Source organism: Lonchura striata, chromosome 3 (assembly GCF_046129695.1).
Source record: "Lonchura striata isolate bLonStr1 chromosome 3, bLonStr1.mat, whole genome shotgun sequence".
In the NCBI taxonomy this organism is placed as follows: domain Eukaryota; kingdom Metazoa; phylum Chordata; class Aves; order Passeriformes; family Estrildidae; genus Lonchura; species Lonchura striata.
In genome coordinates, this window is record NC_134605.1 from 14,712,191 (window position 1) to 14,784,279 (window position 72,089).

Below are 72,089 nucleotides of genomic sequence, written 5' to 3' on the forward strand. Positions count from 1 at the left end.
AACTGTCTCTTCTCCCTGTGATTGCTGACAGAGGATTTCCAAATACGTGATGGGGGAAGGGGGGTACACAGCATAACAGAGTGCTAAATGCAGAATTCCTGTAACTCAGGATGGTGTTAAATAAGACCTCTGACTAAGTAACTGAGTGGGCAGCCATCGCACCTTTCATTCTGAAACAATCACCCTCCTCAGGTTTCTTTTCTTTTACAGTCTAAGTTGCAGTGGCCATGACTGGAAATGAGCGACTGCAGATGAACTTTTTGATGCAACTAAGTTTCAATGATTCAAAGACCTTTTGGAAAGGGTTTGTTGAGTCTGCATAAGCAAAAATCGGGAATCAAATCTGCAAGCTTTGCCTAAATCAAACATTCAGCAACCTTTAAGTGTTACTATTGATACATGATAACTATTTTCCATCCCAGCAAAATGCTCCTAAGAGGACAGCTAAGAGGGAGGTGTGGGGGGGGAACAAAACCCACCTATTTTCTGTGGCTCTTACTACTTTTTTGTTTAACTGTTGCTGTGCCTGGCCTGTTTTTATGACTGGTGTCTGCAAATGTTCACAGGGTTGAGTTTTACTGGCAAACATGCTAGCAGGATATGGGGGAGAGTGGCAGATGTGTCTTTCCAGAACCAAAGGTTTCATTTGCATCCTCTGGCCTGCATGCCAGAGCAGCATGTGAGCACACACAGGCAGAGAGCAGCTAGACAGCACAGTTCATATTTCCAGGGCTTGGAAGTTGCTTCTCAGTGTAAAATAGTCCCCCTTCCAAATAAATTTTCTTGAAAAGATCCTGAACCTAAGCAAAATGTATCATAACAATTCACTGTGTCATTATTCACTAAGCTCAGCTTCTTTGGGTTTGCTCCCATCAACATTTTGAAAGACAGGTCAAAATAATAGAGCCTACCTGTGCACACTGAGTCTATGATTCATGAAACACAGTTTTGAACTCAGAACCAAGTGTGGTTTTAAAAACTGTTTTCTAGCCTTACTCTGAAGCAGATTAGCATAAAATACCCCTATCTACCTACCCAATGAAGAGGGTTTTGACACTAGACTTGACAGACTTTAAAAATCAGCTTTACTGCTGGCTACTGCCCAAGGCAGCAGCAGGACTCTACAACCAGTACAGTTCCTCTCTAGATTAAAATTTCAGCTTCATGTGTGCACACATAATGGATCTCTTAAGTATAAAATTCTTGCTGGTTTCAGCCCAGAGAAGATCCAGTTACAGATCCCTGACAGTAAAATTATGGTTTCCAATGAATTTCACAGAATCACAGCATAAGCTGAGTTGAAAGGGGCCCTCAAAGATCATAGAGTTTTCCAAACACTTGAACTCTGCCAGGCTGGGTGCTGTGACTGCTTCCCTGGGGAAGTGCCCAGCCATCCTCTGGGGAAAGAACCTCTTCCTGATATCCAGCCCAAACGTCTCCTGACACAAGTTCAGGCTATTCCCTCAAGTCCTGTCACTGGTCACCACAGGGGAAAGATCACTGGCTGCCCCTCCTCTTCACCTCACGAGGAAGATGTAACTTCAATGAGGTCCCTCACCAGTCTCCTCCTATCCTGGCTGAACAGATTTCAGCCACTTCTCATATGGCTTCCCCTCAAGGCCCTTCATCATCTTCATCGTCCTCCTTTGGACATTTTCTAGTAGTTTAATATCCTCCTTATATTGTGGATCACAGAACTGCCCCCAGCACTCGTGGTGAGGCCTTTGTGTTCACCTTGACATCAACCAGGACCCCCAGGTCCCTTTCCATGGCACTGCTTTCCAGCATCACACTCCCCAGGCTGCACATCCAGGGTTGTCCCATCCCAGGTGCAGAATCCAACATTTTCCCTTGTTGAACCTCACATGGCTGGCGATTGCCCAGTCCTCTAATTTACTGATGTCTCTCTGCAGGGCCTCCCTACTTTTGTGGGAGTCAGCAGCTCCTCATCCTTTGATTTCTATTAGCAGGGGTCACACTAAGGACCACGCACTATCAGAGCACCCACTGACTGTAAGAATGAATTTAGCCATGACAAATGCCAGGGACTATTTTGTGTACTGAAAATGTGTCATCAGACCAGCCAGCTGATAATTTGTCATTCCTCACAGCATGTATTTTGCCTCTGGGCTGATTTGAAAGGGCCAAAAGCAAAACCCAGTAAGGCAACAATGTCTCAAGGCTAGAAACAGTAGAAATGTTGTATGAAAGCTCCACCTGAAAGGATTCCTTCTCAATTTTCAGAGCAAAATAACATGCTAATAAACTTGCCAAACCAAAGCCAGCACATACATTTCTTTGCATAAATACCTTTATCACCACTCTGGTAGATCTTGTTGACCAGGAACAAATATGAAGAGACAAAATCCACACATGGCAGATGGTTTAGCCCCTACAACAATTCATATTGAATCAGAGGAAGTCTGATACATCATTAAAAATCCCAAAGCCAGTATTTATCTCCAAGACACAACATACATAGTCCCCACAACCTACGAAAAGAACATGTTCTCTCCCCCTTCCTTCTAAGTTATTTGATTCCCAAGGAGCTCACTGGATAGCATATAACAGGTAGTACAAAAAGGGCATTTATTATGGAAACATTTGATGAGAGGAAATAAGATGATATCTCTATGCAACTTAAGAATCTTAGACATATAGTATTACAAGCAAGAAGTATGGATGGCAGGCAGAACTCCACTCATCCTTCTCAAGAATATTAAAATCCAGCTTCTTCCCTGATAGCCATGAATGATCAAAAGGCATAAACAATCAGGCTTTCTATGCTAATGATTATACTGAAATACTTTCTTAAGTAGTTTAATCAATTAGAAGGAGCACCAGCCATTAAAAGGAATCCTAATGATGGATTAGTTATTCAGAATCCTTTAAAAGAAAACTACATCTTTTTTTTTATCTCATGTTCCTCATTTTTTCTTGACTTTGGCCGTTTTCCATTTTTAAAATAATAAACCCATTCCCCAAACCTTCACAAACTCTTAGAAAGTATGAAGCTACCAGCCTCCCTGCCTTTATTTTCATTGGCTTAATTTGTGAATCATTGAAAGTTAATATATTTGTGGCTCACACATGAAAAAGACTTGAAATTTTAAGTAATACAAATCTCCTATGTGGTCTCTAAAGCAGAGCATTTCTAATTGCTATGAACTGACTAAGACAGAGAAAAACCTCTTAAATCACATTTCATTAATTAGATTTCATGTAGAAGGAATATCAGGGTTAAAGTCTGTTTGAAGTAACACAAAAATATTTCAATAAAAAGTTTCTTTGTGTTAGTCAGATGGGAGTGGAGAAACAGAAGTAGTCTATTGCTCAGGAACACATTGCCTATAACATATTTCATATAAAAAGTATTCTTAGCTAAACATGTCCTCCAGTACTGATTAGATTAATAGCTGGAAAAATTTGGCCATTATACATTACATTTACAGAAAGTCACACTCTGCTGTTAACTCTGTTTAGGCTGCATGTTGGGCCATCAGTGCTACAGTACAGGACAACCTATTGAGTAACACCATGGACAAGTCAGAATTAGCAGGAGCATCACATGTTATTGCTAGCAGAAGCAATGCAGACTGTTTAGAGGACTGCAATTCCTCTGTCAGCTTGTTTAGCTCTGGAGTTAAGCAAAACCACTTTAACTCCATCTTTGTTTCTCATTTATATGGTGTGATTTTCTTTTTTATGAAAAAAAGAAAAAAACCAAAACCTAAACCCCCCAATAACAACAAAAAAACCCACAACCAAATTAAAAAAAAAAACAAAATGCAGACACACACAACAGATTTGGACAGGGTTTTTCTCCTGGAGGGCTTCCTGCTGTGTCCAAATTCATATGTCATCATGGACTGGCCTCATCTGTGGCTCCACAGGTAGTTCTGCCTCACAGCTGCACCTGCAGCCAGCTGCCTGAGCTCATCTCCCCTGCAAAGCACAGCTTAAGCAGCTCACACACCTCCTCTGGAGCAGGGGGGACATATCAGTCAGGCTTAGCTTGAAGTCCTGCATGACAGGTATAGAGAAGGTGACTGTGAGTCCCAAATCTCCCAGCCCAACTTTCCTTCCCAAGGGGAATTCAATCCTCACTCAGCCAGGCTGCAAGGTGTGTTTTGAGGGCAGGCTGGGTAAATATACATGGGATCATGCTCTGTGTTGATTCCTACCAACTTCAGACTTCTCATGGCCTTCATATTAACCTGCAGAGCACTCAGCTGAAGGGCAGTGCCCTGCTCGTATGAAATCACAGAACTTTTTATTAGCAACCTTTTCTTTGCTTGGGAATAAAATGAGGTATTTTGAAGCTGAAACTTCTCGGGGGTTACATACCACTCTCATAATGCTAACAACCCATGTAGCAACACAAGCATGAGTACTCCTGCCTTTAAAGGGGTTTGGTTTTGTCCCAGAGCAGAACAGAAATGTTCAGAAAAAGACAAAAGTTGTGCAGGTTAGGAAAGTATTTCCCACACAGCTCTAGTTATGGGAGGCCTCTAATGGTATTTAATATTTCAAACTATTTTGGTTTCAATTAAAATAACAGATGGGAAAATAAGAAAGGGATGGAAGGCGGGTAATTTTTTCCTATCCTGCAGGAAAATTCCAATTACTTAAATTATTCTTTTGCAAAGAAACAAAACAATTGTTGCAAAGGGGAACATGAAATATCATCCAATATGCTTCTGAAATGCATTTTATGCAATAAAGCAACATTTGTGTGGATTCCACTAATTCACTCCATTTTAGAACATCAGCCAGACAGCAGTTTCAGTGTCACTTGAAAACTATTATGATTGCTGACAGCCAGGGTCCACCTTCACCCCCTTTCCCAGAAGCACCTAAATGTTTTATGGACACAAACCAGTGAAGTTTTAGGAACAAATCTTCATGAGGCAACATAAGCATTTTGGTCCATTACCCAGAGGCACTTTAGGCACACAGGTTGCCCTGATGCCCCAAGAGAATGTAGGAGCTGGCATGGAAGTCTAAACCCCAGTGCTGAAGACTTACAGTTCTAAAACACAAGATTACCTAGAGTACTTACTGCTAAAGATACAGTGCAGCTCTTTAAAGATGGGCATTAATCCTTACAATCACAGTATGGGTTGGAAGGGACCTTAAAGACCACCCAGATCCAATCCTCCTGCCATGGGCAGAGACACTTTCCTCTAGACCAGGTTTCTCAAAACTCCATCCAGCCTGGCCTTGAACACTTGCAGGGGTGAGGCATCCACAGCTTCTCGGGGCAACCTGTTCCAGTGCCTCACCATCCCCACAATAAAGAACTTCTTCCATCTATTCAGCCAGCTATTGGTTATCACAGTACAGAATGATTAAACACCAAAGCATTGAATTACTGTTCTTTAAAATTCTTAGGTCCTTCCAAACCACACAGTCTCTTGGGGGCATCAGTTGTATCTGAAAAACCTTGTCTAAATATGATCTCTGACTTCCTACAGACTCTGGCAGGTATTACTTCTGGATTCTCTGTATGGTTTCAGAAATGTTACTCAAGGTCTAGTCTGTTGTCTTCTGTAAAAACACAAAATAAAAGTATTTTCAGTGAGATGATTCACTTTCCCCTTGTTTTTAGCAAGAATTCTGCTTGTAGCTGACAGGAAAAGTGCTAGGAACTCATAAGCAGCAGTCAGGATTTTTATTACAGAATATGTGAGTACTGTTTCAAAAAGACAACAAATTAAACCAAAGCAAATAAAATAAGTACTGCAGCCAACATCTTACAAAATATTGCCACCTTCATCTGGTCACTGGATACTTATTCTATCATAGATACGACTTTCTGGAAAGTATAACTAATAAGAAAAACTCCAAGGAGAGTAATCTTGAAATAGCCTCAAAGAGCCATGAAAAGCACTGTAAGCATGCTCGTTTCAGAAAAATAATCTAGTTTTCACTAAACCAGAATCTATATGCAAGTAAATATGTCTCCCAGCCTTCAACTGTAAGCACAGGCATTCATTTTGTTAGTTTCACTAGGTTTTTTCCTTTCTTCAGCTGAAGCAGCACATTTGCAATGACAATCCCGTGCTACTAAGTGAATCTCACATTTACACTGAGAGTGCCCAAGTGCTTTTCAAGTCTTGACTCTGCTTTATCTGCTTCTGTCATAAGTCTGCCTGGCAAAAAACCCACATGCAGCTGAGACAGAGGCATGTTCACTTTCAAAAACCAGTGAAAGAAAGGGGGTGTGGAAGAGAAACTCTTTAACATTGCTCAAGAAAATAGTTTTCAGTCAGACTCCAGTACTGCCTAATTCCTGTCTGCATCAGCCCAGTTAAAGCTGCCTGTGCTCAGGGGAGATTGGCAGTCTGCTCTGGGTTCCTTCACTGCACTGCTAATCTCCACTAATACTCTCCCATGCTTCATTTAATTTCACTCTCAGGGCTCTTTTTCAAATTTTTCCTCAAATCTTAAACCAATGCCCTCATTGTTTAGGATTCCTTTACCCTGACAGGTCTGACCTCAGATATCCTTTCCTCTTTCCTGCTCTGTAACTCAGGCAGTCCACTTACTCATTCATATGGTAACCTCACATAATGGTCTCCACATTAATTAAGTAATTTTGGTTCTTTAAGGTACTACAGAGGGGTTTTCAGTGCCTTTCAGGCCAATTGAACTATTTTTTTTTTTTTTGTTGAACAGACTGGAGAGTACATAGTAGGAGAGCCAAGGAGAACATGCTCGCTCTCCCTCTGGGCCATTCCTTTCATGCTGCTTCAGGGTTAGGCCAAAACAACATCAGCAAGTCTAATTTGCCCCAGCAGTGGATGGGAAATGACTAAAAACCCTGCAGATTAATTTGTGTCAGATGTATGCTTGAAAGCAAGTGAGAGCAAGAGAGAATGTGAGAGCATTTACGGCAAAACATGCTCTTTCTCTGGGATTTAGAAGGGCCTTCTTGTTTCAGATCTCTTGGGAGCTGAGTGGCCCCAAGCAAATGAAAAGTCCTACCTTTGCTTTATGTTCTCCTTTTGTATTTGATGCTTTTCAGTAATCAGAGAATTCAGGAAAAAAATGAGAGGGATAAAAAGAAGCAAAGCTGTACAATGCATAATTTGGTTTGCAGTATCTGCTGATACTTCTAGCAAAGATAGTTTTGCACCATACAGGTAAGATGGTCAGAAATAAAGGGACCTGGAGATTTTTTTTTGAGGGGTGAGGGTTGTGTTCCACATCACTCCAGGAAAAGCAAAACATGGTGGAAACCTCATGTCACTCTGGAAAATAGTAATGATTAGTGTTACATAATCAACAACCTAATAGGACTGAAACTGCAGATCAATACACGATCCTGACTAGGAAGCACAGGTCCAAATCAGTTTTTGTGCTGAAACAGTAGACCTCAAGTTGCTCTCTGATAGCCAGATGTGATCATCCAGCTAACAGGACGAGTCCTGGAGTGGCCATGGAAATCCAGCAACCATAATAGTTTGGTGCTGCTTGGTGCAATTTAGTTGGGAATAAATTTTTCTGTATATGACTAACAAATGAGCTGAAAAACAGCACAACTGGCACTGGTTGGGCTTCTTACTGGTATTCCCAGCAAGGCCAAGAACAGTCATCTCTGTGTCCAATCTCTCTGGTTAATGGTGTTGCAACACTGGAGATGAGTCACATGTGTGCTATCACTGTGCAGTAAAATTTCTATTGCTAAATTAAACAGATTTAATTTTGTACATTCTTAGAACTCATATCCAATCTGATCTGCTCACCACATCTAAAAGGATTTGTTTACATTTTAGGCAGCCTTGCTGTTTAGATCTCAGATGACTGCCTCAAAAATTCTAGGGAAAATCAAAATAAGTCTCAAAGCGCAACATTAGCATGGATTTATTTCTGGTGATTGACAGGTCTGCCTCAAAAACTTCAAACCTTTCTCTTCATTCACACTGATCCTAATCCTTGTCTTCTTATGAGACAGAAATAATAACATCCAAAGTCCTACCCAAAGTCTGAATCCAAATCTGATTTGGCAACATAAATAAAACCACAGAAAAATCTTCCAAGAGAGCCAAAGAGACAAAAAGCCCCAATCTAAAAAGAAAGCAAAGTTTTGTGGAATTAGACCTTAATTCTCAGTTTCAGAACAGACTAGCACTTAGGAGCCTGTCACAACTTTCAACAAGACGTCAGATATAGTTAATACAACATTTAATATTGGTGCAGTTATACTGGTACTCTTAGCAGTATCACCTATTTCAATCTAGAAAGGAAATAGCAGTACAGGGAAGAAACAACATAGGATGTCTTTATATCTATAAATGTTGTTGTAGTGGGATGTTTTTCAATAAAAACACATACCACTAACCTAAATGGTTGTACTAGTGCCAGATCTTCTATATGAGACCAAGAGTCTCAGAAAATTTAGATGTCTGTATCACACCAGTTTCACTAGTGTTTTGGCAGGTAATAGCATTTCCAGACCCACATAGAAGCACCAGGCCAAATCTGAGAAAGAGAGAAAGTCTTTTGTTATTTGACCATTTTGAAAATATTCTTTTTAGGGTTGCTGAAATGCATAAGAATTGGCAAGTTTAAAAAAAAAGGAAATCCTCTTCAAAGGAGCAAAATCGAATACAACCATTCAGAAGAAATAGTAACAAAAGGAAAGAGAAATCTATATTAGTGATGATTGTATTAGCAAGTCTTCTCGGTCTGTGACACATACTTGTGGAAAATGGTAACTACAGCTGTAGCAGTTCACACAATGCTGTCTGAATATTTTTATCTGAGACAAAACTACACTGTTATCTTCATGCAAACAGGAAAAAAGTTCTGGAGCAGATTTATTCAATAATATCTAGATTCCTAATTCACTGATTTAAGTTCCAGGAGAAGCTTAGAAACTTTCAGTGGAAGGAGAAAGAGGAATTTCCTTATTTTATCTGATCTACAGGAAAACCTCAAGTTCATTGAGATAGTCTATCAGTTTTAGGGTGCCTAGTGCTGGAAAGAATAAAAGGCAGCCCAAGCCTGCAGATAACCTGTTTGACTGACCTCACTCTACTGCTCTCAGTTTATTCACCACACACTCACATCAGTGCTAGTTCCAGCTCAGGCACATAGCCAGGGTTTTGCAGGGCAAGCCTCCTCAGCCCTTGCTTGGAGCAGTTTTAGGAACCAGGAATCAGAGCCTTGCATCCTGTCAGAACAGAGTAAGCCTAGAAGTCACAAAACCTATCAATTGGTTACACTGCCAGAAATGTGCATGTGTGCACCCAGCCCAGTACTAATTAGTCTTTCTGGCACCAAAGTCTCAATCATCCATCCCAGGCCAAACCTGTCAGTACTATGGGACTGACAGTCCTCCTGAGATACACACGAGGTTGGAGGAAATGCCATCAACTTTTCCCTTCTCTCCCCCATGATGCTCTCCTGTTCAGATAAGGACCATGACTATTGCTCGTCTTGGGCTGGGGAAGCAGTCTCAGTGAGGACTTTGGAATATTTGATCCTCCAAGACTAGCAGGATTCATGAGATCAGAACCTCATGACACATAAAGGTTCAGTGAGTCTTTGCTAATCTGTGCCCAATCTAAGCTCAAATTTGCAATTCCTGGACAGTACCAAAAATACAATTGCAACATTCTGAGAGCAGAGCTCATAGTGCTGGGCTGAAGAGCCACAAAGACTGCAGTGTCCTTGTGCATGATAAGAAACTTGTACATGGGGAAGGCAATCTGAATGACAATTGCAGATCTCTCAACTTTCCTCCTGCCAGGAAGTCTTTCAGCCCCACCAAAAGTTTGTATCTATTGCTAAAGATTAACCAGCACTGTCAAAAAGTCTTCCAGTATTTTCCTGACTTAAATATCTGAAAGGTATAATTAGCAAAATCTCAGCTATTTACTCATCATTACTATCACTATGATAGCTGCCTTATACTTTTAATAATACAAGAACATTGAAATAATTATGAAGGCTACAGATAACTTGAAATCTGATATCCCTGAGCATTTGCTTGTAAATATTTCCTCATATTATTCCACATTTATTTATCCTTTGGAATAATTAAGCACTTAAACGCTATTGTTTCCTTGCATACCAATGCACATGTCTGACATGAATAAACAAAAAGTGAAAAGTAACAAACTGCTTATCAGGAAGATACATGTGTTCTGCATTTTGAAGAACATCTGTAGAAGTCTGAAGGGCAGAAATCAGATCCCTGAAAGATAGTTTACCATGGCTAATTCTTAGAAAAAAAATCCAACCAACTCACATGTATTTAAGAGGGCTAGGAATCTTTATTTTTGTTATAAGCCTCAAAGATTTCATTTTCAGAGAACTAGCTAAGGAATCTGCATTCTTAACAATTCTGAATGAGGTCCAATTGTCCGAAATCAATGATTTATGAAAAAATAGACCCTAAATTTTACCCAAGTACTTTACATTAATGCCTTACATTTCTCTCTCTTAATTTTTAATTTTAGATTCAGTCCTCTGTTCACATTTCTAGGCATTAGCACACATTTGATTGTTATTTTTCTCTTATGTTCAAACTTCTAGGTCCTAGGCCAAGCCATGGCCTCAGCTGTTCAAATGTAAACCAAGCAACTGTATTCACTTGAGTGAGCTTCCATTAGCAAAGGCACAAGCAAGACTTGGCTCTCACACCTGATGTGCCTTACCACTCTAATAATCTCATGTTGGGCTCTCAGGAACAGAAATTCTTAAGTGTTCACAACACTGTGCTAAATGTGTCTAAGTCTATTCCACCTCAAGCTTTTACTGAAGCACCATTTAAGAATTGTTTGGTGAAAAAAGAAGGGCTAGATTCGTTGACCCAAGGTTCTACATTTACCATCTGACTGTATATTTTTCTTTAAATATGCTCTCAGACACACATTCACTGCAATTTGTGTACACAGGTTTCATACAAGCCCTGTTTGCTTTCTGTGTAAAACAGAAGAGGTCACTGTATCTGAAGCAAAACTGAACTCACAGCTAGACTAATAAGTAACTTGAATGCAAACAAATCAAGCAATCTTGATTCATGCTCTAAAGTCAGCATGAACCAGTTGATTTTCCTCACTGAATCCCTGCAAATGAGCTAAGTGGAAGAAGGAAAGCTTCTACTTTGCATTTATCAGACAAAAAGCTCCTCTTTGTCTTCCTCAATCTCACACAAGAGCCACTCTGCCTGACCAGGTGACCCCACTTCTCCTTCCCCAAGGCCCACATGCTCCAGCAGACTCCGAGTCCCTTCTCCCAGCTCTTGGAAGAGGGGAGAAGTTTACTATTGGGAGAAAGACTTTATAGCTCACCAGCTGTGTGAACAAACTCAGACATATTTGGCTTCTGTGAACTTGGCTAAATCAATGAAACATCAGAGCTCAAACTTGATGCTTTATTTCCTTTAGTCTGAGGTTCTGCTTGCTATAAACGTGATCTGGAACAGCACGTGTGAGACTGTAAAGCAAAAAAGAAATGAAAACAAAATGTGATTGTACATGAGATCAATTCCATGCTGACGTGATAATACGTTCAAAATTCTCATTTCTGTAGAAAGCTGACCACAGGCACTTCATCAATCAGTATTTCGATTTGTAATGTGTTCCGTATGGTTCTCTGTCATTACTTAATGGGGAACATCCCCTCTGAAAACATCTGACTCTGAGCTCTGCATCGAGAGAGCTGCTCGTGTTTCAACCACGTTTCCCAGAAACTGAACACTCAGCAACATATTCATTTTAGTGACAGCCACCACTAATGAGAAACAGCCATGGGTTCATTGAATCTTTTACAAGCCAAAGAAATTTATATTAGCAACAGAAAAAAGCCTCGCTACAACTGAATCTCTAGAATCTCCAAAATCTCGTTTTTAACACCCTAAAGCTTGTACTGGGTTGGTGCTTGTAGTTCTCTATTTTATTTTATAGTATCTCCCTCTAGTTTTTGTTTGGTTTTTTTTTTTTTTTTTGGTTTTTTTTCTTTTGTTGGGGTTATTTGGTTTTTGGTGGGTTTTTTGCAAGATTTATTTTTTTTTAATTTCCAGTTAGGCCAGTTGTTCTGACATGTATTCTGCATATCAGGGACAGGAAGCTGGGGCATGAATTGGAGGGTTTATCAGAAGCTGAGAGGTGGTGGAAAAAATATAAGTCCATCAGAAGTAAAAAGCTCATACAACACTCAGTGATGGCATTGGAATAGAAGGACGTAAAGAAACCAATTAGAAAATCTGTGGCATTTTGTTGGAGAGCTATATTATTTTCATGCATCAGTTTTCTTTGTTCAGAATATTAGGGAATTACTAATTATTGGGTTTCATTGTTTTGTTTTAGGCTTGGGATTTTCTTGGGAGTTGGCTTCTTTGGGGTGGGGAAACATTTGTTTGGTTTTTTAATAAAGAGGAGCAACTGTGCAAAATTTTGACTTGCCAATACATGGAACTTTTTAAAAATTACTGGACCCACAAGACATGCAAATTGTGAGGAAACTAAAATTTCAGACTACTAAAATTAAAACAACTGTTTCAGAAGAGTAGAGAGAACAAGGGCCGTACCTTTATTTAGAAGAGTCTTGTTGTTCAAGGCATTACGTTGAAATAGTCATTAAAAGCAAAATAATAAAATGACTGGATGTTCAGGATGCCACAGAGTCAAATCAACATTCTACAGAGAAAACTGTGTCTCCTTCATCTTCTAAGACTTATTAAAAACTACCAACAAGACATTGACAAAGGAAAATTCATTTCCATAGTGAGCCTGACAGACACAATGCAGGATACCAGGCAAGACACAGCTATGGTAAAAACAAGATTAGCAACTCTCCCATATCATGGGCCAGATCATACCATACTCCCAGGGACTTCAGCAGGATTTATTTCAAGAGTAAATGCTTAGAAATAGAAGGAAGGGTTTTACAACTGCCTGAATTTATGTTATGATCATCTCCAAGACAGCAAAAAAGAATTTCTAAAAAAAAAATTAAATCATATTATAATTAATAGTATTTTGACAGCTAATCAAGTCAAAGTCAGAGATGAAAAGTCAACTCATATACTACATTCAAAGCATGGTTAATTAATACTTCTCATTTTTTGAAGAATACTTCAAAGGAATGCATTATCTTTTATCACACTAAAAAAAGTTTACATTTGCCTCCTAAATTCACTGTTTTTAAAACAATTGTCCCTCCTGAACCTCAGTTTAGCTCCAATAGCAATATTTCCATCTTCACTATAGAAACCAATAAAGTTCTTGGTTGTTTGTAAATAAAGAAAGAAATTTAATCCCAACCTCACAAGCGACACCAAGGCCACCTAGTTTTTTTTTTAGATTACTTACCTGATTCAAATGGAAGAGTCAAGAATTCCGTCTGTCAGGGTAGTAACCATCAAAATAAAAAAAACTCTTGGAAAAAACATGGGGTGAGCAGCTGAGTCTCTGAAAAAGCATATCTAAGCAAGAACTCTTGTAAAGTATCATAATGTTCCAAGCACTTTGAAATATATGAGAGAACACAGAAAGTAGAAATCAAAAATCTTGCTAGTTAAGGGAAAGCATTTGAGACAAAAGATGATGATAATACTAAAGCTAGAAATTAAAAGAAAGCAATTAAAAGACATTAAAAGAAATCAAAGCATCTTGATGAGCATTTGCATGTTTACTTAAAGGACATTTACTGACCTTCAAGACATGAGGGGTATTGTCTTACAGAAGAAAAAATGGTAGACAATGAAAAACAAACAAACAAAAAATTTACAGGTTTGTTGATAGACTTCTGGAAACAAAGCCAAGGAAAAGGGAATACAATGTTGTAATGTATAAGCAAAGCCTGCAGGACCCCAAGCCCAAGCACCAAGGACAGACATCAACACAGCCTCAGAAAAAAGAGAGCAAGTATTCAGGGCACATGTTAAGTATCAGGCTAATCCAGATAACCAGCTTGCAGGTGCAAAAAATTAAGTTGAAACTATATTCTCTCAAAACAAGCGGCTGATTGGAAGCACACCTGAAGTTGACTTTTGGTGTGTGCCTCACCACCTTGCTGATCACTCAGATTATTCTCTTGATTGTCTTGACCTTTCAGTTACCTTCATTCAGAAAGTTCATGTGTGCTGAACTGTGTCTCTTTTCTTTCATTTCATCTCTTAGCTGTTACAGAATGACTTTTCCACCTGGTAAAGAGCTTGTAGGCTTTATACATCCCTTGTTCCTGTGGGGTGTCTCAGTGTGCTTCCCAAAGATGTAATCAGAGGCAAACTTCAACAACTGCTGAGTGTTCAGGAGTATTTTCTTCTAAGAACTCACATGTTTGCCTCTGAAAAAACAGACTAGGCCAGATTTGATGCTGGCTAAATTTTGAAATGAAACTTTTAGAGATGTTCTATTCTTTTTTTATAGATTAATGCTGTCAGGGATGCACCTAGCACATTTGAACTGTTTGGAACCCAAAAACTGCAGCAGTTGTAGTAAAAGGTCTGCTGCTACCAATGTCCTACCTGATCTGGTGCAAACAGTGGAGTTATCCCAATCCTTCTGCAGTGATAGGGAGCAAGGTAGAAGTGTTTGGGCATGCATATGCATAGTACTTGTCAGAGAGAAATTATCCAATGTTTAGTAAACAAAAAGGTAAAAGTGAGATGAACCACAAATTATTTTAGTCACAATAGTAAATGTTTATCTAGCTTGCTCAGATATAATCCTGTTCCCATTTCTTTTTAGAAAATTAGAAAGGCTACATATATGTATGTGAGTATTTCTAAATAACTACAGTGATAAATGGTAATCCCTTGGTACAAGAAAATGTGCAAAATATGTTATTTTGTTTTTCTTTGGATTATTGCATTCATATTAAATGTCATAATACTGCCATCCTTACAGGAAGTGAACAAAATGAGAGAGCCAGACTCTGGCTAGTTGCTTGTGGGCACAATTTCATAAAACTGAACTTTGGATACTCTATTTATCCAAAACTGTCTTCCTGATTTTATGTAGAAGGTACAGTTCAGGACTTTATTTCCTGCAGAGAAAGAGAAAAACCTGATGTTGGAGTAGGTAGGCGAATCAATATCCAACCAATATGAATGGGAACAGCATCAGGCTTAAATTTAGAAAAACAGATTTCAGTTATTTTTTCTTTACAGGTATTCAAGGCTTCTTATCACAGGTAGAGACGAAGAGCTTGCAAGGACCCATTTTCAGTTTAATGCTAAACTGAATGGAAGCTCACCTTGCTCCTTCTGCACATAATCATGTTCTATAAAAACACCTGGGATCTTACTGACACACAAGAGATAAATAAGTAGGAAGAAGTCTTTATAATGTCTTTACAACAGCAAGTAGTTCCCCTGCTCTGTTTCAGTAGTTTGCATGAGGGGAGAGGACACGGTGTGTGCCTATCACATTTCATTTGCCAGGTACCTGCTGGGCTCCTGCTGCTCCCACTGGCTTCCTATTGCTGATAATTAATTATTTATAACTAATTAGTGCTGGCCCTATGTTCACATTATTTATTTGGATAATTGTTGTGACTACACTGTTGCATAAAGCTAAACTCTAGGTTCCAAGTTGGTTTTCATTCACACAGAACTAATCTTAGTAAGTGAGACCTGATTTTGGCATGATTATTTAGTCATCATTACTCTTCCATTTCCAGAGCTATGTGGCTACACCATTCCATCCACCACCAGTAATAAAAGTACCTAGTTATTTAAGCAAGGACAGATGGGCTGACACTCTCTTCCTTCAATCTGAGGGTAGAGAAAGTAATTTCTAATCATATTATTGTTTTGGTTTGGTTTTTTTCATTCAAGAGTGAGGGAGAAGGTGACTCACATTATGTTTGCAGTTCAGCAGCTGCCTCCTACTGTCCCCCTGAATCATCAGTTTGGTTGCAGCATTTCTGCCTTGGTCTTTATTGCTTGCAGAAAGGGCCTGATTAACCAGCCCGTAGTTTCATAGACTTATAAAACATTCCTGCACAATTGGGCCAGCCAGCTTTTGTTAAGAAGGGATGCAGTGAAATCTGAGAATTAGATTGCGAGGAGAATTTGCAGTGTCAAAAGGAATTTAATCACAATTATTCCTTTCACTCCTTTTGGCACTGATTTACATACTTACTTTGATATCGGGTTAGTATAGGAAAGAAGAATGGTCACTTTAAAAGGGATCTTTCTGCAGCCATAGGTGAATATTTTAAATAAGTGCTTTCGATGACATTTCAGCCTCTTCGGTATTCTGAACTTTCACTTAGTGTAGAATATCCTCTTAGTTCTTAGAGATCAGAATATATCTGTTGTGCTCAAGGTAAATAAAAAGGTGGTATAAAAAGTAGATGTATAAACAATGAAAATTTGAAAACTTTGAAATAAATTTTTGAAAAAGGAATTGAAAACTATCAAAAACTTGATACAAAATTTCAAGTATAGCCTCCTGTCACAGTCTTATTTTCCATGGAATCACTAACAAGGAATCCCAGTAAACAGTTGCTGATGACACAGATGAATCAGAACAGCAGAAGTGCAGGTTCAGGTCCCACATGTGAGATTAGAGAATGTTATTTTGGTCTTCTTTTCATTAAGTGTATTGACAAGAACCTCCTAAACACTTCAGGGTCTTCTCACAAGCTAAACTTTGTGAATGTAGCTTTGAGTGCAAAAAGCGGTTTAGGAACTTAGTAAAGACATCCTGATTTTCAATACATTTGATGTTCACTGTGGGATCTGAGATTTATGCCCCATTATTAAGCCTGACCTTTAGCATGTCCTGATGTTCAGCATCCTTCAGTAACCTTGAGAGGGAATTTATGCCATGCTGCTTGCCATGTGTGACTAACATAGCAATGGGTTGATTTTCAGCTCTTGTTATGTGCTCCTCTCTAAAAAGTACTCTACAACAACAACTATTAGTGACAAAAATAATAATCACCACCCTAATTTATGTTATTAGTTACACGGAATTACAAGACATAATTTAACATTGGCTCTGTCCATAAAAATTGTAATTGTCCCCCAAAATACAAATTAATTTTATGTCTAAGGAAGACTGCTTAGCAACAATAAAAAATACCGTGTTTATTAGGATTAGCCCACTTAAATGGAATACATGAAGCTTCATAAATCTTATATTGCTCATGCAATATGCAAAAACTAATTTTATATCAAATATGTGACTTGACATTAACAACCTTTTCAGTGTATCAAAATAGGTGTTACTATTAAAAAGCAATTATTGAATATATTCTTCAAAAGATAAGAAACAGAAAACCTTAACTTGGTAAAATACATATAAATGTCTTCTTGTCACTGTTCGACTGATTTGACACTAATTCCAAAATACATAAAAACTTATGCCATGATATATAAATATAATATATCAGAACTATACGAGCATAGTAATAGCTATTATTGAATATTGTCCCTCATAGGCAGTAAAAGTAGAAAAGTGCACAGATTTCTATTCTTGCTTAAGTTCAGCATAAGATAACCACATTTTGATGAAAAGCACTCTGGTGCTTGATCAACATGGCATATTTTAATATATAGGCAGCATAATATTCTGTCATATTTTAATAGTACTGTTCTCTGTTTCCAAAATATTTTAGTATTTTTTAAAATGTGGTGTCAAGTACTTTAGTTAGACTGATGTCACCTAATAAGCTGTATTGGAATTCAAATCATCACTTTATCCTATATCTTTAATCATTACCTGAGTATAACGCACATATGAATCTTTTGTTACAATCAATAAAGGGAATAATTTCCCAACATGGTGCAGATTTAGAGTTCACAATCCCTTCCATTAATAACTGTAAGTATATTTCTCTGAATTTGTGTTGGGGAAGTTAATGCCCCAAAATCAGCATTTTCCACAGCAGCCCCATGGATGGTGCTCGGCCAAAGGCACAGCTGTTTGAGCAGCTCTTTGTGCGGGTTACCAGGGAATGACCACAGAAAGCCTGTTTGTGTGCTTCTCTGGGGGAAGGGCTTCTGCACATGCACTGAAATGTATTTTCTACTCACATCATACAATCTCCTTCCAAGTTTTGAATCTCCTGGCACAGTTTTATGCATCCAGATGATCTCATCATCATCATCATACAAAACATGACTTGAAGAAAGAGAAAACAGGTAAGGGCTCAATTTTAATGCTTCCCATTCTGCCCTCACTGCTCCTTCCCACCAGGCTGCCCTCCTTTTCCTCCTCCCTCCCAACTTCAGTTACCCAACAAAAACCAACAAGTGAAAAACTAACCAAGAAAATGTTTCATAAGAAAAAAATTCCATGGCACCCTCTTCCTGACACACAAACACACACAAAAGGCAGCTTTAGTAATAACCACAACTATCCAGTAAATCCAAAAAAGCCAACATAATGAACATACAAAAGTGTGAACTGCTAAACTGTGTTATTCAGTTAGTTCTTGGCAGAACTATTTTAAAATAAGTAGGGTTGACACTTGAGTAGAAATAGACACTTTTTCTTTCTTTTTCTTTCTCTTTTTTCTTTCTCTTTCCCCGCTTCCACCCCTCCTCTTTCTTTTTTTATTTTTTTTCAGTAGAAATGAATTATATTTGAAGCTCACTGGAGCATAGATAAATGTGAGCTAACATATTTTTAACTTGATTACATTCTGCAGTGATATATAGAGGCACATAGCTACAGTAAGTGATTCCATGGAGAGAGAGGGGGAGGGAAAGAGGAGGGAGGGAGGGAGGGGAAAGCCCTCTGCGAATATGATAAGGAAAGCTGGGATGAATTGTGGTCTCTGTTCTCTGTTATCCAAGGGTGTCTAGCTGCTGCTGCACTAAAGGCCTTTCTTCCCTGCCTGTGGGAAAGTGGTGGGCGAAGGCTGCATTCTCAGTTACACTGCACATGCAGATTTTAATTAGCTGGATTAAAAACAAGACCGTATCATGTCCTTTAGCAGTATTCTATCTAGAAACAAAAGATTTTCTTTCCTGGCTTCTGCAAGCAGCACAGTACAGCATTAATAAAAAAAAGGTCATGGCAGTTCAAGATGAAAGGTCACACATGATAGAAACTCTATGTGAGGGGGACATCATGTTTATCTCTGTGATAAAGGAGCTCTGTCCAGGCAGGTCAGCATGCCATGCCTCAGCAATAGGAAAATATAAACATATGGAGTGGATAGATGGTGGAATGGGGAGTTTGGAAAAGTGAGTTCAGTTGTGGAAGTAGAGAAGGGGCAGGGGGTGGGGAGAGAAAATTGCTTGAGAGAGAATATAAGCTGAAAGGATCCAGCTTTAAAACAGCCAGAGGGTCAAAAAGAGCCTGAGATGAAGCCTGGGGTGATGGCTGCAGAGCACAGCTCAGAGCCTGTGCAGGGTGAATGAGCACTGAGCCAGCAGGCAGGGACTACCAGCCCAGACCACTGGGCTACATCCTTACTCACCAAAGCTCACTTGAGCATGGCCACAGCCTGTACCTTTCTTCCACAAAGAGACCATGACTCAGCCCTGGGTCGAGCTTCAAGCCCCTAACTGCAAAGCCTCCCTAGACTGAGTGCTTGGGCTGAGACTGGGGTTTTTATGTTTTATTTGGACCACCATGAGTATTGTGTTGGGGGTTTGTATCTTAGGTTTTCTTTGTTTTCTTTTCTTTTTCTTTAGTGGGAAGCCAGGCTTTCCCCCAGTGAAGGCCAAAGGAATCTGCATGTACTTCCAAAGGAGAGTTAGCAGCTCTCTAACCTCCAAGGCTTTGCCCTGGAATGCACAGAGCTCTTTCAACACCACTGTTATCAGTAGGAGGGAGATGCAAGACCTCCTCAGTTTCTCACAAGATCAGGCTGCAAAAATAAACACATTGTGGCCTTACAAACCTTAACTGATGCACTGGTCTCAGTAGGTCTGAGTAGAGCCACTGCCATATGCAAGCATCCATGGGAGAGGGCTTGAAGATTAAGGGGCAAGACAGAAAAGGGAAGGAAAAGGGAGGCAAAATAGATAAGGTTAAATGTTCCTCCTCTGCTTTACCATATTTCCTGCTTTTCAAAATCCAGCTCAGAGAAAAATTGCCAATTTCTGAGTATATAATTCTGGGCAACCACTCGATTCTTTGCTTCATAACATTTTCATTAAATAAGATTTACACAGCCTGTTCCAGGTATGACTATACACAAGTAGGGCTCTACAAACTTCTTTATGAGACTGACCCATGAATAAGCAAATTATGAAATAGACTTTTTACTCAAAAAGGAACACTGGGTAAAAGCACACAATCTAGTTCTAATAGTCAGCAAGGTGCTGTACATCAAATGACCACATTAATTAAGAGTACACCCATCCTGCAGCAAACCCAAGGCAAAACATGCACTGCTCTAAGTGTTGTTGAAATCAGTACCTGTCAGCTTCAGAAATTCATGCCTGAGGTCTAAGAAAAGCAAGGGCTAGTGCTGGAAGTTAAAAAGGGGCTAGTTTCTGGATAAAACAATACCATTTTTTCATTCTGAGCAGCAATTCAGGATACTAGTTACCTACCAAACTGATAATGCAATGATTAAATTGTCCCAGTTCTGCTGCTGAGATCACTGGAAAATCATGGTTTCATTCAATACACGTAGGTAATTTTCTGTAATCTCAGTAATACAGCATGGCCTAATACGATAATTTTGTACTATGAGCTTTTTAAAACTACTCGGCCTTCACTGCCATTTATCTTCAGAATAGAGAAAAAGATTCAGGCATTAATTACCTGATTCTGATTTATATTGCTGCAGGCAGAAGTATAACACAAAACTGTGAAGTAGAGTGTTCCATAGGATAATCAGGGTACCATTGCACAAAGTTAGCTCTAGAAACACAGAGCAGGAGTTCTCCCCTACCCCACACTGTATTAAGGACATATCAGGTTTATCCAAAGCCAACCCCAGAGCTCTGACCTTGAAAAGATCCTGATATAACAACGTACTCATGTCCTTTTTGCAGGGTTTAAAATAAATTGCTCACCCAGACATATGAAATAAGTTGCCACAGAAATCAAGGGGAATTTTATGTTCACACCAGTTCAGCATGTTTATGTGACCTCAAGCAAATGGTGTGTTTGTGTCTCAACACCTCATTGCTTTTTACCCCTGTATTCAAACAGGGGGCTGGTCACACAAGCTCTTAGCAACTTGCTCAAAGCCATAGGAGACCCTTCATCAGGGAGGAGAGATGAAGCTGGCTTTTACAGAAGTTCAGCTTGTGTGAGAAATCTCTTGGTAGTTCAAAACCAACAAGTTTTGCGCAGGCAACAACCCAATTTTATTACTCAATGAGATTTCAAAAATTTTCAGCGCTCATTTGGTAAAAAATAACATGAGGAAAAAAATCCAAATGTGAAGGAGGTGTACAGCCTAATGATTATACTTCTCAGCAGCTTCTGGTTGCTGAGGCCAGAAGGGGTTTCCTGTTGACTCCTGGCAGAATTTCTGAGGTTTCCCTCTGACATTAAATAAACTAAACAAGACCAGCAAGGCATGGGCCCGAAACCATCCATACCACTAAACTGGTCCCTTGCATGGTTTTGGTGCAAGACTGCTAATGCTCTTCCAGACATGGAATTTGGTCAATACCAAAGCACAGCTTGGGTATTGACCCAAGTCAGGCACCATCTCCAATAGATATTTTGGATGTGGCCACCATGATTTGGAGGGCAAGAGAGTTTATCTGTGTAGATTCAAGCTCTTTCATGCCAGCTGGTCTCCAGGAAAATTCTCTGACTAATTTTGTTTAAGAGTTTAGATGTAGTCAATGTGTCCAGGTCTTTCTGTCCTTCCATCTTGCAGATGCCAGCAGTCAGTGCTTCCAAGCATTGGCAGTGTTACATGGCACTCAGCAGGGTGACAGAAGTGACATAAGTTGACCATGCAGCTCTCTGAAATGCAACAGAGTTCATTATATTTTAAAGATATTATATTCAAGATATTTTAAAGAAAATCAGTATAATTGAAGGAGTGAATCAAAACAGATCTACTAGCAGTAATAAAGAAACCAAAACAGAAAATTATATGAACAATTGGAAAATGAACAGGCCAATTTGTTTCAAATAATTCAGGGCTAGTTCTCCAGTACTATAAAGCTGTCTGCACAATAAACAAACAAATAAATAAATAAACAGTATTTTTTAACAAATACAAACTGTGAAAGTCCAGGTACGCTGTTGACAGCAATAAAAATAGAAAGCATTGCTTTAAGTACAACTCAACCTGGTAGATTCTAGAGGGAAGAAAACATTTTTAAACAAAGACCTCCTAGTTTAAAGCAATAATCATCAACATGAAGCTTATATATAGTATGTGGCAGCTGTAACAACATTCATATCTCAGTGTGCCTGGTCTTAGGCAGAGCAAGGGAAGTGCTGAAAACAGTAGCATTCCTCATGGATCTGCTCCAGATCCCACAGAAGTCAGAGAGAATCTACACTCCATGCTTGCTTTCACTCTTGGGCAGCACAGCTAATGTTGAGCAAACAGACCACAGATATGTGACTCTCTCAGCAAGCCAGGCACATAGGAAAAAATATCTGCTCCCTCCCTAAACTCAGGATTTGGGTGAGGGGGAGGAAGAAAAACACAGAAGTGGCACTAGAGGTACCTGGTTCTTTTGGCAGTCTGTCTTGCACTGACCCTGACAACTGTAAAAGCTTAGAAGCCCCTCAAGACCCATTAGGTAAATAATGGTGGAGGTTGTTTCCAGGGCAGAAAAGGGAGTATGGTTTTACTTATTATTATCATTAATATGATGTTGCAAGACACTGTCCCTGCTAGAAGTGATCATAACAAAATATCAAATCATCAAAATGCACGAGTCTTGGGCTCAGCTGGCTTACATGTTCTGGAAAGGTCATTAGTTTAAAGTTTCTCCTGCTGGGAACTGAGAAACAATGCCATCTCTCAGGAAACAAATCCTTCTTTTTAATGCTGCCCTGCCCTCCAGATGTTCCTACCACACTTCGGATTGTGTTAAGGGGAAAGAGAAGACAGCTGATCTCTTCTCCAGAGAACATGGCCATTGCACTGGATAAGAAGACAAGGGCTGGCTCACAAGGAAGATCATTCTACAGCTTCCCAGTGACAGACTAAGGACTCCAAAGAGTGAACTCTGGCAATTTAAGCAGTACATCAGAGAGACATCAAAAGCACATGTGTCCTTTCACATCCTCAGCCTACATGAACTGAAGATCCTAAAGGAGAACTCCAGCAGGCAAGGTAGTATCTGCCTAGCAGAGAAGCAGACTGAAAGTTTATTCTGTTCAGCTTGCACAGCTTTCCCACAGTATTTTGTCTCAACATGAGTCAAGCTAAGAGCACATATTCTCATTGCTTGATAAGATGCATTCACTCAGATGTTTTTTCCTGCCTACTCTGCACTAGGAAGTCAATATGAGGTAAGAAAAGCAGAACAGGAGACCTCCTATGGTGGTGCACATTAAATTGAAGAAATGGTAGTCCATTGTGTGCAAACTTACAATCACACTTAGGAGAGATGACAGGAGATAAACTAATTTCCAAATCATGCCTAAAATTACTAATTCTATCTTTTTAGTTCCTAGGGTTATGTTTTTAAACTTAACAGCAATTTTTAGATTTAATTTCAGTTTTATGGTATGTATTCCAACCAAAATTATGCACAAATATGGACATTGTAAACTTCTGACCTGTATTTCTGATCCAAAACCCCAGGATTACCTTAGTAAGTGATAAATCACTAGAGGGAAAAAAAGAAAAAAAACCACACACACAAAAAAAAAAAAAATACCAAAACAAACAAACAGAAAAAAAAAACCTCATAACTGATATTAAATGATAAAATAATGCCACAAATGAGGAACCAAAATAACCAAAATAATTTTTGCAAAATATGTTCTCTATGGATGGATTTAATAAATAATTACTTTATGGTATCAGAACTGATACTATTGTGGCAAGCACAATGCAAAGAGACTTTGCTCCCAAAGACCTGACACCAGCACTGCTACTGTGTAGCACAGCTTTAAACCTGCACTGAAGCAATGCTGTAAATCAGGACTCATTCCACCAAAGTCAATGGAGCTAAATGACCATAAAACTCGTGTGAGACAGAAATCAGGCTGTTAACCTCTAAGGAGAGCTTGCACTTGTCTCACAACCTGTGTTTGGTCAGGATGTATTTTATTCATTCAAAGTGTAAAATGAGAGCCTCAAACTAGGAAATAAATATTTGATTGTAGCTGAACTATGCTTGATATATTTTCATGATACTAAACTTTTAGTAACTTCTAACTTTCAGTAACTTCTCTGCCCATACCCAATAATATTGCCTGAATTTGAATGGAGGTGTCTGATTCTAACCTCAAACAGCAATTTGCACCATCTTCTGACCACAGTCTAATGATATGACAACCCAAAAGCAACTACAAGCTTCCTTCTTTGACCTGGAAGAGAAACATGACAAGTTTCTCCAGAAACAAGAGAAATTACTTACCTCTCAAATAGTGGTAGTAGATTGATTCTGGTTCTTTTTCTTGGAAAAAAATTTGCAATTTTTGTTACAGTACTGCTGAAAACAGGAAACTGAGGCCAGGAACCAGAACCTCAGAACATCTACCGTCCCCTCTACTTTTTGAATACAGGCTTTACTTTCTATTTTATTACTCAGAAGATAATTTTTGCCTAAATTTTCAAGGGCTGAGGCACATAATATTGACTGTTGGATGCTGGAAGGGATTCCTCCTTCAGGAGCACCGAGGCACATTCATTGCATTGCAAGTTCAAAACACAGGTATGAAATTTAGTCTAAACTGCCCCGCAGGGAACATAAAATCCTCTGAATTGAGGTAATATGGCCGTATGAATCTGTGGGCCATGAGGATAAATCCTCCTTAAAATGGACCTTTAAACTCCAAGACAATGTCATCCCAATGCTCACTACCAACCAGACAGCAACAGCACTTCAAGAGTCCTTTTGAGGGGAAGAATAACAATGTTGAGGATGTTCAGAGTGAATACTGAGCACACCTCTGAGCCCTCACCTCCAGAAAGGCATAGCAGAAGGAGGAGAGCTAAAGCAGGGTCCAACAAGGATTATCTGACATGTAGAAAAGCTTCTCTACATGGAGAGTTTAGGTGGCAGAGGATTCCTTGGCTTGGAAAAAAAGATTACTGATGAGTAGTTGACATAAAATTATTAAAAATCAAGGAAGTGTACAGGAAAAAAATTATTCAGAATTTCTCAGACCATAAAAGTTAGGCAGACTTGCTAGGAGGACTAATACTTGCAAGACTAGGAAGACCAAGGGAGACACTGTTTTATTTTATACAGACAGTTTGTGTTGTATAGGCCAAAACAGTAAAAAACCCAAACAAAATACAGTCAGATATATTCTAAAAATAAGGACCCATAAAGGGATACTGACCATGGTGTTATGAATTCCTTCACTCTTCCTTTCTTTGCATGTATTTTGATGATGGGATCCTTTCACTCTGCAGAGATTCATTTGACATATCATTTGATTATTTTTCTTTTAATTACTTATTATTCCCCACTGTCCAAGTTATATATTAAGATAGCAGATTTACATACATATTCAATGGAAAAATTATTAAGTACATATTAAGAAACTGAGACATCCAGATCTGGATTCCAAGTTCTTAACTATTCAGAGGTGTCTGGAACATACTTAATGATTTGTGTTATTAGCTGTATGTTGTGTAGCAATTTAATACATAACAGGAAGTACGTGCAAAAGTTGTTCAGCATGGAGCTCCTGATTTCCAGCTGCATTGTAATTTTAAAGCATTTATTCATGAACTTTGGTTTTGATCCTTGTGTGCATAGTGGAATATCATGATAAAAGAGCCATCAAAAATTTGAAGAAAAAGATCAAGGAAAATACACTTGAGGTTTTGTTTATTTTCTTTTTTTATTTTCTTTTTTTTTTTTTTTTCTTTAATTAGAAATCCTAAAGAGCAAAGGTAAGCCCAGAGATTTTGCAACTCCAGCCCATAAGCCTCTGTCAGTGTACAGAGAGGAGAAAGATTTTGCAAAGGAAAGGGAATAAGCTCTGGCCTGGGTCAAGCAGGTGCATTTCAAGGGTTTCACTGAGCTTGCACCATAGCTGCCAGGCTATCCTTGCACTAAATGCCCTTTCCACCCTGTTTCAGTTTCTGTTTTGTCCAGATGTTAAGGAGCTTTCTGTTTTATCACAGGAAAAATATGGATTTGGCAGAAACAAAAAAAAACCCAAAACAACCAAAACAAAAAAAAAAAAGTGCATTTGATTTTCTCTGGGAAATGTAAACAGCATCCACCAAGCCAGCACTACCAGTTAGTGTAACAGCAGAGAAAGCTCTGGTTGAAATCTGGATTTCACCTCCTGAGTGGTACATACAGATGAAAAAAGTAAAATATCTACTTTGAAAAGGCTCATCCATTTATCTTGCTGGCACAAAAACCTCCTTTACTTTATTTTATGGCATCTTAAGTATCTCGATTCCCCTTTTTGATTAGGGAAAAAAAAAAAAAAAGGCTGCTATGTAAAAAAAAGCTGCAAACTCTAAAAGCATTCAGAGAGGGAGCAGTAGCTTTAGCCTTCTGTTTGTGCAGTTCCAATAGGTGTATTTAAATGTAAATGCTACCCTTTCACCCTTGAGCCACCTATTCTTACAGCCAGCAGAAAGAGCATTCATGGTATAATGTCTTTATGAGGACAGATCTTACACTTAATTTCTCATGTGAATCCAACTCTTTTATAACACATTTTTGTGAGATTAAAAGAACAATATTAGTCTAGTGGCTCAGCAGCCAGATCACTGCTCTGTCACATGGAAGACGTGGGTTCAAAGGGATGGCAGGCAACTGTGCTGGGAAGTGCTTGATGGAAACTGCAGCCACGGAAAGATTCAGTCCTCCACTCTCACAGAATTGTTTAACTCCACATTATCTCCTCCCTCGGGCCAGACAGAGCCGCTCTCTCTCCAGCTCCTTACTGGAAACCATCCAGCTGGTGCTCCCTTACACAGAACTATTGGAAGGGCTTGAGACCCCAGCTCTCTAAACAATTATCGTTAGCCTGCATTTGCACAGTAGGGAGGATTTGCAAGAAGAACTTTCTGAGGATGCATTCCAGACTAAGTCCCTTTGCCTGCCCAGTTTCACCCAGTGCCCGTGGGGTTATCCGTGCTCGTGGCATGGCTGCACTGCATAGCCCACGGATGTGCTGATAAGAGTGACAGCACAGCTCAAATCCTGATATGTCAGGGCAGAGTCTCACAGAACCTAGGGAGCCCTAAGTGCTCTGTATTAGGAGATTTATTTCTCAAGTAGGGAAAAACCTCAGTCCATTTTGGTTAAGCGAGTTGAAAAATAAATTACTTAAGCACAGACGAAGAAAACTGTATCTTACTTTATCCCTCCTGGATCAAAAAAAGGCATAATTTTTTTTCCAAATATAATCTTTTTGCCTCAGTCTGGAACACGGTCACATGTGACAGATGTCGGACTTTGGCTTCATGACGCCTCCATGAAGGAATAAATACATTTTGGAGCATGGCCCTAAGGCAGCTGCAAGACAGCTGTGCTGTGCACCGATGTATGTCCAGCCCTCCTGATTAGTAGAATTATTATACTTTTTGTGATGCTTCTCAGAGGACAGAGTGATAAGGGGTCTTTGTGCAGAGTGACATTCAAATGCTTAACAATATGATATTTTTCTCCTTGGACTTTACAGGCCAAGTACAAGCCATGTTATTTTCTCCTTCTTTAGCAGCTCTGTGACGCAAGACAGAGAGGTCTGTGTATGCCGCAAGCACCAGCACCAATGTCAGGCATCCCACTTACTTCCCTCACTTCCCCTTCCCTTGATACAGAGCATATGTTTCATTGTGGCACCAAGCACAGGAAAACTGAGGGGAAATAGCCTATTATTTTAGGAGGTGCAGGACCAAGCACCTGGAACAGTGAAGTACTTGGAAAGCACTTCTGTAAATGTTTTAGGCTGCAATATATTAAACAATTAAGAGGTGTTGGTATTTCTCTGCTCAAGGGCATTTAAACAGGGAAGTTCCCGTTAAAGGCACCAGAACAGAATGTGCATGGTCATGCCCTTTAAAACAAAAAATACCTGGTTTTTCCCCCACTTTTCAGCAAAATGTCCAAATTTCAGCTGACTTGCTCTTTCAGCAGAGGAAATTAAACCAGATTATTTTAATGCTGCTTTAGATTGTTAACTCCTCAAAAAAAAAAAAAAAAAAAAAAAAAAAAAAAAAAACCCCAAAAAAAAAACAACAGGAGGGCGTGATGGGGGAAAGAAAAAAAGCCCAAAGAATAGAATCAGTTGCATTGAAAGCTCAATTCAGGTAATTTAGAAAATTGTTTTGCTAATAACCTTAATGCATTGCTTGTTTACCCAGGACTGTCAGCACTACAGGTTACTACAGGTTAGTCAGTAAATTGCTGATACCAGCTACAACCAACCCTTAAGAAATCCGGCATCTCTTACGTCTTTGCTTCTATTTTCCTGACAACAATACATGAGTCGCTATGCAACACCAAATTAGCATGAAAGAATAAGAACTTAATACTGACATTTCTTAGCCAAGAACATAGTCAAAATTAAATGCAGTTAATGAATGCTTAGTTAATTCTTAGAAAGCTCTTCTTCATGCTCTTTACAGCACAGTGAAATGCAAGTTCTTTCAGGCAGGTACACAGAGACAGAGACATGCATACACACACATCCATGCCCCACACATAGGCAACCTATATACACATATACACATTTAGATAAATTCCAAATAGACAAGCTTTAGGAAGCTTTGTAAGAGAAACAAGAGAAAAAATTACCTACTGGTCTCTATAACACCAAGGCTCTGGAAAAACTTCAGAATTGCCTGTTCAAATATTTTCTAAGATTATGTTAGCAATCATTTTCATCAAAATGTTTTTCTGACCCAAAAAATAAAGATGACTTGATAGAACCTTAAAATTGTTAAGAGTGGAAAATGCCTGCTTCAAGTTTCTTGTAAGAAAACAAATACAGGAATTGGCAACTTCTGTGCAGTTTTAGCTCCGAAGAAATTATGTCAGACTTTTGCTTTTATCACTTATCTCAGGGCAATCCATCAGAGTAACAAGAAGAAAAAAAAAGTATTAAAACTTAGTGAGTTACTGGAATCTTCTGGAACTGAAAACTATACAGATGGTCTGCAACATATTTGTATAGAAGATGCTCAATTGTTGACGGGTTCCCAACTATTATAGTGGCATGGTAAGGAGGCAGATACTGGGCACTGAGCACTGAGCAACTGTTGTCACTGAGCCTTCCCCTCTTGGCTGCATCCCCACTTGCCCAACGAGCAGTTTTGGTCTCCCAGAGCAGAGACAAAGGTTGCTTTGGAGAAGCCGGGGAGCCTAAGAACACCATGTAGATTTAGGACTGGATAGGAGGTATTGTGCGGAGGCCATGCCCATTACTCATCCGCTGGCAACGGGCTCTCTTCCTTTTGTCTGGAAAGACGGTAAACTTTCAATGCCATCTGAAAACAGAAGGCCTTTCACAGAGTGCAAGAACTCTGCCATCTCAATCATGTGAAAATATTGTAAACACTTTCCCAGCCCCCATTCAGCTGTCCAAAAAGCAGAGTTAGAAAACACCAAACAAAACAGGAAAGAAAGAAAAGGGTGTGCATTGCGCACTTTGCTTTAATTTATATTTTTTTACTCTGAATAGGAATTTTCTTGGAATTTTCCTTTTTTTTTTCTTAATGTTAGTGAACAAGTTAAGTAGCTATTATGTAGAAAAAGCAGTTAAAAGCCTATTCTATGTTTTATTTAGAGGAGAAAAAAATGGGTCCAGTGCCCAGCAGTTTCTCTCCAGCAGAGCAGCTCTCATATTTCCTTACAGCTCCTGTAAGAATAGATTTCAAATGTGCTACAGGACTTGAATTTCTCTTTCAGTACTTAGGTTTACCCACCCCTGTGAATTTTTCCAGGAGGGTCTTCTCCTCAAACATTTAAACATCACAAGTGTTGTGTTACTGATATACCACAACATATACAGAGTGGGAAGGGGTTCACACTCACAAAGAAGACTATGTTCAGAAAATACCTGCATGTGTGTACATATATATGTTTATATGTATATCAAACATACAATATAAGCAAAAGTATACCTGTCATTTGCACAAAATTCCTAAACTACTGGTTTGCCTGATGACACCATCTATGTACATTGTACCCTTGCACTATACCCTTAACTCTGGACAGTTGTTTTCACAGATGCTTTCAGCACATCACTTAGTTATGTAAAAGTGATGTAGTTCCTTGCTCAAAAAAGATTGTGTTCATTCCCCTGAAGCCAGGGACTACTTGAAATTTCACAGTAACTTTTAGCCATGGTAACACATTAGCACCACAATTCTTCACTATTTGAAGTATGAGGTTTTCATTTAGATTGGTCAACTTAACACCAGAGGGACAAAGAAAAACAGCTCTGCTGGTGGGAAATACACTTTGTTCCTTTTTGTTGAGTTTGGTCCTGAGTCAAATCTGAACAGAGCACAAGTAGGTAAGCCTGGATGTATTCCTGTTCCCTCCAAGGCAAACACTCTGCTCCTAACCTAGGAAAGGGTCAGCTGTCATCTGTGACTTCCAGAGGGATATATCCCTCCTATCCTATTTCTTATGAGTATTTAACAAATAGCGCACACTGATGGAAATGAGTCCCTAACAGAACAGTGAGGACTGACAGCTGTAGGAGCACATCATGTACTGGGCAGGCTCTTTTGCCTGATTTCCCTTCACTCTTTGCAAATGCAGACAGTTTGCATAAGTAAGAAAGAAGACTTTCTTACTTAAATAGACTGATATGACATGTCAGACACACATCATGAGAACACAGGCTCATAGATTGGAGAGTTAGGAAACATAGTTGCCAATAACTGAAGCAGGGATTGATAAACTACTCAACATTATAAATTCTCAAATGCATTCCTTGGGACCGCCTTGCACATCTATCTCAATACTCCCCTCTTCCCCTCTGCATTTTACACAAAAGAAGCTGCAATAAATTAGAATTTTATGAGACTCCAAATAAAAACCTCCACTAAAATTGAAAACAAGACATAGATGTAGAAGCATATGGAAGGTTTATGAAAGCAGAGGAAAAAGAAAAATTATCCCAAGGCAATAAAAAACCTGTCTGACTCTTGGTCTTCACAAACTAAGGATTACTAGATGAAGTTTTGAGCAATACAGTACTGATATGTCTTCCAGAAAAGAGACATTCTAGTTTTTATTTATTCTTCTGATGCAAGGCAGCCTGGTAAGAAATACTCTAAAGCGCATTTTCTGAAATTCTTTATAAAACACTTCAAAGTTATACATGGAAATGAGATACCTTTCTGCTTTGATCCTTGGTATAAGGCTAACCAAGCAAAAGTGGCTTCCTAGCCTTTCATACAGTTTTCTTGAGAACTAAACGCTGCACCCTCTGAAATCTTGCACTAGCATTTTAAGTATTTTATGGAATAAAGGCAGTTGTTTAATTTACATTTTCATATTTGTTCCAAACCTCAGAGTGATTAATTCTGCCCACTGTATATACAGTTTTATTCCTAATGCTTTTTTCTTTCCACTACTTCTCCAATCCTCACTAGTCCCAGCTTCCAGAATGATGTGGGTATGAGATGTTGTTTAACTAAATGATAGAGTGACTATTAAGAATTGTTTTGCTTTATTTTTAAATACAATACTCCACATTCCAGACATTTCCACCAAACACAGTGGTTTGAAAATAAAGAATTGTGAAAGGAATGAAATGTGGGTCTGGTTCTAAATTGCCAAAAAATACTCTAAGAATTTTTAGATTTTTCCTCTCTAAAATGACTGAAACTTAGGGGCTAAGTTATAGGGAAATTGTTTAGCATCTTATGTTAGAAGTTAAAATCCTGTAGTACATTTTGTTCTTTGAAAAGAAATGCAGGTTGGACTCAGTGGCCAAATAAAGCCTCTGAATTTCTAATTTTCATTTATACAGGATACAAATGATACTGACCAATAACAAACTATATGATACTGGCTTAGAAGTATACTGATTAAAAGTATGCTAAACTGATCAGCTGTGAAATGGTTAAAAGTTGTAGCCATTAAATTATCTTTGTTTCTGATACCCAGTTAAAAACTAATTCAAAGTGTGTTCAAGTGTGTGCAATGGATGGCAAGGATTGCTCATCATGCCACATCCTTCAGCTGCCAAAGGCAAATAAGTTCTGGAAAGAAGGTAAGAAAACAAAGTCGAGGACATCCCATACCAGAGTGGGAGAAGTGTTTTCACAGCACAGACAAGCTCATGGTCTGGGGAGGTGGTGTTTCTACAGAGAAACTGTAGAAGCTGCCCAGGGCTCTGTGCTTATAAGATTCACTCTGTCTTGGAAACAAGAATGTACCTAAACATCATAGAAACAAATATCTGAGGCTACCTGGGGTTTTGCACCTTCCTTTCAATACAATCTTACTGAAACTCAGGAATCCTCTCCTCAGTGCTATGACTTAAGCAAACACCATTGAAATATCATTCTCTCAAAAGAAAACCAAACAATATTGTGACACATAATTATTAAGAGCCCTTGTTTGCATGGTACCTTACAGAAGTTAAGAATTAAGATTATTTGGTCTTCTTCTACATTAGAGAGGAGAGGTGATGAGAGGAGAGACAAAATATTCAGAACTTGAATAAGATTGTGCTGATTTCTATTTTATTTTAGTTTTGCATGTTCTTTTTTTAAATTATTATTTCAGCCCAGTCCCTGGTTTCCTGTGTGCAGTCCCACTAACTCATTCAAGACATTCTCCTCTGGTATCTGCAAAGATGGCAGAATATCACAGTTTTCAGATATTGAACAAGATATCCATAGTTATTCAAAGATGGGCCGAAACTCAGCTACTTAACAACAAACTTTTCTTTATACCATAAAGAAGGAACCAACACAATTCTACAAGAATTGATGTTAGTGATTTGAATCTAATGACAAAAAGGTTGTTTTCTCTTCATTTATTACATCAGCTGCAACAAATTGTGACTTTTTCTTTTTTCAGAGACCATTCCTGATAATTATTCTTCCAGTCTAATTATTTTGCCATACAAAATACTCATACCTAAACACTGCAAAAATTAAGAGCACTACAGGGAAAATCAAGCAGTCCTGGTGGTCTATTAAGATCCTGTGGATGCCAATCCCAACCAAAGCCAGGGACCCGTCTGAAGCATGGTGCCTAGCTAGAGCTCACACCTTTCAACAATGGTGACAAGTGGCCAAGAGTCCCGCCCTGAGGCACACAGCTCTGGGTGGGGCACCAGGGACCAGCAGCTCCTTCATCTCTAAGGAGGCTCCTAAAAGGAGGGTGGCCTGAAGTTCATCACTGTGGAGCAATTCCACAGTTCCATAAGCCAAATCTTGACTCTATTCCCTCCACACAGTTCATGTTGCCTGCTGCCCTAAACATCTATATTTCCCCGTCTCTGTAAGAGAAGTCTAAACACAGCTGTCAAGTTCTAAAATCAGCATCAAAGCTCAGTAAAAGCAAGAGGGGAAAACAATATGCTTTGTTAAACAACACTGCCTCAGATCTCAAAGGGTTATACAATGAAAGTAATACTCACTTTGAGTTCTGTCTGTGGCAAGCATTACCTAACATCCTCAGTCAGAACCCCACTGTTTATGAGGTGATGAGAAAAGAATACAGCTCTCTCTTGTCAGTAGGACAACTCTACTGCCCTGCAGGAAGTTTTTTTTGCTATATTTCAGATGTATTGAATCTTCTAGACTTTAGAAAAGTAAAACATGCACTGTGCACTCCAGAGCTATCACCTCCCTTGATCAGTTCATAGGTTTAGCAAGGTCATAGCAAACACTCTTTTACATCATAAGTCTCACCTTTAGGCTGTTTTACTCCTCCTCAGGAACCAAAAAGGATTAGAACAGGTTTAACAAACCTGAAAGAGAAATATTTATGTTTGGTACCATTGGTATTTCTAAACATTTCTCATTTCTTCCTTTTCCCACTGATACCAATTCCCAGTCTTTGAGCCATGTGAAGTGGCTTAAAAGCTACTTCTCAGGGAAAAAAGTTTGTCTGCTAAATCATCCCACACACATAATTAAAGTTTTTTGTTACACTACAGGTATTACAATTACCACTGTGTATGTCTATATATGATATATTTATGTATTTCTGTGTTACATATTCATTTTGTCCTATACAAGTCAGCTTTTTTTTTTCTTAGTTGTATAGACATCTATTTTTATGCTTAGTATGAATCCTTATGATGGTCTAATATGACAATCTGTTTAATGTAAGCTGCTGAATTCACCAGTTTGTTGACACCCTGATTCCTTTAAACTCCAGTCAAGATGCAGTAACTCACTTGAACAACTTTTATTGGCAAAATCCATTTGTCCTCTCAGCTGAGCAGGGAGAGAAGCTTAGAGCTGATATCAGAGACACTCAGTGCCTGCTTTTCAGGAATCTGAGGTAAGCATGGTCTTCTCCACAGCCTCCCCAGTGTTTTTCTCGGAAGGGTCCTAAGGCAACAGGCAACAGGTTCAGGAAGAAAAAATAAGGATATTGAATGGCACAAGAGTTGCTTTAACACCCAAATGAACAGGCGAGTTGCACAACTTTTGGCCTAAAGGGTCTCCAAGTGGGCAAATCAACCTCAACATTTGCCTGTGCAGCAGGATGGATGCAGCCACGGGAAGAGTGAGAGACGTTTTAGGATCCAGGCAGGAAGAATGTTAGGATTTTAGCTGGTCTTCAATAAAACAAAAGTAGAGGAATGAGGGAAAAGGGATCACTTTTCTCTTGGTACAAAATAGCTACTCTAGCGTGTCACATTTCACAGTCTACCCTAAATGAGCATCCCAGGCCATCACCCAAATAAATATGTGATTTCTGTATTCCAGAAATACATCCACTTTCACCACAATAATTCTTTCCATTCATTCCATTTCCATTTCCAGTTTCTTCACCGGAGAGGGGTTGTGAAAGGATGAGCTCCCTGGGACTATTTCCCCATCTGTGACATCATACACAAAGCACATTACCTCTGCAAAATGCCTGGAGGTCTGCAGAGAAAAAAAGAAAAACACACACACTACCCTCATCTCTGCCTCCCAGTGCTCAGGCAGGCTTCTAGCACTCAGCCTGGCTTTAGCTGTTATGCCCAGTTTGAGCCCAAGGAAATTCCAACATACTCCTCTTCCTGAGGCTCTCATTTATTTAAACAGGTGGGGACCAGGATCTCTGTGCTTCCCAAAGTGCTGCTGCAGTTGAACCAGCAGCTACAGGTATCAAGAATGTGCAATGGGACAGGAGAAACACAGCAGCCCTTTCTAGAGCTTAAGTGCTGGCTAAGTCAAAAATATTGCTCAGATACTCTATAACTTTCTTAACTCAGAAAACCATTAGCTGGCATTGTTGCATAAACTCAACAATCTTTTCTTTAAGTCTGTCCCACCATTCTATTATCTGTCATTAATTTTCCATATGTTCCCCTCACCACTGCTCTTAGGCTGGGTTTGGTTTACAGGGTTGGATCAGATTTCTTTACAAGCCAGGACATTTGCTGGCTTGCTTACTAGCTTGAGGCCAGTTATGTTTGAGTGAGGCCCAAGCAAAACAAGTGAGATCTGGTGATGTTCCAGTGAGTAGGCACCAAATCTACATGATCCAAGGTTGTTGCTTTTTAAAAGTTTTAATTTTTTTCAAGTAGAAGCTTTTCCATTATTTCAGATTCTTTTTAAATTTTTTTTGTTTAGGGTTTTTTTAACAGCTTCTGGCTGATACTTGCTCAAATGTTGCAGCATCCCTCTTCTTATAATAAAGCAGAACTTTATGTTCTGTTTTCTTTGCACTAACCATAAGGCAAAAGTTTCTCAGTTATCTATACTTTCCATCACAGATGGGCAAATGCACCAGTATATTTGGAAAAGAGTAACTGAAGAAAAGAAGATGAATAAACCATTTTTTTCTAGTCTTTCTACAGGATAATGAAGTCTAGTGTTTGCAACTCTTTCTTTCAAAAACAGTCAGAATTCATGTAAAACTCTCTAATTCAAATCTGATTTCTAGAAACATTCCTTATGCTGTCACAATGTAAGTCAATAAAAAATAATTAAAAGCTTTAAAAATAAAGTGTACCCATATAATCACTGATACAGTAATTCTATCCTGGATTATTTCATGCCTTTTCTCTCCCTCCTTTTAGATTTATTATTCTCGGCACATCTGAAATGTATTTTAAATGCTTTGGGACAAGGACTATTGTAAACTGCCAAGAATACTTGGGGCCCTATGGAAGTGCTGAAGTACAATTTCAAAAGTAATTTGATACTGAAGGACCTTCAGACCTTCAAAAATCCCCAATTTCATATTCCCAACTGCATAGACACAGAAACTTACAGTAGCAGAACCAGAGCACAGTCCAAATGTGAGACAAAATGAAAATACCAGTATTATATACTGCGTTTCAGGCTGAGTCAAACACAGGGTATCATGCTAGTAAGCAGAAGTTTGAAAGTACCCTGAATGCAAAGGGGTTCTTTTAAAAGTCTTGTCTGTTCCTAGCTGGTGCAAAGACATTCCCCAGGGTTTAGCTCCATAAATTCCAGCATGGTATTATAGATGTTGTAACAGATGTTATATGAATGCTGTGCATAAATGTCACAATGTCCATATTGTTATTTTTAGAAGCACTTATCAAGGTAAGTAAGCACAGACCCTGTAAAGCTAAGCATTTACATAAATACAGACAAATATTTTGTCCTGGACACAAGCAATGTTTAGGCCCTACATGGCTGAAAACCACAGCTCCTGACTTCCAGGAGTGTGCTTGCATGCTGGGATCCAGAGGTTTGGGAAGCAAAGAATATAGACATCCCAAACAGAAGACTGAGCAGGAACTGCTGAAGTGAGCCATTAGAAGGTATTAAAATTAGCTTAAGCCTCTCTGGAATTTGGTCACCTATCTCAATGCAGGGATTACCATCCTCCTCCGCTACTAGCCAGACCTCCTCCACCACAACAGTAAAGGAGTGGGCGCTGTTGCTGCCAGAATTGCTTTCAGCAATCAAATTACAACCAGAGCACTCCTTCAGACTGCAGGAAAGCTGGGCTCACTGCCCTCCAGGCATTGGAATCTGTATTTTCCCCACCTGTGCTGAAAACTATCATGCTATAGGTTATCCTGCTCTAGAGAGTTCCTCCTCTTCCTTCTCTTGTGGCATGTTTTGGAAATGAACCCAACAAAACTGAACATCATATCAAAACTTTTTTGGTTTTCTCCTTCACATTTAATATTCTTAGAGGGACATTTTATTAATTATTTGAGCTTATTTACAAAATAACAGCAAATAGCTTATTTAAATACTAATATCCTAAATTGCGAGTGTTTCCCCACAAAGCAAATTAGGGTTTGATGAAGAAAAGGTTGAATAAATAATCCAGCATAGAGATGAGAGAGTAACTACCATAGTCAGCTCTCTCAGGCACTGGAAGTATTCTGCACAGCCCAGTAGTTTGTCCCACCACATCACAGAGACATCCCTTTTTCTTATGCTTGCTTTATGACTTTTACATGTAAAAATGTATACGTATGTGCTACATGGGGAAGAAGGGAAGCAGGCTGGGTGTAAAGAGTCTCAGTGATGAAATGAAACAGATCATCTAGGAAAAGGCAAGTTTGCAAGTCATTGGCAAAAGCACAGTTTTTTAGTTACTATGCCATGTAATAGGTTGGATAGAGAGAATAAAAGGAAGAGAGGAGTCTGCATACTGATGTCGCTGAAATCTTTTCAGAGGTCAGAACTACTGTGGAACCTCCAAAAAACACCATCCACCACTAAATGTGGAGATGAACAAGAAAAGAAAAGAGAAAATTAGAGGAGATAGCTTGGAAAGAACAGTCACAGAAGCCAAGAAAGGGCAAGAATTCAAGGAGCTGGTAGGGTGAAGAGAGAGAGCAAGTGATAGGTAAAGAAATAAGAGGTTGCAGAAAAGACCTGTGACTGGATCAGGAAAATCCCAGTAGGGGATTAACTACACACTAGGGGTTTCTGTGCTTAGGTACAAAAAGCTTTACAAGCCAGATTTTTGGCAAAACTTCATGAGTTCCACACTGGAATAATTAAAATAAAAGCTGTTCACTGAAGTTATTTTTGGTGGGCATGTTTGGATCAGAGAGTGGAGTTGTTGAGCACAGTATAATACATGCCAAAAGCCCTATTATGTGCCTGCCACTGAACCCTGCCATACTTGGAAATGTGTTCAAAAACTGTGGTAGAGAGTCCTTACTGGCTTCACACTTGAAGGACAAACCAGTGCTACACATTTAGTTGGAGGTCGCAGCACAGGTCCCAGGACAATATATATATATATATATATATATATATATATATATATATATATATATTCTAGAGTGACAGGGGTACAGAAGTCAACAAAAGGTTATATATACCATGTGTTGCTATACCATGTGGTGACCCTCTTAGGTGATGAAATGGGGTGCTCATGCCAAACATCCCTTCACAGCTGAAATAGGCAGGCAAACCAGATGGTAAAACATTAAGACCTATTAGAAAAATATCACTCCATTCAGCTATAACATTTTTGTTTTCTTGCAGTGGAGTTCCTCAAAGGTCCCTGCAGAGAAGATGGGTGCTTTCCTAAGTGCTCCTTCACCATAGGCTTTTTCTTTGAAAAACCACATAATACTAAAGTTCCTGTATCTGGAGACCAACAGGATACAAAATAATTCCTGAGAAAACAGTCATGAACCAGAAATTTCAGAGAAGTTCACGGAAGGCACCTTTGGATTAAGGATGTACCTGGCCCAGAACCTAATCACTATTTGTATGGGAAAGTTGTAGACTTTTAAGCAAATTCAAACTTCTTTAAACCCAAACACCAGGCATAGGGCTTGAAGTGGCTAAAACAACCTAAGATATTGCAAAAAAACTCTCTCTATCAATCTACCAGGGAGCACAGGCTCTGAGAGCACAAAAAGAGGGCACATACCCAATTTCCTAGTGGAACCATATCCACAGTACAGTACTGCTTCTCCCCTGCAGTTGACCCATGCCAGAAACATTTTCCTCAAGAATGTCTCCTTCCTTTAGCACCCAGCTCCTGATAACTCACAAGCGCAAACAACCTTCCTTTTCTGTGAAGGCTTTTTCTTTTTTTCCCTTGACACTGGACAAAGCAGATTGACTTTACTTGCTTTATGCAAATACAGTCTACAGACAAAAACTTTCCAAATCAGGCTATTACTGAAAGAGAAAAATAAATAATATGAGAAAATTCTTAAAAAAGAAAGAGAAAAGTTACATATATTTATCTGTTCAGTGTGGGGGTGGGGTATGGTAGTGGTTGTAATTTACCAAATTCTTATTTAAGTGACTCAGAGTCTCTTAGCATTTAACTCAGCCATTAATGTGTTAACTAGCATGTGTGAGGCATGAGTTCTTATGAACTGTTGTATTTCTGTCATCTGAAAGCTAAACACTGCAGTAAGAAAATCCAAATGGTGGCTTCATCTTCAAAATGACAGCAGAATGAAAAATATTTGCACTTTTCCCCTGCTAAGGAGAGGATTGGAAGGGAGAAGTTCTCTCAAGACACTCCTTTATTCTTTTGATAGCAAGAGCTGTGCTGCTGAGACTGCCTCCAGTCACATGTTACTAATACACCAGCTTCTCCTGTCTGGAGCCCACGCTGCAAATATTGTTTTTCCCAGAAATCACAACGTCCATTGGCTTTATTTTGTGAACACCAGACTCCCTCTGCTCCATACCCCAGAAAAATCTCAGGTTACTGCTTTTCAAAGCTCAGAAGCTATACAGCAAAGTTGTCAAAGCTGGGATTTGTCTAGAGTTTGCAAACCAGAGCCAAAGTCTTCCTCCAGCTGCACCATATAGCTCTGATACACCCTCTGTCGCCATGGAGGTTATTTTGTAGATCAGAAAAAACAATAATCTCAATCACTAATCTTTTTTTCTGTCCAGCAACTGAATCCGAGGCTTCTGGGGCCAATTACGTCTTCCTAAAAATGCAGTCTGGATTCAGAAAAATTGTTTTCTTTGACACTGTTTCTCACTAGCTTTGAAAAGTAGAAAAACATCTATGCAAATAAATTCATTGCTCTCTTTCAAACCTTACCTTGAAATACTCATTTCCAGCAACATCAGCTTGAAATCTTAATTGTTGGTTTAGGCTGTGCTGATACATAGTGCTCTCTTGGTACTCCTGCCTCTTGTCTGTGTTTGTCTCCTGACTCCTCTTGCACTGTGAGTTCTTTTGCACAGAGATTGCTTTTACCTTTTTTCTCACTTTGGACAGGAACAAGCACCATCAACCTAAGTGCTAAGGTGATATAAAGGATCAACAGGGAAGACAGTTTTGCTTTGTTTATGAATGGCTGGTCTCTTCATGACATGTTGAAGTTCATTGTGCACAGATAGGAAGAATATTACTTGTACAATAGGCATAAAACATTAAATCTCCAATGTTCAAAAGTAGAAATTACTGTGAATCCTTTGACCTCTTGCTAAAATACGCCACACCTTAAGAACAATCTTCTTTAAATGCTTTTGACATAGGGTAAGTCATAAATACCACTTTCAAATAGATCTTTTCAATTTCTCTCTTTTCAGCTTCTTCTGTCTGGAAAGAAGTTGATTTTGAAAGATTCAGAGGTCCCAGACTCTGGGCCAGACTCTGCTCTGCTTGGCAGGTCTGTAAACTGTAGCAAGTCCTCTGACCAAAGCTGAGCCCCAAGAGGAGAGAACAGCATTTAATACTTTTGGTCCTATGCTTTGCTATATTCTCGCCTCTCTCCACAAACTCTTTAAAACACAGCCCCAGAATACCTGGCAGCGTCTGCTGTCCTGAGCACTGTGAACATCAGCTCCCTCACACTTCCAAGGGGCTGGCAGCAGGAATGGCACAGCAGCTCCAACACTGGGCCCGTCTGATTTGGCAAAGTCACCAGCAATAGACTCCCTGCTGCCTTACTTATTTTCATGGTGCACGAATACCAGTTACTGTGGTAAAACCTTCCACTGAATGGGAGACTCCCAAGCTGGGTCTTAAAAGGTTTTCATTTCTTGCTAGAAGGGCCTGGGTGCAGTTTACACAGACTGGCTGATGGGCTTGCACACTGAAACCAGCCAGCCAGTTTGCACAAGTCTCTCCTCCTAAAATATGTGTAATTTATTTGAGCTGATAGAGAGGATAAGAATCAACTGTCTGTTTCCCAGTTAATAAAAAACATACAATGAGAGCAGAACTCTGCCAGCATATCTTGTTTACCCAAAAATGTTTGGCATTAAATGTGAAATCGGAAATGAACTCATTATCTGATTATTTTCATTTTGAAGAATTAACTGCTTTGGGGGAAAGGCTTGTCCTAAACAGTCCCCTTGTATGGATGACTAATTGCAAATACATATCTCTGAAGAACACAGCAAATGCTCGTGACTCCCAGGGCAGGACATAGCACTATCAATTTGGCCAAGAACATTAAGAGTATCCTCTCATGTGGCTTATTTCAAAACAGAAGGAAATACATTTAAGCTAGCAGCATCATGCCCAAGCAGGTGAGAAGAGTTTCAAAAGAGGCCATGCTCTGGAATTCTTATTCAGGAAATACAGATAAGAAGTGCTTAACAATTACTTGTAGTGGATTTGCCCTTTCTCTGCCAAAAATAAAATTGTGTAGCACTATGGATAGTTATAACTCCTGAGAGGTAAAATTATGTGGAAAACAAGTTCTCTCAGTAATACTAATGAACATACCTCTGTAAAAATTGAGAAAATTTAATCAAATACCCATTCAGGGCTCATAACGTTTTAGGAAACTTCCCATTCTAGGATAAAACCCAGGTCACTATGGATTAAGAGAGAACTGAGTTCAAGGCAGTGCATTGGGCTACATCCCCTTGTTTGTCTCCTGCTGTTCCTTTGATTCATTCTAATTTGTTTGATCTCAGCATTCAGTGTTTTCTGGTTAGTCTTCTCTGTAGCTGCTTCAACAGCTGCTGCTCCTTCTAGGGTTGTTGAGTGCCTCCTCTGTACTCAAAATCTGAACTACTTTTCTTACTGAGGACTGGAGTGAATTTTAGAAAGGGTACTGTGGAGACCTCCACTGTGTGTCAGCACAGTGCAAGTTAAACAAGCATGTGTTCCCCATTGAACATTTGGCTCTTCTTTTCTTATTCCAACTGAAATATTCCCATCCTCACATGCCCTGTGAACCCATCTGCAATAACACCATGTGAACATCTTAAACTTCCCATTCTTCCTAGCTACATCTGTTAGGGATTTTTGGTGGGAGTTTTTTTGGTTTTTCTTTTTGTTGTTGTTGTTTTTGTTGGGTTTTTTGGGTTTTTTTTTTTTGGTTGTTGTTTTTTTGCTAGCCCAACAATCCAGAGGCAAAACTAGAGGAAAGCAGCAGAAGTCCCAGGATGATTCTGGGCTGCCCAACAAGCCAACAAATTCCTTCACAGGCTTCATGCTGCCCATGGACTGTGTGTAGTGCTGGCAGGGACAGCCCTGGTGCCTTCCCTTCAACTCAGCCAGTACAGAAATCAGGTATCCAACAATTAGACAGTGGAATCACTACACACTTGGTTCCTATCACTCAGGTCAGATCTCGTTACAGAGCAGATCCAGTTAGGAATGAGAAGTTACCCTGTCTGGGCCACTAAAATGCTACAAGTCCCATTTGTGATTCTTAGTCTATGTTATTCATTAGTTGAAGTGGAAAGGGAGAAACCATCTTTCCAGAGCACACCTTTAAACTCCTTAAGGAATTTTAAAGGACTCCCACCAACTGCAATACTCACTCTGTGTGATCGCATGACACAGGAAAATGCACAGGAAAATAAGGTAGAAATCTAGAGGAGAAATAATGTATCATTGCAGATCCAGACTATAAAACAACATTATGAAAAAGAAATTAAGCATGGAAACATTATATTCCCACCAGCAAAGACACACATTCGCAGCCAAATACTGATACGAAAATTTTCATGTACTCTTGCTCCTGTTTCATGTGGCAGCATTCACTCCAGTGCGTGCCTCCTTCTCTCCAGCTGGTCTAAGGCAGCAAAGGGTCACCAGTACTCTTACCTTTCAGTTCCTGGAGGCTCTCTGCTCTGAAAAAATGCCACACTTCCTGAGCAACTCTGTCTTGCCCTAGAAGCTGAAGAAATATTCCCTAGCTGAACTGTTAGACTTGGATTTCCTATCTGATGTTGTATCAGAATGAGCAGCACTTAAAACTCTATTTTGGTGTTTGCTCTTTTTTTCTTTAAATCTCTGAAAGATCCTACTTTGGATTGAAAGATAGAAATAATCTCATTATTATTATCTTGATGAGTTCTTTGGTATAGCAAACAAGCTTTGTAAAACAAAGAATTTGAGATTTTCTTTCCATTAAACTGTATAAGGTAATTAAGAGGGAAGTGTAAACAGTTAGCAAATTGTGAACACAACAGAAAAGGCTGCTTGGCTCTTATTCACAATGAAATGGAAAAGAGTAGGAGTAATAACTATCTTAAAGGAATTTGTCACATGTTGTCTGCACTTATCTTTCACATCTTGTTCTTTCACAGCCTATTAGATGCTGCAAGAAAAGCTGCCTTCTTCAACTTCCTGCAGTAATTCAGATCAAACCATTTCAACCAGAGCTGTATTTTATCTCCTTGAATACTAAAGTTTTCACTGGTTTGGGTGTTTGGGAGGTTTCTTAATTGTTCTTACTATGACTTCTCAAGTAATTTCTAAAACGTTGAAAGTCATATCTGCTCCCCACATTACCAGAAAACATATAATGGGACTGGTTTCCTTCACTCTTGATGCTGTTACTGACACCTTTCATCACCTCTAATAGTCTAAGGACTTATCTCATTAAAGAAATGCAATCAGAATATAATGACAATCACCTCATCTCCATCACCACTCCTGAAATATAATGACAATCACCTCATCTCCATCACCACTCCTGGTTAAACAAGCAGCCTGTTGATCAATATTCATGCACAGAGAAGAGCAAATGTACCCTAAATTGTCCTGGACACAGTGCCACCTGAAGTGTTTTTCTAGAGTTTTTTAATTTTAAATTGTTTCTCTCAAATTAATTTGCTTTAATCCAATTTTATATTGAGACTGCTACATTGAGGTGGTCCTGTCACCTGCTCCTTTCACCCATGGAGAGCCTGCAGCTGAAGACCCAGTGTGGCTTTGGTTGGTGTTGATCAGAAGCCCCTGGTAATTTCAATCCTCAGCAAACCCGTTGGTTTATTTCTAACACACGTACTGTGTCACGTAGGCACATGCAGGGTGAGACCATTTCCTTCCCCTGCCTAAGCCTGGAGCTGAATGGGTGGGGATGTAAACAGCAGGTGGGAGGAGGCTGTGGTCTCCCCGAGGAGTGACTGCTTGATTGGTCCTGCAGCAGCTGCTGTAAAAGGTGCTCACAGCCTGCCATGGGGAGCTGGGGACTCACTTGCTGATGTTTTTAGCTATAATGAAAAAACTTCTTTTGAAATGTTGAATGGCTTAAAAACAAACTGGTTTGTCTACAGAAGGTGTATATTTTCATCTGTGAGTTTTGTACATCTCTGCAGAGGCTTTGGCTTGTCCTAAGTGGTTACGCCAACAACATATTCTGTTTCATACAAGCTGGAGTCATTGAGAAAAGTTACCTTCCTGTGCTACTTCATTGTTAAAAGTCCTGAATCACAATGTTCCACTGTGAAAGCAGTTTTCCTCTTACCAAAAAGCTGGTTCATCAGAAATACAGACACCGATATAACAGAACAAAACAAAAAATCCATTGAAGGCAGTAGGAATTCAACTTTTAGCATGAAAGAGTTTTGACTCTGGTGCTTAGGGCTGCATCCAAACCTCATTTTCACAGTATGCTCATTTCTTTCACAGGTCACAAGAGGCATGGTGTACACACATCTCCAGGTGGATGCTGTTCATTAACAACTGGAACTGTTGGCATCACAGCCTGAATAAAAGAGCAGATCTAACAGGTCACTAAGTTGCTCATCTTCTGCTGTTTCTGTCTTCAAGGAGTCATGAAGAGGAGGGATAGGAGTTGTCAGTTCTCTCTGTTAAAGGGTTGATCTATTTTTTGCCCCACAGAGTTGTTTTTCATGATGCTTTGTTCTCAAATATTTGATTTTGCTTTCCTGATAAAAATATGTTCATGGAATTATCTGTTAGCACCTGGCATAGTCAGTGGTTTTATTTGTCAAATTTTTGGGCTAGGGAGAATTGTATGAATCAGCTTTTCCATCAATATAATTTGCCACATCTTCTGGAACTACTTAGTGAGTGTGGGTACATGGGCTGATTTCCACATTGCTATTGTTTTTCAGGTTTTCTCTGATTCTTTACTTATAACTGAATGCCACACGCCTAGAGAACAGGGAGGAGACATTGAACCAAAGATCAGGCACCATCTCTCACAAAATTTTTCAGGTTTTTTCTTCTGAATTTTTTCCTGTCCAGTTGCATGCTCAAGTATGCCATCGATTTTTTTCTTTTTTTTTTTTTTGGAAAAAAAGGGTATTCTCTGTTCTTAGTTAACCAGATCCTTAGGGAGCCAGTTTTATACAAAATACAAAGCAGAAGCTACTATGACAGCCAAATATATTATCTCAGAGAAGTAGCAAATAAATAGATCCCATTTGTCTTCAGGTTAATTTGGAAGATGAGGATATGTAGCAGAAAACACATCAAGTCCTATTGCAGGCTCTTGGGAAAGTTATGTTATATTAACCCAACTCCATCTGCAGCTCTGGAGCTTGAGAGCAGCAGCAGAAATGGCCAAGTAGCTTCCAGCTGAGTAAGCACACATTTTATGTAGCAGCTTGTTTTAATAAAGCATTGTTCTCTCTTATACTGAGGGTCCTAGGGCTGTAAGCAGCACAAAATAAAAAAAGTCTGTGGAAAGTTGAAGACTCAAGAAGAATAATCATACTTATTACTGTTAGAATTTACCAACAATGTTTACAAAGGCACTTAAAATGGAAATCTGCCCGTCTCATGCTAAAACATCACAAATTAAGCAAAATACCAAACAACTTTTCAGTCTGACTAGGACATCTGCTCATCCTAACTCATAGCCCATCTCTGAGGATAGCATTAAATACTGAATAGGTTGAATTTTAGTCAGCTGCTGAGGTGCACGGTTAAGGGCATATGAAAAAGATTTAAGTATTTTTAAAAGACCATACACATAATTTTTTTTGTATTGCCACAAGAAACATAAATGAAAAGTCTAAAAACAATTTCTGGAAATATCCACATGCAAGGAAGACTGAAACCATATGAGATGTGGGCATTGCCATAAGCTAGGGACACTTCTGAACACATGTAATGGCTATTCTCATTACCCTTTATGAGATTAATTGCATCAGAGAAGTTCACAAAATCAAATCCTATCAGTGGCATTTGTGTTGCACAGATGGTATTTGTCATAAACAGTTCAGGTTTGTAAAAGGCTTGGTTTGTGAACCTTTAGTATTAGACCAAATGACAACAGGTTCCAGCCTAGGTGGCTGTGGTGACTCAGACACATTTACAACATAGGCCTAGTCTGTACATCACATGTTCATTTTTCCATTGTCCATATCCTTCTGCTACAGGACGCAACAGGGTGATACTCTCACCTCCTTCCAGTCCCATCCAGTCTGAATTTAGAGCAGTAGAACAATGTGGTTGGTTTCTTGTTCCCAAGATATACCATCTTCTCTTTCTATCTGTACTCTTTTAAATAGCAAAAGGTTCTCCCCACGCTTTGCATGGATTTTGGTCCATTGGTAACTCTTAACATTTTTAAGCCTATTTGCCACCTTTTTTTTCCCCACAAGGGAACTCCTGAAATGACAGCATGACTATTCTGCAGAGAAGCCACACGGAGCTGCACGATGCTGATTACAGGAGGCCCTCCCACCCAGGCACCCTCTTTGGCAAGGCGCCGTGGCCCGCGCGCTCTCGCAATGACTGTTCTCTCGCTGCTGCTCAAAGCACTCAGGCTCCCGGGTCAGCCATGAAAATTAATAACCAGCATTTCTTCTGCAGGGTAGATGCAGAGCTAGAATTCCGTGAATAGTACCTTGTAGCCACCCTAGCCCAATCTGGGGCCTCCCAACAGATTTTATGAACAGAAGAGGGTTGGGTCTGGCTGATAATTTGGGAAAAAGATGAGAGGGGAAACCCCCAGCACAGCAGGAACTGATGTTAGTGAGACAATAGCTGGAACTCTGACTCATTGTTGAAGCAATGTCCAAACATGAGCATCAGAGGACACACTGTACTGCAGAAAGAGCCAGCTTCTGTATAAGCTGCACACCAGGCAACCTAAAAAATTCTTAATTTTGAAAAAGTTAAAAATCCCTCTTCACCTTTTTCAAGAGTGAGATCATTATTCCCCCAGTGTTTAGATTTGATAAATAAATTTTGCCAGACTCCAGAATTTTTAACTGTACTGTAGCCTGTTCTTCGCTTTTCTGTTTTCTGCAGTGGTAGAACACTGCACCATAAGCAGTATTAAGAAGTCTCTGTATTCACTTACCATACAGCAAATTAGTGCTTTAAAAGTATTTCCTGACTTAAGCTATATGATCATGGAGAAAGTTTGAAAAGTCTGCTGAGTTCAAGAGCTCTTGGATTTGTTGAGGAATGCTCTGTTTGAGGCAGGCAGACAGTCTGATCATGTGCGTGGCATGATCACAAAGCCAGAGGGAAAACAGAAAAAACTGAGCTCACCTGCTTGCCTAAGGCCAATATTTTTGTTTCTTAATCCAGGTCTTGCTCTCACTACCTGAATGAAATCATACTTGGAAAAAGCTTGTCCTTTAGGTCAGAGGTGCAATCACAAGACTGCCTTTTCTGTCTTGCCATGGGCTTTGTATTTCAGGAGTTGATGAAATAATTCCTGCCTAAGGTAAACAGGACTCAGTTCAGCTGAATAGAGCAGATTTATCCAAGATTTCAAGCAAACACTAAGAAATGCAAACCAGTTTAGGCCACAAGGTCAGTTTCAGAGGAAGCAGAGTCCTAAGAATGAAAGCACCAACTGAGACAAAGTATTTCAAAGCCAGAATATTTTATATACCATCAGCTTAGTAAATGGAAAAATGTGTAAATCTGTTCCTTCTAGAGCATTATAAAATGGCATTACATAGGAGATTGATTTCCAGAGCTCCCAGGAGTATGCACTCTTTTCCTGATGCACATGTCTAAGCACCATTAACACAGTTACCAGGGGGACAATATACATGTCAGGATAAAGTACATGATCAGAACCGTCTGAATTACAACTCCCTAATTAGTGTCCCTCTGTCAATTATCCCATTCAGGATGTCAAATATTTCATGAGGATTAAATTTCAAAATACACAGTCTCTCTGATATATAAAATCCCAAAAGACTGCTCAAACATATATCAGTGTTATTATATCACATACAGCAGGTGAAAGATTAAACAGTCTGCCACATAGATCCAGAATTTTAAAGCTACCATGCTTTTGATACCATCTGATTTGGCTTTGCAGTTGCATCCATAGACTTTTACTTGTGGAGATACACATTGTGCCAAACAGGAGGGGGAAAAAAAGCATTCAGGTTTTCAGTCAACATTTTTTTTCCAAAATAGTGCCAGGATTATAATTCAATACCTAAATTGAACTTCTCTGGCCCCTCAATCCCAAAAGAAAGGTCAGGGGAGAGAAGGAGAGGAAGAAGAAAGGGGCTCTACAGTGCCAACATCTGAGAAATCTTTGCTTCATCGCATTCTCTTCGCTGCTAGGAATGTGTGCAGATGGGATGTGGGCACATCCAATTAGAAACATTTAGGCTTTCAGATTAAATCAAACTTCCTCTAAGAAATATGGTAACACATTAATATTCAAGTTTTAAAACAAACTTGGCCTCCATCTACTACAGGAGGTAGATCTCCAGGTGAGCAAAACAACACTGGGCTGATTCTACAGGGTAGAGGAGCACACCTAAATTAAAATCTCTCTGTAGTCCCCAAACTGAAGTATTTCTAGAATGAAGATGAACTGGGGAATTAAGACCTAAAATATTTCACACCAAGGACAATTCTAATGCCTCAAAATCTGACATTTTTAAAAGTTTAATATTCGGTTTAGCTTAACCTTTCCACAGATGTCTCAATCAAAAAGTGGTTACATAAAAACGCTCTAATGAGCAAATTTACTGACTGAAACCAGAACAAAGAATCCTAATTGACTATTCAAGCAAATGCACAGAAACCAACTTTTGAGGCCATAATTGTAAATATTGTGTCAGAAACTCAGCCCTCACAATGACACTCATCTATTTGCGATTGAAGCAAGTACCAGCAAGCCTAATCTGCTCATTGTCACTACAGCACACAATAGACTACTCTTGGACAAGCAACAACCCAAATGTTACTTCCAGAAATAGTTTAGGAAATAATTTAAAATATCAAAGGAAAGAGAATTGTGTTTGGCTACAAAGAAGCAAAATATATCAAATGAGTTGTCTATTACAAAGAAATACCCAGTCAAGGGTTACTTGCACTCCATTTGTGCTGTAATAGCATATTGACATATGTTAAAATAAGATATTAGAAAGAGCCAAAAGTGAAAATTCAATGTTCTAAACTGCAGCATCTTTTAAGATCCTTAAAAGAGGAGAAAATTAAAAAAGAAAGTAAATGAAACCAGCATGCCTCAAAATGCATAGAAGAGCTTTACGCATCCATGAGCTACATTTTACCAAGCAATTTCAAGGATATTTCAAAGTCCTGAAGTAAAGTTCCTGCCCACAATGCTCTCTGTAAGCAGGAAGTCCCTTTATCCCACCCATGTGGGAGCTGTGAACCACTGAAGACAAGGACTCTTATTAGACACATGCAGAGCAAAAAGTGCAAGTGTGGCTCCTCCCTGTGCTCTCATCTCAAAGCAGATCCTGAACACAATTCCAACACAAATAATACCAACAACTATTGACAACAAAATATTTTCCCATTAAAATGGATCCCTTTTCCAAAATACAGTTTTCTTACATTTGCTATTTCGTACCAACTCTTTTAATAAAGGCAGACATCATTTTCATCCTGTATTATCCTTTGCAGCAGTGCCTAAAATCACCCATTCATCAGTGTATACTACATTTTAATAAGCCAGGGTCAACCTAATTTCCTCCTCCTAGTGCTCTCTCCACACAACTTCTTCACGTGTTTCAGCTTTACTTTGAAGTGACTTCCTTGCCTGGCATGCTAAAATCCAGAAACAGAGTGCCTGTCATTATGACTGCAGTTCATGCCCTGACTAGTCACAGCAGAAGGAGAATTAGACTATAATCTCCTAAACAATGTAGAATCTGTAAATCAAAACCAACCAGCTTTTTGGCATGTAGATCAATGAACCCATGTGGGGGTATGAAAATCCAAGAAACTCTTCTAAGGTAAAGTTAGCCTCAGTATATGAATTTGTTCAGCTTGGATTTTTTCCACTACTCTGCCCCTTTATGCCCTCAAAAGAAGTGTTCAGAAAAGTTTTTATTGCATCCTAGAAACAGCAGCTTCTGCTGGACCAGAGGACAAAACAGGCACACACAAGTTTAGAATACAAACAGTACAGAGATTCACAACAACCTACCTTCAGTGCTACTCCACCTAGTCTTGATGGTAAGGATGTTTGCATTTCTTTGCTCTAATATAAAAACAAACAACAGTGGCAGCTCTTCTAATCAAAGGAGTATTAACATGTTGCCAAGAAAATTTACAATGCATTCAAACATTGACACAAACCCTAGAGTTATTTCACTAAAGTTATTCACAAACTACCACAGCCATGTACAAAATATATTTGGACAGAGTCAAAGGAATGGACTTGAGCCTGATAGAGTAACATACATGGTTTTGGCATGGAATAACAATTTCCACAACACAGTGGTGGTTTCTACTTGCAGAAGTGAAGCCCTATCATGCTGATTGATATGTCATCATGCACAGCACTTAACTGGGATAGCCCAAGTCCCACTGACACTTTACAACCTAAGTTATTTAAAACCTCACAGGTGTACAGGGAGCTCACTTCCAGCAGCACAAGGGAGCCTAAATATAATCCTCCAAATAAGTGTCCATAAAGACCAAATTTTTTCTTATCCATCCTAATCAAAGATGCTGAATCAAAGGCTTATGGAAAAGAGATTTAAAGTAATTTTTTTTCTCTGTAGTCCTCTTTGGTTTCTCAGCTTTGATGTCTGCCAGGTCCCTCAGAGTTTCCAGGTTTTTCTCTAGTGGCTGCAATGCTTCAGAAGGGGAGAAGGTGACAGAGGCTGATCTGCTGACCACATACACCCAATATGTGCTTCCTAAATCTTCCTCTTAGTGACATTTCCAAAATGGAAAATTAACAACTACCATAAACAAAAAAAATCTGTAATCCTAACTCCTCTTTCCACTCAATTTTTCATGCCAATGTGGACCAGTGTGGAAAGAGAGGGCCTCCAGAGTATCAGCTTTAGTAGATAGGGACGCACAGGATAGCGTGAAACAGTTGGAAGGCCAGGTTTAAACATGTAACCTGAAACACTGGAAACTGGAACTCACAGCGGGTCTTAGCAACAAAATCAACAATATAGGCAGCGCGTGACATGTGGTCACCAAAGCAGAAGCAAGGTTGCTTAAATATAGCCTCTGTAGGTATTAGAATATTTCTGAGAAGTACACATCAAGTGTGAGACAGATGCTACTAATAAGTAGAGCTTTAGACATTTATTTTTGTATTAAAATATCCAGCTATATTTATCTGAAAGACTTAACTATACCATTCTTGACAGAAAGGTATGCAAGTTACTTACTACTGTCTAGACAAAAAGATTTAAAACTGGAAGAGATAAAACCTTTGTAAAGGAACATGGAAAAATGCCTTATGAATCCATGAGAAGTGCAGTATCTATGCACTTGAGTCCCCAGAGGTCTGGTTTTAGAGCTTTCTCTGTTGGGGAATTTAGTGTATTCACTATTTCATAAACAGTTTCCTAATGCTTGTTCTTGAACCTAAATTGTTTGGTTTTAGGGGCAGAGGTTAGTGAGTTATGAAAACTCTAGAAAGCTGGGAAAATCAATCAGTCTTACAGGCAGGAGTGTTGTCTGATGATCATCTGACACTTTTGAAGTTGTGGCCACAGTGTGGTGAACCACTTCAAACTAGGATATAAAGATATGAATCATCTACAGTGAGTAAGCTGTCCCACTTCCAAATTTCCTGAAAAAAAAAATCCAGACTACCTGGACACTCACCATAAGTGTTTGGACAGCTTTAAATGACCCTGTGATCTCAGTGAAGAAAATGTTCTTGAAATGAGTTACATGTTTCACCTCTATTTATAGCATAACCATAAACCAGACCTGCTAAACAGAGGTTTCCCAATCTCTGCTACAGATATTTGGTACCATGTGGTACATAAAGCTGGAAGGAAGTAGCATACAAAAGAGTTACCACAGACTTCAAGGACCAGAAAGGTATGAAGAATTTCAAAAGCTTCCCTAAATATTCAGAAACCAATATTTTTTTTTTGGATGGTGCAAATATTTCTCCACTACTACACCCTTTAAGCATTTAATCACCAGCCTAAACAAACAGACTTAGAGTAGTGTTCAAGTAACACTTCAAAACATCAAGCCCCTATCAAGAAAACAGCTCTGGATAGACACAGGAATGAAAGTGATACAGTTTGTTCCTTGATCACCCCATTTGCATTGCGCAGAAGGAATAACCAAAGAGAAAGCCCAGGTGAGGAGTCAGTGTGCTGGATTTATACAGCTCATGTCTCCCAGCAGTGCCCAGAACACTGTGCTCCCTGTGGGTCTCCTCCAGCCATGAGCTAGAGAGCTGCAGTCCAAAAAGCAGGAGTATCTATAAAAGTGGTGTGATTCAGTCATCTCTCTTTGCCAAAAACTTTCCATGGGCAATTGAGTAAGAACTAGCTTTGCTGAATACTCACCCTTATTCTCTGAGTAGATAAAATAATTTCAGAAGCCACAATTTTTTATTATTGTACTTATAGTAACTTGAAATCTTAAAATACTTTCTGCTATAAGTCAACATAAGTTCAACAAAATTCACACAGCAATAATGCTAAGCAATAACTTCACAAAATTGAGATCTTGTACAAAAGTAAGTACTGCTGTCATTGACTAGGAATTTTTCCTGTGATTCACAAAATCTCCTCATGGAGAAGAGAATTTGAGATAACCAAATTTGAGATAAGCAAAGGTGCAAGACCTACCTATTCCTGTCTTGATACAAAATTATAGAATGTGAGCTGCAAAGTACTTTAAAAGTACTTTAATTTTGTTTGTCCTCAAGGCAGAATCAATCTTTGTGTCACTTTTTACAAATGTATGTTCTCAATGATTGTGACTTCATCACTTCTCCAGTCTTGGCTATGTTTATCTTTACAAAGGTTTTACTAATAACTATTCTGCCTCTCCCCTGGTATAATTTAGCTTGTTCTTTCTTACTCCTTTCCTGTTTACAACAGTGTGGTTCTTTTACATCTTAATTATTGCCCTGACCCTTCCATCTTCTTTTTTGGCTGTTCAATAACTACAATTTTTCAAGTTCTCCTTGGCTACAGTGCTCCAGAATCCTTACTAGTACAAATTCCTAGAAGATTACTTCTGCAGGCTGCATTCTGGTTTTCATATACATACTAGCTGGTCACTTAGCTTTTTAATAATTCATCAACTCATGTTTAATTTGATTCACATTCCCAGATCTTTTCCAGAGAACTGCTGTCTATTGTATTACCCCATCCTGTATCTGTGCAGATTATTTCTGCCTAACACTTTGCTTTTGTTCCTATTGAACTTAATCCTATTTTTTTCAGATGATGTCTCCAATTTGTCAAAATCATTTGGGATTCTAATTCTGCTTTCCACATGTTCAAAACCACCCCCATATCCTGTCATATGCAAATTTACTGCATAGAATATTATTCCTTTATTCAGATAATTCATGAGAGTATTTAACAATATTTAATTGAAAACAATCCCCCGTAGAAACTTCTCAATATATTTCAAACAATTAAACAATATAATCAGGTCACTATTATCTAGTTTCTCTTTTAATCCAGCTTTGCATTTACTCACAAGTCTTCATTTCCTTAGCTTTCTGGTGAGAGAATAATTTAAAAGAATTCCAAAATTTAAGTAACATAGGAGCTGGAGTCTTAGTCTTTCCTGTGGACCTCATCAGAGCAGGAAGCTAGTTTACTTTGTCATAATTTACAAGTTATTATGTAGTACCCCTGTCTATGCTGTGTTGTATTTTCTTAGGAATTTTTAGAACATTTGGAATTTTTTCAGGGCGATTTTGGTGATTTTGTCATTGAGTATGAACCAACAATCAAATATTGCCATGGCATAGCATGCAAATTAATTTTATGCAAAAATCAAAAGCACTTTTTAATTCCTTGTCAGCACAACGTATTCTTCAAATACCCACTATTATGGGGGCAGCATCTGTAAGAGGTCTTGAGTAGGCATAGAACCATGCATCTCATATAAATGATGTATCTCATTGATCAGCATAGTAGAAACATCCCCATGTGCTGATTTATGTCTCAATGCCTCAGTGTGGGATAAAGGCCCCCACAAAGTATATGGATACCATGTGGTAGTGAATCAGTTATGCTCATTCGGATCACACTCAAAGCACTTATGTCATATTGTTGACTCTTCAGCCACCTGCTCTTGACAAGGAGGTCTGGCACACAGTCTTTGGAGCATACTTGATTTGCTCCAGTCATGCCCCGTTCTGACTATAAAATATATTGTCATCATTTTCATATTAATATCTTTTGAATAGTCAGCTCTATCTGTACATATGCATAAGTGAAATGGAAAAGATGCAGAAGACACATGGTTTCTGTGGAGGAATAAGTTTTGTGCATCAGTCAGATGGTATAGGCTATCTAAATACACATCTGTCAAATGAAAATTGAGTAAAAAATGAAGTGGCACTACACCCCAAATCAGATTTACTAGTAAAATAGATTATGTACTTTTTATTTTATGACAAGTCATATGGAAGAACAAGAGGCATTCAGATATAAGAACCTGATAGAATTACCCTTGAAAATAAAGAGGATGGATTATTATATTTTATGAAAAATAAAATACAAATGCACAATATACATAAACAACTCCTGCTTCAACTCCACACATAACAATTAAAACAAAATCCTCACTAATGCTAACAATGCTTACTATAGTCATTCTATGTCTAGGTGTAGGGGTTTCTGCATTAATAGGAGGGGAAAAAAAACATAAAAAGTAATTGTTTTAATGAGCCCATGAGAATATAAATCAAATTGTAGATCAGTGTTTACAGGATCTATTGTATTTGGTCAAAAATATTACTGAAGTTTTCTGTTCACAGATGATTTTGTGTAAAATGTGTTGCTGGAAGAGCATATTTTGAAATTATGCTTAAAAAAGTTGGAAAATAGAATTTCACAAGTTGTTTGGGGAAAGAATTTATTTTGAGTAATCTTATTTAAAATTTAGTTATTCCAGTTTTATAGTCAATAGCTCCAGTGAAAACAAAATTGCGTTTTATATACAGCACATGAGGCCCTTGCTGGTCATTCACTTCTGGTGTCATTTATGACATCTCTGCAAAGAATTAGATATTTATGGGGTTCTCTACTTGCAAATTTATCCAGAGTTTCAACTGTTATATTTCTATAAATTAATAATCTCATTAATTCAGGATTAAAAATATTTCCTTTAAAAGTATAAGATATTCTTTATGAATTTTCAGTAACAGGGAAAAAAATTTAAAAAAAGGGAAAAACAGTCATTATACCTGAGACCAAACACATTGATCTGCAGGACTGTTTTGTTGAAGATGTATGAATTTCAAAATTCAATAAATATAGACCTGGAGACAGAAACATCTCAAACCACAAATCAAAACTACTGAGGTCTTTAAGAAATATTCACATTAGACATGGCCTCCAGGACTATTAGTTGTTTCAGTCAAGATCAGGAGGAGTTGTCCTGTCAGGAGCAGTTACAGCAGAAAAGGAAAATAATCTCAGTACAATTACCAGACCTGAGGATTAAAGAAAAATCTATTTCCATGTAGCTATGATTAATGAATATCAATACAGCTAATATTCTGGTCTTTGTCTAATAAAATTTAGTAACTTGCAAAACTAGAACATTTTAATGAGATCATTTATTGCTATGCCTTCCCTGTTTTTACCCTATTACTGTCTACCTGTAAAAGGTTAAGATGGTCTGTGTGAACTTCTTGAAGATGACATCCTACAGAACCATAAATGGAAAAGAACTGACAGATAAAAAAGTTGCATACCTGCTTCTTAGTGACTGTCTAGAGCTACAGTGGAACAGGGCAACTGTGTTGTTCCCTCACACCCCACCCCCATCCTGAAATCAAACCAAGCCTTAAGGCAATTTCCTGAAATGGCACTTTTAGCTAATGGGAAAGCATATTATAGGATGCAGAGAAAACCTATAAATGGTAACAAGGCTAAAATCCTCAGCTCTGGACCGCCATAACCTGTTGTTAATCTAGATGCTGAGGAAATGGTGGTATGATGATAATTACTTCTCTGTTCCTCCAGAGGAAGTCCTGTGTGGTACACTTTAAATGGAAGGAAAGAATATTGTCCTTTTAGTATTTTTATCATGCATTGTTAAGCTACTGCATTCCTGGGCTGCATCCCACTGTCATGAAGCCAAGGGCTCTGTCTACTTGATGAATCTTAAGAGAGCAGCAACTTACAGTACTGGGACTGATGAAATGTCTTTCTACAACTGGTTCTTGGTGTATTCCAAATACTTGCAACAAGAAAAAATAAACCTTTCAGAAAAATATCAGAACTATAAAAAATTTTCCAAGAGACTGGCTTTCCATTGATTTCAACAGGCGATGGGAAATGATCTAGGTGATGTTATTAAACAGCAAAAATTCACTTATGTGTACTTCTGGGAAAAAAACCCTCACCAACAGCTGAAAATTCCAGAGGTTCACCAAGACCAGAAAAGGAAGAGTCACATAAAATGGGGTTAGAAAGGACTTCAGGTTATGACCTATGCTGTGTGAAAAGACATTGAAACTCACTGATTGCAGCCCCCCTCTTTTTGTTTCTTCTCTCAATAGGATTTTAAAAAAGTAACATGTATTTTTAGTGTACTTCTACTGAAAGCTTTCAGCCACACAGCATTCTAAGCATCTTTCTTTTAAGATTAAATAAAGTATGAAATATATAGACAAAGGGATTATTAATGTAGGTCAGGATAGGCCTATAATAACTAGGATGCACATGCCAAATATGACCAGCAGTAACAGTGTCAGAAATGCACTAAACTCAAGTCTTGTGTGGTTTATAATTATGTTTGTCCATTGTAGAAAGCATGCTGTGAGAAGGTCATACAAGTCTTGACCAACAAAAAGTCACAGTGCAACAAGAGTCTGCTATGCTTTGGTTCTGCCTTGAGCGATTCAAATCTGTCTGTAGTGAGAGCATGGCAGGGTGTGTCAGAAGACTGGAAAAGCTTTACTCCACAGGAGCAGTGGAAGATTTTATTGCCTGCATATGTGGTTTGTAAGCACGCACATGCCTTTGCCTAGTTTTCTGTGAAGACACCTGCAAACAGTGAGGTGAAAACAATACAAGGATCCTCATATCACAAAGGGCACAGAGATGCCTACTTGCCAGTTCCAGTAGGGTGACCCAAGTGCTCTCCAAGGTGAGTTTTGAGTCATGTCTAGAATCTTTTCTTCATTTTGGAAGATTACCCCTTACCTTTAGCCAAACTTCCACAAGCATCTTTGATCCAGAGGGTGGACTGCAAATCTTGGAAGATCAAAGTTACTCTTAAGATTTGAGCAGCTTGTTTCTTCCTGTGAATCAAAACACTGAAAAGTAGTTCATTCCTCTTTTTGCTCCTGTAAATTTGCTTCTTCCTATGGAGACAGATGAGGTGGCTGCAGATGGAATTAGACAGTCAAATGTTTTGAATGCGATTTGTGCAGCCAGCTCTGCTCTCAGGAATCCAGGGCAGCTAATCTTGAAACAAAAATGAGCACATCCTTCAGAATCAAATATCTGGCATGAGTTATGCAGTTTAAGCTATCTGCCTGCCATTAGTTCCAGCCTTAAACTAATGTAGAAAACAGTTTGCTTTCCCAAACTTGATGCTTCTCTATCTTTTTGGGTGAATAGCTGTAACACGTAGTGAGGACATAATTGCAGATTCATCATAGATTTAGGAGATGAGAATTCCTAAAACCAAAATTTTAATCATGGTAATTGACTCTTTATGTATTTTTCTACAAAGTATTCAGTCTCATTATAATTTACAATTTTACAAATACCACATACACTATTTAAAATAACAGAGAGTATGCTTAAGAGGTTGCCTACAGGTGGCTATCATGTGAGCAATACACACATTATTGAAGCAATTCCTTTTTGCACATCTATGTCAGAACAAGAACCATTAAAATATTTAGATTTTTTTGTTGGCTAAAAACCTCTAAGGTATCCAGCTCCCCAGTTTCTGGCCCGTAGTGAAGACAACTTACTGTCTTCTAAAATTTTTATGGGCTACAAGCTGTCTCTCAGGACAAACAGTTCCTTTTGCAGGTCAGAATCAAAACCTGTTGCATTAAATTTTACTTGCTGTTGCCATGCCAACATGCTCTCTTTGCTCACACTTCATTTTGCACTCTGAATGGCATGCCTAATAAAAAATCAGGACTTTCCATTTTAGCCATCTCAAATGTACATCTGGACTCCATCCCAGACTGTAGGTTCCTTTAGGAAATATTCTAACTCCAGTTAAAAATACAGTTCTTAACTATTTAAAGGTGGCTAGGCATAATCTCACAGCAGGACTGAATTTTACCACAAAACACTTTGATAGGAAAACAATATTTGTATTTGCTGTTATTGTGGAGTTTGGTAAATCACTAGGGTAGAACATGAAGTTGTTTTCCTATAAAAATTTTAGGCACACTGTGGGGGAAATAAGAGAAATAATCCTGCACCTAGCAAAGAATCTAAAGGAAAAGATGAGCTATGCAGACAGCATGGGTGCACTGGAGCTGTGGAAATGTCTGAAGTTTGCCTGGGTTGATGGTGTAAAACCTTATCCTGCTAATTCCACCATGGGCAGCCTGTGGTGGTTTCTTACTGCAGACACAGGCTGGGCTCTTGCGTTCCCACCTCATGCTTGGTTTAGGGAGCAGGGCTGAGGCACAGGAATGCTGCTCAGAGCATTCCAGTGGGCAGGGAGGCACTTTGCTTTGTCCCTCACCAAGCTTTATCCCAACCAAAGAAAACAATGAGCAGGTTTTGAAGACAGTGTAAACTTTGCCCTCACAGCTGGGGGCAGAGTGAAGCAGTGGCAGCCAGCAATAAGGGACAGGCAAGAAGAAAACAAAAAGTGATGGAGAGAGACAGCCACAGCACAAAGGGTTCATTCTGTGCCTCTATTAAGAAGTCTGAAAGTCCCCTACTGGGGAAAAGAAGCTATTAAAATGTTCATTAAAAAGAATATTACCTTGGGCATTTAATATTTATTGCAAGTCTTTATAAGCCATTACTCTTGGGATGTATTCCAGTAAGTCCCCATGTACTCCCTGTCCTGCTCCAGCCTGTAAGCAGACCAAACATCCTACAGCAAGTGCCAGTGATGCTCTTTGGCAGTGGGATGCTCAGTTTACCATGAGGTTTCTTTTACATACCCAGCTATTTGAGCTTTTGTAGCTGAATCCACAGAGTATTTCATTTTAGATTATGTAAAGGAAAAAGTTACAACAACCAAAAATAAAAGTGAATGTATACCACACAGTTTTTTTCAGCAGTGCCAGTGCTTTCAAGAAGAATAAAATAACATTGGACGTGCTAGTCATGTACACAGTACCCAACCCACAGCTCCAGCTATGTGTCTCCAATAACTTCTCAGCTTCATAATATGAAATCCTCTACCTGATTCACCTCTAGTGCTTGCTTGCCTTTTTTTTTATCTTCTCCAGAAGTTGCCTGTAACACAGTTCTTCATTTACCATTTGAAATACAGAGTAGGTTGAAAACATACAAATTACATATTAAGGTTATATATTTCTACCTGCACAGCACAAAAGGCAAACACAAAATACTGCGAAGAGGTTTGACAAGAGCCCCTACTTTCTCATTTCTTACTGGAAGTAGATACCACTGACAGCATACAAAGTTTCTTTTTGTATATTGATTTGTGTATTTCTTGGTGTTGTGTCTGCCTTAAGAATTCTCCCCATATCCTCTAAGATCCTACTCTATGGAACATGGCCTGATGGAGCATTACTTTTCCAAAGGTTCTCTGGCCTCAATATATAACCACAGGTCTGCCACACCACCTCAGCTGAGTCTGCTGTTAGCTGATGAAGACTCCCTTTTACAGCAAATGCTCCCAGAGTGCCCATCTGAAATGGAACAGGAAGAGCTTTAGAAATTTCTCAGCCATATTTAATATGTCAGTCTGCAATCACAGAACTATTCCTACCAGCTGGCACTCATTTGAATGAACACTTAGACTCAAGATAACTCAGAGGTGAAAAATAACTTTGCATTCTCTAAAGAAGAGAACCTTCCAAAGACTTTTCAATTGGTCATACTATCACTTGTAACCTGCACATTTTCAGAAAGTTATGTTTAACCTCTTAGTAGACCCTACAAATAGACTAACTCAACTATAAAGGTATTAGAAGGGCAGCAAACTGCTTAGAGAAATTAAATCCACAGTGCACCTGAACCTAAAGCACTTATTACAAAATCCCTATGCATTTGATATCCTGATCTTCCTAAATTAATAAGATTGTAGACATCCAATATCAGAGAGACAATAGTTCACATAAATCAAATCTCCCCTACTAATCTAATTCTGCTGCTTTCTCATATGAATTCCTGCACTCAGGAATTCTTTAATTATGAGAATGAGAACTAGGTTGTCCAAACACATCATGTAGCCTTGATGATATACAACAAACAAGCAATAAATAAAATGTTAAACTTTGCTTTCATTCTGGGCCAGCCAATAGAGCATTAAACTTTGCAGTGATTCCTTTGCCAAGCCTTTGTTTGGCACAGTTAACATCAAGTAAATACTGATACAGTAAGGTGTATTCCACATGTTCAGTCACTCATAACATTAATATAGGGAATAAAGAAAAGATGTGCTAAAGTATAGTGTAAAGAGACACACTCATAGTAAGTCATAGGTATGTTTTTCCTTTACTCATATGCTACAGGGTAGATTCTGAGGAAACTTTTTCTCCAAGTACTTTGGGAAAAAAATGCAGTGGTTTACAACCATACCATTTTATTCAGTTTTTCTTGTAGTTGGGCCCACTTAGTCATAACTGTTGATTTGACAAAATTCATTATTTTCTTTGAAATAAGAATAACTACTTTTGATATTGCAAAATAGATTTTTTTACTAGATTTTCTTTCACAGCACTGAGCCTGAACACAATGTCCTAGGCACACAAACAAAAAGGTTTGCAATTACCTGGCAATATGGCATCAACAAAGGACTAAAATTTATTTTCACATTAATTATAGAATTGTGTTAATACAGTTTATCTTGTGGAGTTGGGGGGAATAAGTCAGTGTTTTTCATCTCTCTGTCACATAAGGAATTACTCTAAACATGTCTTTCTATCTTCCTTCTTAATGAATGTCTATCTCATAAAAGACAGAAATTCTATTTTTTTCATGTTCAAAATGTATGAAAATTTAGTCTAGGTTAAGATTTATAAAAATATCCAGCTCAACATTCTGGAGAGAAAGAGAATACTTTCCATTGTTTCATCTTCATCATCAGAAAGGACACAATTCCTAAATTCTGGTGCTCTGTTCTCACCATTTATGTAGGTGCTGTCAGTCAGCCAAGAGCACTTGGAGTGTAAGAACTTCCCTTGACATATATTAATTGATCTCTGTGCCTAAGAACCCAAGGATATGATAAGGATATGATACATGCTTCTGGTACATGGAAACCAGAGTCGATGTAATATAATACTGTAAGGAAAAAAGAAACAAAGAATTTCTGTCCAGGGTGTGATTCTGTAAGTTACTATTTGCAACTTGCCCACAGTTAAACTCTGTCCCTTCCATGTTTTTTAAAAAGAGGAGTTACTGCACAAAGGTCTCTCACTCTGCAATAATCCCACAGTATTCACAGGTTTAATCACTTGTAAAATATTGGTTATATGTAGGTATCTATCACTTCTGTGTGCCATAGGAATCCCTGGTTAGAGACAGGTATCTACTCTGTAGATTTCCTCTATTACACCTCCTGAAGTTACTTGAAAGAATTTAATATTCTCACTTCCTCCTAGGTAAATCAATCCTGTGTTTTTCCTCCTGGAGTTTATTGTCTTTTTCTGTATTCTGTTTAGACTGAGGTCAATGGTTCTGGTTTCTGCTTCCTCCCCACCGCCACCTTTCCAGGCAGGAAAACCCCAAGTGGCGGTCAGCAGCGAAGTGAAGGTCAGAGATTTCCCTGGCTGTCCTTCAACGCCTTCCCGCAGCAGCCTGAGTCAGCAGTCAGCTCCTCACAGATTAGATCTGCCTGCCCTCTTGAGAGCACGCACAAAAAATAAAACTTCATGACTGATGACTCCTTCATGAGGAATCCAGTCATTTCTAATCCAGTCCTTCATCCTAACAAAATTCTTTTCTTCACAAAGTGTTAAATTATTTTCTCTTTAAGCTGGTTCATGTCATATCCCAGGTAGGATAAGATGTGAACCAGCTGAAATAGGTGTGAACAGAAATTTATATACATCTCACTTCAGTTAAATTTCTATTTGGATAGCAAACAAGTAAAATTTTATTCACTTTTCACAGTTGATCTTTTTCTTCAATCTTTTAGCACATCTGTAAAAATTCTGAGTCAATCCACATTTCACTTTATGTTGTTCTTAAGCACAATTTTAAGTTAATTCTCCTTCCACATATAATATTTTTCTGGAAGTGGGAAGATTTGTTTTAAAACTGTAATTTCCAACTTTTGAAACTTAGTATGGATTCTCATTTCTGATTATCTAACACAAGTCAGTTTATAGCCTTCAAAAAGTGTGTCTTCAGCATTCCCTGATATTCAGTGGAGTTACTGGTAACAACAGGATATAAGCTTTGACCAATAGAATAGTCTTAGTCCAAAGGCAGTCTTGAAGCAGGTGGTTACCCAGTAATAAATATGAGATGCAAATAGAGCTCAATTATAAGGGGAAGTCTGGCTGAGAAAACAAGAAAAATGCAGAGTCTTGCTGCAAGGGATGAATGATTCTCATGCAAGGTCAATAGATGGAGAACATGAAGAACTCTGCAGCATTTTTCTGGAATTCCCTTGTTTGCTAGCACAAGTTCAACTGAGACAGACAAAACCACTGTCACTTCAAAGCACTGTTTTTAATCTACAGCAACATGGCATAGCCCAGAGCATACAGCCTCATGGCCCAGGCACTACTGAGGATACACCTGCCCTCAGTTTCCCTGGGTCAATGCTGCCTGTATTTCAGTGGGACTCATGGTGGTGTTCTGCTCACTTGTGCTGCCAGGCCCAGCTGCCAGGGCAGGCTGGCAAGTCTCAGCCCAGATGGCAATGCCTGTGTGATCACACAGGTGCAATGGAGATGGGATTCTCAGTAGCCAGGGGCTGCCTCAGCTGGCCAAGCTGCTGAAGGAAACACTAAATGGAGGAGTGTGTCAGGAAATCATAATTTCTCTAAGCCATAGATCTTCTTTAAACTCACTGCTCACCACAGGAAATACTTATTAACCCTTTCTGTGTTCAGGGCCTTCATACATCCCTTTGGGTGAGGATGTTTATGTCAAGCTCACTTCTTTGTTCCAAGAATCCAGTGTTAATATCACCATCCACCTTAAGCTTTAGCACAGAGGACAAAAGACTTCTAGAGGTAACAGGCAGTCAGAACATTACACCCACAGCGCTCTTAGGATCCCAAATCCATATATACCTCACTCAGCATAAACCCCAGAGTTTTGCCAAGTAAGCCTCAGTTGCTCTTATCTGAGGTGAAAGATACAACTCTGAACGTTTGGGTGGCAGCTCTCAGTGTTGTGCCACTAGCATTATCCATACCCCTAAATGGAAGCAGCCACAGCTGCTCATTTCTGTGCTCAAGCCACCCACATCACCATGAACAGAACTACCAACCCAAACCTTCAGGAGATGTCAAATGAGGGAAGCCCATTTTGTGATTTCTGATGGTGCTTTCACAATGCCAGGGCATTCAGTCTTCTCAAAATGGTATTACTTCTGTGTACTTAAGTAGTTTAAATACTACTTTAAAATAAATTACTTACAAAATTGTGTCCCTGGTCTTTCAGAAACCCTGATGACTACAGATAGCCTTGCAAACTTTCAACTTGAACTGAAATTCATCTGAGTCTCATTAAGGGGCTTGAGTCTTCCCTTTACCCAGTACAAATGAGCTTGTTTATGGCTAAGAACTCTACATGGCCTTGTAGATTAAGCAATGCCAAATGTCTTTCCCATCAAAGAGGTGGAGCAGCCCTGACACAGATGCAGTGTGGGTCAGCTAGTATTTGGGAGAGTGTCAGGTTGCATATAATTCCTAGACACAGCTCAGAAGTTAGTTAGCATAGGCCAGAGATTGCTTCCAAAAGTCAATTTGGGAGTTTGAAGTGTAGAAGAGTTCAGCAGTATGGACACAGGTCCTGCCAGTTGCAAATATATTTAGAGGTAAACTTTCTAACATGGCAGTAAGGGCCAGACACAGAAATCCTTTTGTGTCTCAGCAACCATGTCCCACAGTCCAAGTCAGCAAAGCAAAGAGAAAAAAGTATATGTGTATTTGTTACACAAAGAAGGTTTGTCCTATGCTGGGAACTTTCTGTTCTTGGAGACAAAAAAAAATTTAAAAATTCTGCTAACGACTGGACATACCATATTCTTAAGCTATAGAGTTGCACTTGTAAAATGGAAACACAGACTCACAGCTGATAAATAGCCAGAGAGAGCATTCACTAAGCTGATTATAAATATGTGCTCAGATAGCTCAGGGAGTCTGAGGATTGAAATCATGAGCTACTCTACATGGCAACACAGTTATTTAAATACCTCCTCTTCCACTGGGAGTTCAACCATTATTCAAAGAGAGGAAGCATATTCACCCCTGAGTGCTCCAGACACGGGACAGTTATCAAAAGCTTTCTGAACAAATGAAGCAAATGGTATCCCACAGGGAGATGGAACAACAGCTTCTGTCCCAGCCTCAAAACTGACTGTACCTGAATGAACAGGGGCTGAAAGGTAAGGTACTGACTGTACCTGAATGAACAGGGGCTGGGTTCATGGACAGCAGCATTTATTGAAGCCTGTCACTCCCTCTCAACGGTTACTTATGAAGATTAACAACTTTATACAATGGCAATAAATACAGCTGACAGCAAGAAAACAATTAGATTAACATATAAACAGTAGAGGCTATAATGCTATTAAAAGGGATGTTCAAGGAAACTGCAACCATTGCTACAGCTGTTTTGGAAAGTCTCTCTGGCAAAACATGCTGGATTGTCATGCTAAATGCCTGTGCTTCTCATGCTGGTTTCCTGAGGAAGGGTTTGTGGACGAACTTGTTTATTTATGACATTTTTTTTACCCCTCTTAGCTGTAGCTGTGGATTCCCCAGCTTTGTGAAAGTAGTTATTAGTTGCCTTTTTTGGCTAGGAGAAATCAGTAAAGAAACTGGCTCTTGTCCAGATGGTTCCTGGAATTTTCTACCAACCTTGTGTAAGAGTTTCATAAAGTCAAATTCAATTTTATGTAAGATTTGTTCCAAGGCCATAGGTGTTTTGTGAGAACAAAGAGCAAAAAGGGCTGAAATTATGTTTGCTGTTCTGTAGTAAATCATACCAAATGAAATTCACATGGAACTTGCTAAGGTGATCATCCTCCAACTGGAGCAAGACCACAGGTATCAGACCCTGTCATTTTAAATTAGAACCAAAGGAAATCAGTGTCACCTACATACACATACCCTGACGCTATTTTGAAGGCAAGTTCCTTGGCTGTGCCAGCCTAAAGCAGCAATAAACTCCCACAAAAACAATGGACAATCACAGCATTTATGACCTTCTGTCCCTCTAGTGTTGACCTTTTTTTCTCTGGGAAACAGAAAGCAACCTTTTCTTTAATGTTTTAAAAACAAACACTTCATCTCAAATGCCTCCTCCTCTGGAGGAAGGCATACAGAGCAAACACCTAATGGATTTTAGTCACGTTATTTTATATGCCACTAAAAGAAGAACAGATGCTACAGCAAAAAGTGCATTCTGAACCCAGCATAACAGCATAAAATGTAGTAAAATATTACCCCTTCAGAAGACATTTATGCATTTGGCACTGAACACATGAAGCTTAACAAAATACTGCCTTACGTAGAGTGCAAGTCGTATTTAAAGAAGTTACATCCCTGACAAAAGTATCCATCATTTCCTAAAGTCTGCAATCCCTGCTGATTTTCAGTCACATCCCTAATGTCAACAGGTGATCACCCACACAGTGCTGTACACAGCACAACCACCTGAATGCTACTGTTCTGATCACTGATTACGGCGTTTGGCCTCTATCATTACATACTTATTAAGTGAGAGCCATACAAAGTGCTTATTTGTCATTTCAGCTGGCTGGAAAGACTTGCCCATTCCTGACAATTGTCTGCTCTGACTAAATTACAACCCCTCCTCACTCTTCAGGATATCAGGTGCTGTGTAAAGGTTAGAAAAGCACCTACAGCTTGCCCATCTCCTCAAGGAACCAGAATGACAAGCTGACATCAGCACAGCACTTCTTGCTGTGGTATGTTCACATGCTGGCTGATACCAGATTCAATTTAAGATCTTGTTCTTCAGATCAAGGACTGGGCCTCGTATATCTCATGTACTACCTTGCTTGACAGCTTACCATGACCTAGCATGACAGCTGTGGTCATCAGTAATCACTGCCAAAAGGGAGGATCATAGGAGTGGGTGGAAAGGAAATCAGACATTCCTGGCAGCTGGCCTGCAGTTCTGAAGCTTCCTTTCACCAAACATCAGACTCAAAACAGATCTCTGCTTGCTGAAGAGAAAAGTATGGGCTTCCACTTTTCAATCACTTTTTCTTAGTGCACCATAAGAATGGTTTCCTTTCTCTGAAGAGAAGAGAGGAAAGACAAAGGGAGGAAAAAATACACATGTTCACCTGGCAGAGCGAAAGCAAAGGGCCAGAGAAGGCTGTTACTCCCTGGTTTGTTACTGTCATTCTTATTAACAATAGTAGATTAGGCAGGGAGGGAATGATGGCCCTTGGAAAGCAAAACAGAGAAGTGTTTATCGTATAAACAGGGAATTAGAGTTACACAACACAGAAATGTTTTAACTTGCTTTTTGAGGAGCATACTACACAGAAAATTATATCTAACAGCAGAATTTAATAGGTGATTTTACTATTAAATTTTCACAGATTCAGTAAATACCTACAATGTAGTTCCGCTCAAGGGCTCAAAAGAATTGGCTCTACCTCCAAGGAAAATAACCAAAGTTTTTTCTCGTAAGTAACCCATCTGAACTCAAGGAAATTCTATGGTGTTTAGTCCCATAAACAATTATTTTACAAATGTGGAAGAGTTTTTGCTTGTTTGGCTAAAAATTCATCTTTTTTTAGGGCAGATGGAAGAGAAAGTAAGAAAGAGGAACAACCACTGACAGCAATTGTGAAATCACATGGTCTACAAACCCACTGATTTGAAAACAAATAAGATTTAGTGGCTATGTCCACCATGGTAAAACCCCAAAATTCAAGAATTTCCCCAGATTCTGGGCCTGCCAATATTTTCAGAACAGTATTGTGAAATCCTACGGCTATTTGTTCCAGCTAAGCCTGCTTAATTGGAATTCCTCAGCATTTAGACTTATTTCCTTAACAGCATATGATACAAATAATCACTTCTGGAGACAGTTTAATATATAACATGGGCTCTTTTTTTAAAAATTACTGTTATTATAAAAGACAATAAGCAAGACAGTTCAACAGATTTTTGTCAAACCAAATGTGATCAAAACCATCCCAAAGTTTTTGAGGTTGTATGCACTGATGGATTAAAAGCCTTTCTCTAATTCCATTGCCACAACTCTTTCAAGTGAACAAACATGCAAAGACATTTCAAGCACTATGGCAATGTTGACTTGGAGCATTGTTAACTCCTACCAAAAGGCTGTGGGAAGTAGAGAAAAATGATGGAAGGTTTCATTTATTAATCTGTGATGAAAACCAGACTTCTGTTGATGAAAGGGGCAGGGGGAGGGGTAAAGATAGGCTTGTCTGTTTAATGCTTGGCCCAGATATAGGTGTTTTTTTTAAAAAAAAAAGCAAGCAGCTGAGCACATTGCTTCTGGCTGTGTCTTTCTGTAGGCTGCCAGTTGCCAGCATTCACAAAGCATAAGTTATGTAATGAACTCCTACCAGGAATCTGAGTTCAAAAACATTTCATGAACTCCCATGCTGTTCTTGCTGGAGCAATTGTTTTTGATAATGAAAAGTCTCTATCACCCTGTTTCAGCTGTCTTGGCCCTCTTCAATGGCAGCACTTAGTGCTTTCCCTCAATCTCTTCTTCCTCCCTCACAATATCTGTTTCTTTTACTTAAGGGCACTCTTCCCTATTCCCCTTTACTGGCTTTTGCTAGAGGAAAAGAAAAATAGAGGAAACATGGTTTTGCTCCTCCCATAACTCTGAAACAAGCAATTTTTCCTTGCTTATCATTTGGAAAAACTTCATTTCTTTGGAAAATACAAAAGAAACACTGGGTTTACAATCAAAATATATTCATCACAATGCTGTATTGGTAGAATAATAGCTTTTCTGACTTAATTTTGAGTGTAAAGACCTACATTTCAAAGCAATATTTCTCCCAGAAATGTGTTTATTCCTGATGGAATAATTTGGAGTGCTTTTCAGGAAAATTTGGCAATTTTTCACAGAAATAATTATTGGGTCACTTCCTGAGTGAGGAATTTCATTTGCAGCCACTCTGCCACTTTTCTATCATTAAAATCAATCAGGCACATGGATAAGAGCACGTAAGTATTTAAGAGATCTAAATTAGAGCCCATAAAGAGGAAATAATGCAAGACAGCTCTTTCAATCTGGACTCATTAGGAGTCTTATGCCAGTACATGAATGTATTAATTTAGTCAATATATTTCATCAGGTAAATAACAAAAATCTACTTCCTTGGTTAAATTTAAATAGTAGAGATAAATTTAAATAAAATTTCTATAGAGTTAGAATTAGTGTAAAATGTCTGTACCAAATATCTCATCAAAATGGAGGCTTGAACACAAAACACTATTAAATTATTATGAATGCTTCCTTATGATTCAGTTTCCAGTGTAGTTACTAATATACTTAACAAACAGCTCATTATTTAAGAATGAATGAAAATTTATTCAAGAATGAAAATTGGGTTTAAGTAAATACAAAATTTAGGCCAAAGTATCTTTGGGAGGTTTGATCCATGACAGTCAGTGAGAAGATTCCCAGGTCTTTCAGCAGACTTCAACACAGACACTTGGAATCAGGATATCTGGGCAAAATGTATTTAATTTTAAAGTAAGGATTTGTAAGGTACTGGAAAAGTGTACTGATAGGAACCTTCAAAGCACAATTAGATTGACTGATAAAATATCCATACATAAATCTCAATGCATTTCATCACATGTATTGAAATAAACAAGATGAAAATTGAGGAATATAAAAGCTATTTCTAATACAGCAACAGAAAGTTCTGAAACTATCACAGTTAATTTTCAAATAATTATCCTTCATGTACAAATAATTTTTCTTTGTTTTACCTTAAATTTCAGGGATTTTGTTGCTTTTTCAATTCTAGTTTCCTCAAGTTTAAATTATGAATTCTGGAAAGAAAAGAATAAAAGTTATCAGGCACAATTTGTTTTTAATAATTTAGTCCTCAGTTCTGTTAGCCAAAGATCACAAGTACTTCTGCTCCATTAATTTATGGTTTAACAAGTCTCAAACTGTATGTGTGGAGGAAGATTATCCTTTGCTTCAGTAGAAAGAACACTTAAAAGTTACTAATATTCAACCTGGATGTATAAATCATATTCAAGGTTCTTTTCACTTTAGTAGCTCCAAACATTAGTTAATTCTTGCAGTGAAGCTAACATCAATTAATTTATACCACTTTGAGGCACAGAAACATTGACCATCTTCCCAAATCAGTGAGAGAATCAGCAACAGCAGTCAAGTGCTACAGGTTTAAGAATACCTCACAAATTAAACAGGAAGCAAGAACTGCCTATCATGATTCAGGCCTCAGATCCCACAACCACTTCAAAAACCTCATGAGCCCTGTTTCCATGAGTTTCCAGTGAAAACCAGGCAATACTCTTTAACTAACTGTAGGTCACAAGGTTATACAAGACCTGCTTCAGTTTTTATATCTCTAAAATAGGGCTAACAGCACCAAGCTCTGTTAAAAATGCTTTGCATTTTTTCAGACCAAAACAACACAGAGCTATACTAATTTTGGACATATGCCTACAGAAATCAAACATAGCTCACAGATTTAAACATTGTTCATAGCCTGTCATTCCAATCTAGAGCACTGAGAAAACTGAATTGAAAATGTGGCAAGTGTCAGCTTGCTGCTTCATGAAAAAGCATTGTGAATGAAACATGTAAAAGCAGAAGCTGCATAAGAATACAAATCCTGGTTTGTAATTTACAGTCATTGAACGTCACAGCATAAGGAAAATAAAATAGTTATTGCTCCAAGGTCTTCTATAATTTGGTTCATTTTGTCCCTCCAGTGTATTAAACTTTGAAATCTTAATGACTCATTATGCTGCACAGGCTTTCCAAAATAATGTCAATGAATCTACATAAAATTTGCAATTTGCTAAAGATATTGTTGTCTTTGTAAAGCAAAAGAGAACACAAAAACACAGTAATCGCATATGACCAACAAATTTTTCAAGTCCCAAATACAAGTTCTGGAGGAAATTTTGAACAAATCATTGATTAACTGCAAGAGTTATAATATAATGTTAGCTAATACTTGAGATCTTGCCTGGTATGCTTGGATTTGCACAAGACCTATTATGATGTTCCTGGGACTAGTGGTATTGGCACTACTACCAAACAGAAATCATGTCAGAATTGCTTGAGGTGAGAACAGAATGCGACCATTTGTGCTTTTAAAATACTCCTATGTAAAACAGAAATTAACCCGTTTAGATGTTCACATGAGAAAGAAAGCAAGTTATGACCTTATAAACCAGAGTGAAAAAAAGAATGTGCTGAAAAAAACCCTTTGCAAGAAACCACTTTCTGACTGGTACCATTGACTTCAGCAGCAGTCATAGAGAGACAGGAACCTGAACACTCTTAGAATTGTTACTGAAGGAAGATAATTTATTTCAGTACCTAATCATTAAAACATGATTGGAACATGTTCATAAAGTCTAACTTCAGTTTCAGATAACGTTGTCCTACATCCATATAGGATAATGGATTTCAGAAAGCTGGGTGACTGGCGGAAAGTGCTGTTGGGAAAGCAGTGAAAGTAACTACTTTCACCAGTTTGCTCCACTCAGTTTTTCAGCACCATCCATTAAAGTTTGCTGCAAGGATTTTCATCAGGACAGATGCACAGCACAGCAACCTCCCATTCCCTGGTAAAGTTTCAGTCTTGTTTTCTAAAACAGAAATTTTCCCTAAAACATCTTCCAAACTGAAGTTTCTGCACATTCTGCAAGTAGCAGTACAAGAACTATCACCAGACTTGTGGCCCTATGTTATTCTATGTTCCAAGTCAATCACATTAATTTTGTGCAACTAGTCAACGAGTTGTAAGGCATAGTTGTGTTTGTACCTCTGTTGAATCGAGAAGACTTCTTTTTCTT

General features: G+C 38.7%; 2 long non-coding RNA genes across 2 annotated transcripts; one reads left to right on the forward strand and one right to left on the reverse strand.

The window, feature by feature from the left end:
- The first annotated feature begins 17,969 nt into the window (after window positions 1-17,969).
- On the forward strand, window positions 17,970-47,396 carry LOC116183368 (uncharacterized). Its single transcript, XR_004147973.2, has 3 exons — window positions 17,970-18,115; window positions 22,925-23,196; window positions 46,915-47,396. It is a non-coding gene; the product is annotated as an uncharacterized LOC116183368 (long non-coding RNA).
- On the reverse strand, window positions 21,227-28,860 carry LOC110468468 (uncharacterized). Its single transcript, XR_013339647.1, has 2 exons — window positions 28,815-28,860; window positions 21,227-21,863 (listed from the first exon to the last, which is right to left on the reverse strand). It is a non-coding gene; the product is annotated as an uncharacterized LOC110468468 (long non-coding RNA).
- Window positions 47,397-72,089: the final 24,693 nt, after the last annotated feature.